General features: G+C 46.0%; 1 protein-coding gene and 2 pseudogenes across 3 annotated transcripts; 1 reads left to right on the plus strand and 2 right to left on the minus strand.

Annotated features, from left to right (window-relative positions):
* Positions 1–11,848: 11,848 nt before the first annotated feature.
* Positions 11,849–33,907, minus strand: NNMT (nicotinamide N-methyltransferase). The gene is made up of 3 exons (XM_080641805.1): positions 31,497–33,907; positions 30,570–30,777; positions 11,849–15,643 (listed from the first exon to the last, which is right to left on the minus strand). The coding sequence occupies exons 1-3, from the start codon at positions 31,648–31,650 to the stop codon at positions 15,211–15,213; spliced, it is 795 nt and encodes a 264-aa protein (XP_080497931.1). The 5' UTR covers positions 31,651–33,907; the 3' UTR covers positions 11,849–15,210.
* LOC308257737 (UPF0729 protein C18orf32 homolog) lies at positions 27,316–28,872 on the plus strand (annotated as a pseudogene). Its single transcript has 2 exons — positions 27,316–27,597; positions 28,852–28,872. The product of its transcript is annotated as a UPF0729 protein C18orf32 homolog (transcript).
* A 21,009-nt stretch (positions 33,908–54,916) lies between the features above and the next one.
* On the minus strand, positions 54,917–60,511 carry LOC308233561 (solute carrier family 45 member 3-like; annotated as a pseudogene). The gene is made up of 3 exons: positions 60,379–60,511; positions 57,935–58,120; positions 54,917–57,161 (listed from the first exon to the last, which is right to left on the minus strand). The product of its transcript is annotated as a solute carrier family 45 member 3-like (transcript).
* Between the last annotated feature and the right edge of the window lie 437 nt (positions 60,512–60,948).

Raw genomic sequence — 60,948 nt, forward strand, 5'->3', positions numbered from 1 at the left:
ATTGACCATCACTCCAACACACAAGATGGCCGCCCCTATGTGGTCAAAGATGGCCACCCCCATGTGGACACAAGATGGCCGTCACAAGATGGCCAGCAGGGGAGGGCAGTTGGGAGGGTCCAGGCTTGCAGGGGAGGGCAGTTGGGGGGACCAGGCCTGCAGGGGAGGGCAGTTGAGGGGGACCAGGCCTGGATCCAGGTAGGATCAGGCCTAAACGGGCAGTCGGACATCCCTCAAGGGGTCCCAGATTGGAGAGGATGCAGGCTGGGCTGAGGGACACACCCCCTCTGTGCACGAATTTCTTGCACTGGGCCTCTAGTCCTATATAATAAAGAGTAATATGCAAATTGACCATCACTCCAACACACAAGATGGCCACCCCCATGTGGTCAAAGATGGCCGCCCCCATGTGGACACAAGATGGCCACCACAAGATGGCCGGCAGGGGCAGGCAGTTGTGGGTGATCAGACAAGTAGAGGAGGGCAGTTGGGGGGGACCCAGACCTGTAGGGGAGGGCAGTTGGGGTTGACCAGTTCTGCAGAGGAGGGCAGTTGAGGGGGACCAGGCCTGCAGGGGAAGGCAGTTGGGGGGACCAGGCCTGGAGGGGAGGGCAGTTAGGGGTGACCAGGCCAGCAGGGGAGGGCAGTTAGGGGTGACCAGGTTGGCAGGGGAGGGCAGTTAGGGGTGACCAGGCTGGCAGGGGAGTGGTTAGGGGGTGATCAGGCTGGCAGGCAGAAGCGATTAGGGGCAATCAGGCAGGCAGGCAGGTGAGCGGTTGGGAGCCAGCAGTCTTGATTGTGGCAGGGATGTCAGGCAGTCGGACATCCCTCGAGGTGTCCCAGATTGGAGAGGGTGCACCCCCCAACCCCCTGGTGCACAAATTTTGTTCACTGGGCCTCTAGTTACTTCATAAGCAAGTACTATTATAATCTCTAAGCCTTGGTTTCCCCATCTGTAAAGTGGGAATAATAGTACCTAATTCAGAGAATTCTTGTGAGAACTGAGTGAGAAAATACCTATGGAAAATCTTATAGTAATATCTCCATTAGTTGTTGCTGTTATTTCTTGCTGTATGATAACTCTTCACAAAGCTCACAGTATAGTAGTCACTAGACTCGTGTGGAAGAAAGAGACACATAAACTACTGTGATATTGTGGTTTATAAGAAATATGCATTTGGTCATTCTGCATGTTCGCGTAGGTAGTTAGATATTAATAAAGGAAGAGAGCAAAGGAACCCAGACATTAGTCCGTGTAATTGACTAGGAGCACAGGCTTGCTTCCCCAGCAAGTTACAGCTTCACACACTCCCCAGGGAACAAACAGCTGCACCGGTTTGTTTCACGAAAATCACTAGGGGAAGGGATAGAACAATAAAGGGGGAGGCACATGGGCGGTAGGAACCAAATGTCAACCCTACCAGCCTGTCAGTCTAGCCTGGGAGAGGGATTGGATTGGAGAGGGGACATGAAGCCCCAAAGATCTAAAGAACAGATTGGTTAGGGGGTGGACCCATCAGAAGCCCTCAAAAACCTTGGGAAGTTGATTGGTTAGTTTGAAGCATTACCTGGTCCTTCCCAAACCCGAGATAATATAACCTGAGCCTAACAAAGACAAAGCCTCTCTCTCTCTCTCTCTCCCCCTCCATCCTCCTCTCCCTCTCCCTTTCCCTCCCCTTGGTCTTGGCTGCATTTTACCTGGAATATGGGTCCCCTTCCCCCACCCTCCACCAGCAACATATGCTTGGCTTACTCTATTCATCCTTTAGGTCTCAGGTTCAAAGTCACTTTCTCCCGGTCGGACCATGTGGCCCAGTGGTTGAGCATCAACCTATGAACCAGGAGGTCATAGTTTGATTCCGGGTCAGAGTACATGCCTGGGTTGCAGGCTCGATCCCCAGTCGGGGGCGTGCAGGAGGCAGCTGATCAATGATTCTCTCTCATCATTCATGTTTCTAGCTCTCTCTTCCTCTCTGAAATCAATGTGTGTATATACAGTCACTTTCTCCTGGAAACCATACCTGTGCATGTTCCCTACTCACACTTTTCACACTGAATTGTTTGGCTTGGCTTTATCTTCCATCCTTGCCAAACAGGCCATAACCTCTGAGAGGGCAGGGACTGAGCATGTCTGATTTCCCGTCTGGATCCCTAGCACCTGGTGCCTGGGAGCCCAAAGGCAGAGAGAGAACAGGTTCCCCTCAGGGGACTTGGGCATCAGCTCACCTAGTCTGTGAATGGTGGGGCTTCGCATCACACTGGAGGTGCAATGTCCCATTCTCCGCGGTGCATCCCGCGGCCCGGATCCAGATTTCCTTAAGCCTCACACACAGTGGAGGATGATCAAGCTGCCGAGGTGCTGCCTTTGCGGCTAGCAGGACCCTCTGTGAACTGAAACAATGGACTCTGGTACTAAGGACTCAGTGTACTAAGTGCACTTAACTATTATAATTACAGTTGCATTTTCTAAAGGACAACAATCATCCTTAATTCATGGATTATACTTCTTGCCTGGGAGCAAGAAACAAAACAAAACAAAAAAACAACCACGTTGCATTGGCAGAAGAGGTATTTTCCTGCTTTGCTTTGCAGTGGATTTTGAAATTCTTTCTACTCGTCTCCCACTCTGACCCACTGTGGTAAGTCATGCACCCTGATCTTTAGGGGGTAACGGCAGGAAGGAAAATGTGAGACTATTTTAGATTATGTCAGAGAGTGTCTAGTCTTGTAGGTTCAGAAACTTCTTTTTTCTTTTTTTTTAATGTTTTTTATTGATTTTTTTGTAGAGAGAAAGGAAGGGAGAGGGAGATAGAGAAGCATCGATGTGAGAGAGAAACATGGATCAGCTGCCTCCTGCATGTCCCCTACTGGGGATCAAGCCTGCAATCTGGGCATATGCCCTGATTGGGAATTGAACCGGCCACCTCTTGGTGCATGGGATAATGCTCAACCAACTGAGCCACACTGGCCAGGGTCAGACACTTAATTTGGTCACTGATTCACATTAATCAGACTCATAAGAGACTGAGTCATAACCAGAACACAGACTCTTTACTTGGTGGGAGGAGTGTGTATTGCCAGAACTCAGAATATCATTGGTTATCATCCTGGGATATGAGTCCTCAAACCCCAGGAGGTCAAAGGACATTTGATATTTTTTTGAGGTATGTACCCTGATAAAGATCATGCTTTACTGGGCCTTGGTGTCCTTACTTGCAAATTTAGTACAGGGCTGTTTTAACTGGGATCCTAGTCCTCAGAAATCTGAATGGAAATATTACATAAGAATTTTTATTGAGAACGGGAGTAACTTAAGTAGGTAAAGCTACTGATGAATGGGGCTCCAATTTGAACCAAGTGCATAGAGAGAATTCAGTCTCGACAGTTTTCCCTTCGTCATTGTCTTAGGTTCCTTAGAAGAAAGTCAGGGGCTTGGGAACATGTAACTTACTGAGGGAGTGCTCTTCAGGGAAAACCGCTTATGAAGGGAGGAGGGAGCCGAGCGAGATGTGGTCTCGGGTGAAACTAGCCTTGGTCTGATCCACGAGGGAGAAGGAGCTTGGAGCATAAATTGCACTGACAAGTGTACCCCCCCCCCCCCCCCATCCCCACTTCCAGCAAGAACACCAGCCTTTTGAAACCCAGTATCAGCCAGTGTGTGGGCTGCCCTGGGGATGGGGCGAGAGGGGGTAATGGCTTGTACCTTTCCAGATAAGGGGCAGCTGTGAGCCCTTAGCAGCCAGCACTCCGGGCAGGTAGGGGCTCCAGGAAGCCTTTGCCAACCCTTCCAGACTAGACTACTTTCTCCTCTGCTTTCCCATCTGTATGACACTAGCATGTTAAGGCTGACCTGCTTGCCTGTGCCCACCTTAGCTGTGAGCTCCCGGAGGTCAGGTCAGGGGCCATGTTTGTCGTGTGCTCCTCTCTGTCCAGCACCTACAACTGTTCCTACGTTCAGTAAATGCTTTTTGTGCATAGGAATCAATAGTGCTTTTCTTGAGGTTTCAAACTCGAAAAAAGTCTTGAAAAGCTACAATTACTTGCTGAGCTAAGCCAGGCATACCACAGTGCAGGCAGTAGGTGGGAGTGATACCGCACAATGCCCCCAGGACCACGAATGGTGGGAGAGTGTGCAGGGCCAGGAAAAGCCCAGCTTATGCGAACAACAGCTGGTTTGTTTGGAATTTGAAAGTATAGGGAACCTTGTAACTAATATTTCCTTTTTTTGCTTTGGGTGCTAGGAAGCTCAGAGCCCAAATCAAAAGGGGGGATGAACTTTCTAATTAAATTCAGGCACCAAAGTTTCTATGAAGGAAAGCACCCTGAAAGCTTGAGGGAGGTGAAGCCCCAGGGGTGTGGTCTGGACCTGGAGAAGCAAGTGACACGGGTACAGGCATTTGGGAGGGGAGCCAGCGAGGACAGGGCTGGAGACAGCAGAGCAACATAGTAAGGGCAAGTGAAGAAAGCAAGTCACCCCAGAAGGTGAAGACAAGGGTGCTGGGTATTTTAAGTTGCTGCGTTCCTACTGTGCGAACTCCTCGCATTGTCTTGAAACTTCCGTAATGTCTGATACTCATATGTTGGGGCCAGTGGAATTGCAGAGAATGAAGATGAGTCAAGGGTCATGTGACACAGAAAAGGATCAGCATGTGCTTGAAGTGAGATGATTCACAAACTAGAACCCAGTGACTGGGGGAGCTCAGATCTAGGGGTCACCAGGAGAAATAGAAGTCACTGCCCCCTCCCCCCAACCCCCATTTGAGCCAATTTCTATTGAATCTTTTAAAATGGGATTAGCTAGTTGGCACATGTTGGCATTCCATTTTAACAGCTTTGTTCTCTGATTCATAAATCGTAAAATGTTGGACTTTATAGGTAGCTAATTCAACCTCTCATTTCACAGGAGAGATTGAGACATAGAAAGGTGAAGGCTCTTTGGCCCAGGTCAGTTTCAAAGCCTTCACCTATAAAATAGGAGATTTTGACTTTTAATTTTGTAAATTTTAACTCACAAGTTAGATATACATTCTATAGGACAAGGATCACATCAAGTAACTGGGATTTCCACAGCATTTACCAAATGTTAGAGGGTGATGAGGAGGGGCAGAAACGGGCTCTCGAGGAGAAAGGGGGCAGCAAATGGTTTACCCGCCTTCCAGAAACATCTTCCTCCCCCTGGTTGCCCAGGGAGAGTGATGGCCAGAGGAGAAGACCAGTCACTGGGTGGTAGGCTTTCAAGTGAGTGGTTCTGTTGCTACTGATCTTTGTGAGAGCAACAGAACTATGTTCCCAGTTTTGTTTTTTTGTCCTCTTCTGTTTAAAGGTGCCCAGACTTTTCTCTGATGGGAGAGAGACAGTAGACTGCCAGGGAAGAAATCCTGTCCTGCTCTCCAACACTGGGCAGAACAGAAGCGATATTCACAAGGATTTTTTGAGGGTTTGAAATGCAACCCCAGCTCTACCCCTGAATCCATCAGACGCTATGAAAGTAAAATTTAAAGTTTTAAACATCATGGTTTGGCCTCAAACCATAGAAAGACTATTTTTTAAATAATAAAAAACTGAGTTTTGAAAAAGCACAAAAACTTTTAGTTTCTTCTTTGAATAAACAGGAAATAGGAGATGATGGTGAGTTAACTGCATAATCTAATATTTAACATTTCTTATGCTTATCTGGCCCAGAGCCTCTGAATGGTTTATTAAAATTTGCATTTTGGGTATAGATGTCAAAAGGGAAATGTTTAAATGTATGCATCTGTAAAAATAATTATACGTATTTTTTGTTAAGGAAAAATAGACTGATTCCCTTCCCCTTTCCCTAGCAGCCCCGAGCAGAGAGCACAAAGGATATACTGTGCCGGGCTTCTGGCTGTGAAAGGCTTCCCTCAATTTAAATTCCTCGCCGCATAAAAGGGCAAATTCAGGAAGGAAAGGCTCCAGCGGTAGCCTCGCTCGCCCTCTTCTGGTTGTCGAGGGCCAAGCAAAGCATTTTGTCCAAAACGTGCCAGCAAGGGGGCATGGAGAGCGGTGGGCATGGAGGAGGTAGTCCCTGCTCCTCTGGGAATACGCGATCGTCTTTGTCTTTGTGATCGTCTTTCTTTAAATATTTTCTTTCTCTTTTTTTAAAAAAAATATTTTTATTGATTTCAGAGAGGAAGGGAGAAGGAGAGAGAGATAGAAACATCAATGATGAGAGAGAATAATTGATTGGCTGCCTCCTGGGGATCGAGCCCATAACCCGGGCAAGTGCCCTTGACCAGAATCAAACCCGGGCCCTTCAGTCACAGGCCGAAGCTCTACCCACTGAGCCACACCAGCCAGGGCTGTGATCATCTTTCTTAAACAGGTGATCCATAGTGGGGGTTTGGTTTGTTTTTGTTTTCTCATTTTGATGGGCTCTGTCAGAAAGGGCAACCTGACTTGAGAAACAAAAAAAAAAACTAGTACTTTATTTATTTTATTTTCTCCTTTTTAGTACTTACTTTAATGTTCCGTAAGAGCACATTATCTTCTGGTCTCCTTCACAGCTACATAATCCCATGAGGCTACATCACCTTCAGTCTTGCATCCTCCACCCTCAAGCCCAATGCCTGGCACGCAGCAGGCACAGCAAATACCTCCTGACAGAATGAATAGCTATAAAGGTGGTTGGTGCTGACTTAGATATGAAGCATATGCAAGGCGGGTTTCCCTAGCAGGATGGAGACTCTCCATGACGCGACCCAGCTTTACAAGAGCTTTTGAAGGTCACCCCCACTCAGGTCATGAAAGGAATCTTACTGAGTGTAGCAACACCAGGCACAGCGGCTGCCTAGACAGGGTTAATAATACCAAAGCGATCTCGTAGCTATACTTAACTTAACAGGCCACAAGATGGCCTCAGGCATCTCATTTGACTTCAGTCCTCCTGAGAAGTGGCTGTTGGAGACAGGTGGAATGATGCTTTCATAGCAAGGAAGCCATAAGGCGAAGATTCACACGCAGTTTCTGTCCTGCAATCTTGTTGTTGTTTTTTTTTTGTTTGTTTGTTTTCTTTTAAATAAATCTTTATTCAGATTATTACAATTATTTCTCCTTTTTCCCCCCATAGCTCCCCTCCACCCATTTCCCACCCCACCTTCTGCCCTTACCTCCCCCCCACTGTCCTCATCCATAGGTGTATGATTTTTGTCCAGTCTCTTCATGAACCCCCCATACCCCTTTCCCCCTGAGAATTATCAGTCCACTCCCTTTCTATGCCCCTGATTCTATTATATTCACCAGATTATTCTGTCCCTCAGGTTTTTAATTCACTTGATTTTTAGGTTCACTTGTTGATAGATATGTATTTGTTGTTCATAATTTTTATCTTTACTTTTTTCTTCTTCCTCTTCTTTAAGAATACCTTTCAGCATTTCATATAATACTGGTTTGGTGGTGATGAACTCCTTTAGCTTTTTCTTGTCTGTGAAACTCTTTATCTGCCCTTCAATTCTGAATGATAGCTTTGCTGGGTAGAGTAATCTTGGTTGTAGGTTCTTGCTATTCATCACATTGAAAATTTCTTGCCACTCCTGTCTGGCCTGCATAGTTTCTGTTGAAAAGTCAGCTGACAGTCGTATGGGTGCTCCCTTATAGGTAACTAACTGTTTTTCTCTTGCTGCTTTTAATATTCTCTCTTTGTCTTTTGCTCTTGGCATTTTAATTATGATGTGTCTTGGTGTGGTCCTCTTTGGATTCCTTTTGTTTGGGGTTCTGTGGGCTTCCTGGACTTGTAAGTCTATTTCTTTCACCAGTTGGGGAAGTTTTCGGTCATTATTTCTTCAAATAGGTTTTCAGTATCTTGCTCTCTCTCTTCTTCTGGCACCCCCATAATTCTGATGTTGGTACTCTTGAAGTTGTCCCAGAGTCTTCTTACATTATCTTCAACTTTTTGGATTTTTTTTTTTGCTTTTTGCTTTTTCGGTTGAGTGTTTTTTGCTTCTTTGTAATTCAATTCTTTGACTTGATTTTTGTGTTCCTCTTGTCTGTTTTTGGGTCTCTGTATAATATTTTTTATTTCAGTCAGTGTATGTTTAATTTCTAGTTGGTCCTTTTTCATATCTTCGAGGGTCTCGTTATATTTATCGGCCTTTTCTAGGATATTCTTAAAAAGCCTTATAACCGTGGTTTTGAATTCTATATCCAGTCGTTTGTTTTCCTCCATTTCTTTCGTTTGTGATCTGATTCTTTGACGCCGCATTTTCACTGCTTCCCTGAGTTGGTAAGGTAGATTTGTGTGCTAGGTTTCCAATATGGCCCAGTGGGTCTGCCTCCCCAGTTAACCTGAGGTGGACACTCTTGGTGCACCCCTTTGTGGACTGTGTGTACAGCCTTGTTGTAATGAAGTCTTGATTGTTGTTGGTATCACTGGGAAGAATTGACCTCCAGGCCAGTTGGCTGTAAGGATCAGCTGTGTCTATGCTGGGAGAAGTTTGGTGCTGGAGACAGCCTTATAGGATTAGACTTGCCAAATTGCAATAGCCTCTGTGCTCAGCTTGGATGGGGTGGAGTCTCAGTCTTGGCTTCCCATCAGCCTTGCCCTTGCACGCACATGCGCGCCTTCAGACCTCTGCCTTCCCAGCTCCCGAGTCTCCGCCCGAGAGTCCAGACTCCCCCCACAAGAGCGTGGGTCCCCAGGGGCTCGCCTGGAACTGGGGTTCACTGCAGTCAGAACTGGGGCTCAGTGCATTCAGGAGCCTCTGACTCCCTTCCACTAGGGAAAGCCTGTGGCAACCTCCGCTGCCTTTGTGCGCACTGGCGCGTGCGCGCGCTTTCAGTCCTCTGCCTTCCCCGGCTCCCAAGTCTCTGCCCGAGAGTCCAGACTCCCCCCGTAAGAGCGTGGGTCCCCAGGGGCTCGCCCGGAACTGGGGTTCAGTGCAGTCAGAACTGGGGTTCAGTGCGGTTGGGGGCTTCCTTCCCCCTTCCACCAGAGAAAGTCAGCCAGGCTTTCAGCCGCCCTTCCTCTCTGCGCTCACAAAGACCCTTTGCCATACCTCCAATTCTCTGTGAGCTTTTCTCTTTCCTTCTAGTTGTAGAATTTTCACTCAGCCAGCTTTCCTGTGGTTCTGGATGGTGTCCGTTCTGTCTTTTAGTTGTAGTTTTGAAATTGTTGTGCAAGGCAGCAGTTTAGGTTTCTCCTCTGTTTGTTTGTTTTTTAAATATGGAATACTTCATGAATTTGCATGTCACCCTTCTGCAGGGGCCACACTAATCTTCTCTGTATCATTCCAATTTTAGTATATGTGCTGCTGAAGCGAGCACCTGTCCACAATCTTTTTAAAGATATATTTTTATTGATTTCAGAGAGGAAGGGAGAGGGAGGGAGAGATAGAAGCATCAATGATGAGAGAATCATTGATCGGTTGGCTGCTTCGTGCACGCAGCCTACTGGGGAGCGAGCCCGCAACCCGGATACATGCCTGACCAGGAATCCAACCGTGACCTCCTCCTGGTTCATAGGTCGACCACTGAGCCACGCCGGCTGGGCCTGTCCTGCAATCCTGAACTTTTCCCACCTTTTCGTAGCCTCCATAAGACTTAGTGGTCATGTCGCATTCTCCAGTTGCTGAGGCTAAAATGAGAGTCTTCTAAAGATCTGCCTGGTAAGTCCTGTCATGGATGTGTCCTCATTCCTCTTGACAGCCAGATGAGGGGCGTGATGGAGGCTGGGCTGGTGGGGCTGCACAGCACCCAGCGGTGAACAGCCTTGTTAACAGCGTTGCCTTCCTGTCCTCGCCCAGGAGATTGCAGGACGTGCGTCTTCCTGCGTCATAGCAGTTTGCTCAGGGTGAGACTGTTGAACATCTTCCCGGAAAGTGGACCAAAAAAATGACTCTGCGCTGGGTCAGCGGTCAAAGATAATTATAAGTAAGTACCAGAGTGACCCCCAGCCAGTGTTTGCTAGTGCCTGGGTTGGCCTGTTTGACTTAAGGGAAAACAAACACAAGACCAGCAGCCAAATATCTGCTTAGGTCCCAGCTTCAGTTGGACGACAAACCTATGAGAAGGGTGATTGCCCCCTCCCATCTGCTAAACACACCCCTGGTCAGCTCACAAGACCCAGAGCAAACAGCACCTTTCTGGACAACCCCCTCCTGGCACTGTGTGCTTACTCATCCCAGAGCCCTTGCCGTGCCCATGCTAGCGGTGTGCCTGTCCATGTCCCCGTGGCTCGGGGTTATTTAAGAACAGGGCCACGCCTTTCATCTCTGTTTGGAAGGAAAATGTTGGCTACTGGGAATGAGTCCCAGAACCCGGAGTACAGTCCAGTGACTTTCAAACATTTTTTATCACAACCTGCAGTATTATATATATATATAGTATCATGATGTAGTAACAAATATATATATGTAAATATGCAAAACTTCACAAAATAAAACCATACGAAATGCTACATCTGGAATTTTGTCTTCTAGTTTACTCACTATTATTTTTCTCAAATGTTTGTGGTGGTGCACTGAATTGATTTTATGATATGCTATTGAAGGCCAACTTGCAGTTTGAAAACTATTAGTGTAGCTGGCTTCATCTGCCCGCCCCCCTCATTTTCTGTCTGTAACTATTGAATGCTTCACACTGGGGAGGAGGAAGGGGTTCTGATTGGGGGAGGCAGCAGGGGAGAGTGATGGAGCATGGCTACACCGTGAAGGAACAATGTTCTGCTAGTCCCCTTCCAGCTCCAGTCTGGACTGGGTTTGAGCTCCTATACAGAGGACTGATGTTTGAAACTAACCAGAATGTCCACGAGAAACCTTATAAAACCTTGGGCACAAGCAAGGCTGCTTCAGGGACAAGATCAGGCATCAGTAAACTACAACCCTTGTATCAAATGCCAAATCCATTCATCGACCTCTTTTTGGAAATAAAGTTTTATTGAAACACAGCCATGCCCATTCATTGGCATATTGTTAGGTCTGCTTTCATTGTAACTGCAGACTTGAGTAGTTTCCATCCAGACCATAAGACTTGCAAAGCCTAAAATATCTACTCTATGGCCCTTTGCAGAAAAAGCTCACTAACACTCTGAATAGATGCAGCATCCTCTCCCTCGCTGGGAGGAAACCAGGGTGCGGAGGCAGCCAAAAAGAACTGGCATGCGCAGTGCCTTTCTCCAGACAGGCAAAGCCGTCCCCTGCCCAGTAAGCAGAGCTGGGCGGGGGCTCTGGGTGGTACCAAGACTGGAGCCTGCAGCGGGCCTGTGGAAACAGGGGATCCTACCGTGACTGCAAGCCCAGGACCGTGAGCGGGCTGACACTGGGGTTTTATTTGCCTTCCCAGTTCCTTGGGTAGGAAAGGGAGGGTGCTAAATACATGTTTGCTAAATATTTCTTAAATGAGAAAGGAATTGGGGGCCTGTGGTGTAGAAGCTGAGTTTCAGCTGAGCCCCTCTGGAAGGCATTGCCAGTAAAGGGCCTGGACGCCTGCAGCCCAGAACTGAAATCTCCTCTCCTCCTTGGAGACAACACAGCTCTTCTCAGCCGCTTTGGCAACTACCACCACAGGTGGAGGTGATGAAATAATGATTATAACTTACAGTAGACAAGTATGTGCGTATCAAGTGCTAAGCACTGTTCTAGGTCCTTTACAGGTAGCCATTTATTTTTATTCTCTTGACAAGAAGTTCTAATTTCATTTCATTTTACAGAAGGGGAAACTGAGGTGCAGAGGAACTGTTTGCCCAAGGAAAAACAGCTAGTAAGTGGCCGAGCCAGAATTTGAAAATAGGATGACCTTTGTAGCTGTGGGGGAATGGATTGCTAGGATGACAGGGATGCTGGCTCATTCATTGAATCCCTGAGCTTTCTTTTTTCTTTTTATTGTTATCTAAGAATTTGTTCATTCTTTTAACAAATCTTAAGGAATGTGCCTGTGCCCTTCTGTTTTGTCTGTAACTGGTCTAGAGGCGGGCATGTTACTCAGTTCTGGGCAACAAGATGTGAGACGCCTGCGAGGGCGTCTGAAGGAGATTTCCAACCATGAATGGCCCACCCACAGACGGGAAAGATGTCACCTGGGCCCAGCGCTCCCTGACGCCGAGCCACCATCCCTCCCAGAGTGTGTGCCTCGGAACCTCTTATTAGTGAGATTGATGAACCCTCTTGTTGAAACCATTTTTAGTCAGATATTCATTCTGTCACACAGACATTCTCCTCTCCATCACCCAGTTGTATTTCCTCAGTGGATCTTATCACTATCAGAGTGTCTCTTATTTACCAGTTAGCTTCCTGGTCTGCATCCTCCGCCCCCATCCACCCCCCACTCCCTTTTCTGGAACATAAGGACCGGAGAACAGGGTTCCCACCTCCAGGATGCACTGCTCTGTCTCCAGCACCCATGTCTGGTCAAAGTGTCAGGGAATCTAAATGTAAACCAGAGGTTCACAGTTCATTGGGGAAACAGAAGAATAAAGTTATAACACAACATAGCAAATGCCATGCTGGAAGCAAAACTCCCCGGGGACGAGGTCTGCTGAGGAACTGTGCTGGGTGAGGCTGCTGTTGCCCGTCTGGCCTTAGACTCACTCTCCTCTTCCCCAGACTTTCACAGGAAAAAGGAGAAAACCTGTCATTTTGAAGCTTCTCTTAAAAAGAGATCACTTGGGAGATTTTCTTGTTTGTTTGTTTTCTTGTTTATGCTACGTTATTTAATTAGTCTTATGTTTCTTTCTTATAAATCTGTCTTCAATGTATCTGGTTTTCATGGACAGTCTGCTCCGAGTTCTCTGGCCCGAAATGTAGGCAGGGCTGTATTTCAATTTCCCTACATCCTTTATGTCAGAGCACAGCAAACTGTTGTTTGTTCTTAATTTCCAAGGGAGCTACATTTTTTTTTTTTTTCCAGAGAGGAAGGGAGAGGGAGAGATAGAATCATCAATGATTAGAGAGAATCTTTGACTGGCTGCCTCCTGCATGCCCCACACTGGGGAATCGAGCCCACAACTCGGGCAATGTGCCCTGACTGGGAATCTAACAGTGACTTCCTGGTTCATAGGTCACTCAACCACTGAGCCACACTGGCCAGGCAGGGGTGCTACATTTAATTTAAAATGTTTTGAAGGCAGTATTCAATCCAAGGAGCTGTATTTTCAATAATGGAAATAATGGTGAAGAGTGCTTATTTTTAAGAAAATAAACCAGAAAATCCTTCTTTAAATGAAAACGTGTGTTTCTGTTTACAGTTATATGCAAAAATAAATAAGCAAGAGCTATTGTTTTGGGAGGTAACTAAATACAGATGTTTTGGGTGAAGCTGTGGCCTTCCCTCTGGGTGGGGAGATATGGCACATGTTGGAGAGAACCCCGTTTCTAAAGACATGGGCACTTCTCAGCAGCCTGGTGCTTTGTGCTGGCTCCTGTGGGTTAAGTGCGCTCTTCTGGGGGCTGTTGCTTGCAGAAGGGACGTGCAGGCCCAGGCATTAGCACCTGCTAACGGAACAGAGCTGGACTTGGCTTTCCCGATCCAGGACTAGCCCATTCGTGTCCTTCAGGACGGAATCTCTAGAATTGCAATCAGATTAGAATATTGTGTTTTGGTGTGAATGCCCTATCAGCTTGAGTGATTGAACTATCCTGGAAATGGACCATATTGTGTTATGACACCATTGTCCTCAACAACCATGTAAACAAAAATGTACTGATGTTGGACTCCTGTGCTCTGATGTGATTGTCCGTGAATGTGGGGAGAGTGGGAGGTCCACTGTCAGTAATCCTAGGAAAAGGGAAATCTTGGGATGGAGAGAGTGGGCAGGGACACTCCTCTCTCCTTTATGGTAGAGCTCAGCAAACTTTTTCTGTAATGATCCAGATAATAGCTAGTTTGGGCTTTGCTAAATGTCAACTGAGCTCAATAGAGTCTGGAGCTGTGGCTAGAAATAAGTGACAAAGATTTATTCAATGATCTTAGGATTTGCAAACCAGAAACACAACTAGGCAATATCTAGAGTGTTCTGAAAGGAAAAGAATAGCTGAGGGTTCTTACAATAAAAAGTATATTCTTGAGGAAAATCAGTTCTACATTCTTAGCCCCCGAATTGCTTCAAGATGATCATCGTCATATGTGTGGTGGTAATCAGCAGATGTCCAGTGGCCTAGACATTGGAACATTTTCTTGTTGACGTCATTCAGCTGGTTACCTGGAGGTTTGCTGCATGTCCAGTCATTAACACACAATGTACTGATGTGCTTCCAGGTATTGACACAGAATGGAAAGTTCAAAAGTTTAAGTCCCCAGAGTCATTTAAAACAAAAATAATCATTTCCCTATGCCTCAGCCCACTTGAAGTTAATCATTTAGCAGCTTGACTCCACCTTACTTCTTTACTCTGTTCCTCACAGGTCATGCATACAGTTGCTGTCACACTATTCAACTCTGGCATTATAGCACGAAAACAGCCACACACAATATGTAAATGCATGGTCATGTCTCAGTAAGATTTTACAACACAGGCAGCAGGCTGGCTCTGGCTCACGGGCCATAGTTTGTCAACCTCTGTTTTAGAGCATCGTGGGTGATGGTGCCTAGGAAGAGAGCATAGGCATGCCATCAGGATATAAGCTAACTCTAAGGAGATACTTGGCCTAGAGCTATGCCAACAGAACCCTCTCAGGAGGCGGGCTCTGAAGACTGTTTCTAACAGCAGCTGTAATTAGCTCCTGCTATCGCGCTTGCTAACTCTTAAGCTTCTCTTCAGGTAGGTGTGGTGAGGGAAGTAAGAGAAGGGCCTGACTCACCCTTGGGATCCAGGAGCAAAGCAACACTGTTTTCTGACCCCAGAGGCAGTGGTGGTACCAGGGAACCCCAGCTGAAGATGGGGTCTCTAGGGAAGGCAAGAGTTGAAGAGGAGGAGAAGTCTGTTTGTGGGAGAGAAGGAGGAAGCAGGCCCCAAGGAAATGAATGCTGAATAACTTCAGACATTGCTCTTTAGGGAGGTGTGGGCTTGAGCCTTCATAAGAAAGATGCTTAAGAAACATTATATTTTCTTTTATAATCACAGGTAGTGAAGACTAGACACAGAGTAGGTGGTCAACCAATTGCCTCTAGGTTTACTAACGGCTACAACCTTGTCCTAGACAAACCCTCAGCGCCCCAGACATTAGCCTCTACTCAGCATAGTGACCACAATGATTAGAACCCAGGACTGAAGTCAACTGGGTAAGTCAAGGAAGTGCCTTCAATTGTGGTCACAAGGTGTCATGCAGATCTGCTCAGCTTCTGTGCCACCAGGAAGAAAAGGCCTTCATTGTTGGCCACGGTGGAAGAATAACTTTGCGAGATCACATCAAACTGCTTGATGGCATAGCCGGCCTCTCTCACAGCAGCCTCGACTGCCTCCCGGTCCAGGGAGAGGCTGGAGAACCTCTGCTCCCCAATCATGTAGTAACTGCTCTTCAGGGCATCCACGACCACCAGATAGCCCCCCGGCTTGAGCAGGCTGCTGAGGTTCCTGAGGGCTGTGCGGTAGGTGGGGAGGTCTGGGCAGGCGGCGTCCAGGCACAGCGTGCTGAGCAGGCAGTCTGCCAGGGGCAGGGAGGCGGCACCCAGCGGCCGGCTCTGGGTCACATCACACTTCAGGACCTGCTTGACTGCCCGCCTCAGTTTCTCCTCCTTCTCTTGCCCCTTCACTCTGAAACACAAAAACCAACATTGTGCTACCTCACTCATGGGGACCACAGATCTCTTTGCTCAGGCTGAAAATCTCAGCGCTGTCCTAAGTGTTGTATCTTTAAGGAAGGAGAAATGAGAAACTTTTTTATATTTCATTTTATTTTGTTTACAGGGGAGAGCGCGAATGCAGTCCCCCGCGAACACAAATATGCAGTCGAGTTTCCCACATGTGGGGAAGTCGCAGGGGTCAGCACATCGGAGTGCAATGGATAAGACTCGCCCTGGGAAAACACCTTTGTGATCATGGTACCCCCTCCCGTTCCCTGACCCCTGACCTCCCGCCAGGTAAGTATGATGAGAAACCATTTTTGTATCTGAATTGTGGACACATTCCCCTGTGCTGGGCTGAATCTCTTTATGTGGAAATGGTAATGAAAATACCTAGCTGCCCACTTCTGCACTGGCCTGCCCCCATGAAATTACTCTTCCTCCACTGCTTAAACCAGCACCTGGCTCATTGATTATTATTTATTAACTAGAGGCCCAGTGCATGAAAATTCATGCACTGGAGGGGGGGGGTCCCTCAGCCTGACCTGCCCCCTCTCACAGTCTGGGAGCCTTGAGGGGCGGGAGGCAACCTGGTGATCAGGAAAAGGTGACACCCCATCACACCTCTGCTGCTACCACTGCCGGCAGCACAAGCCTCGGCCGGTCCTGGTTACCTGAGCCTCAGGCAGCCCTGGGGGGCTGCAGGGTTGAGGGGACTGGGGGACTCTGGAGGCAGGTGCCCCGGCGGGGCTGAGGGGACTAGGCGCCGCCATCTGTGAGGGTGTAGCTGTCAATTAGCATATTCCTTCCTTATTGGCTGTGGGCACCACCATCTTTGAGGGTGTGGCAGTCAATTAGCATATTCCCTCCTTATTGGCTGTGGGCACTGCCATCTTTGTGACAGTGTGAGGGTCAATTAGCATATTCCTTCTTTATTAGATAGGATTATTATTTATTTATTATTTATTATTACTCTTGTCCCCTCTACCAAATTGCAAGGTATGGCCATTTGACCCACACATATCAGGCAATAATGGGTTTAAAATGCTGAAATGGTATTTTGTAGTAGTGGCTGATTAATGAGGGGAGTCGGGTCATCCACAGACATTTTTAGAAACTCTTAATCACTATCACACCACTGTGGCCAGGGCCTCTCTAGAGAGGAGAAAACTACTAATTGCCCTTCTCAGGCTCCAAAACAGATTGCAGTAGAGAGTGTGTTTCTAAAGCAGATCTTTTTCTCAGGGGCCTTGCTAGGAGTCCTATCCTCCTCTGCCAAGTCAGTGGGGTTTCTTGAGAGAAAATCAGTCAATGATGGGAGCAGAGGAGGCAAGGGCAGGTGATGGAATAGAGTGCCTGGGTTCTCTCATAAATTGTTAAGGAAGGAAGGAAGGAACAAACTGGTAAATTAAAAAAAAAAAAACATATAGAATGCATGAGAGAAACCGGAGAAACAGACAAAGGAGAAAGAAGAAGCATCAAATCAGAGAGGTAAGGGAAGGGAAGGAGTGAGGGTGCAAAGTGCCCAGAAGGCCTCGGAACCCAAATAATAGGAGCGATGATTGGGTATCCAGCCTCTGAGGAAGCTAATCGGTGAAGCACCAGGTTGCAAATCCAGGCTTCCGTGCAGAGAACACAGTCTCTTGGCTCCAGGAGAGAGCAGTCACTTGGCCAACAGGCTTGGTGGAGACAGCAAAGGATGGCCCGACATCAGAGCAGGTGAGAGAGAGCGAGGAAAAGTCAATGGTTTAAATGAAACGTGGAGGTTTACTCCAGGTGGAATGATCTGAGACAACAGCCATTAGTTGTGGACATCCTATATAAATATTTAGTTTAAATCTTAAGCCTGCCGCATATAATCAGTTTTTGCAACATCCTTTATATTTATTATAATTTTCCGTTTAAGAAACTTAGCAATAAACATATGAAAAGATGCTTAACATCCTTGGCCATCAAGGAAATGCAAATCAAACTCTGAGCTACCACTTCACACCCACTAGGATGTCTATAATAAAAGAGACAGGTAATAGCAAGTGTTGACAAGGTAGTGGGGAAGCTAGAACCTACACACACTGCTGGTGAGACTGTAAAATGGTTCAGCTACTCTGGAAAACAGTCTGGAAGTTCCTCAAAGATTAAACCTAGAGTTACCACATGACCAGGAATTCCACTCATGGGTTTTTACTAAAGAGAAATGAAAAATATGGTCACACAAAAACTTGTACATAAGTATTTACAGCAGCATTATCCATAATCACCAAAGACAGAAACAACTCAAGTGTCCATCAACTTGTGAATAGGTAAATAAAATGTGGTCTATCTATACAATGGACTATTATTCAGTGATGAAAAAAGGAATAAACAATTGATATGTGCTACAATATGGAAGAACCTTAAACACATTATGCTAAGTGAAAGAAAACCAGGCACAAAAGACTACATGTTATATGATTCCAGTTACAGGGAATGTGCAGAAAAGGCAAAGCAGACCGGTAGCTGCCAGGCATTGAGCGGATGGGGAAACGGGCGTGACTGCTAATGCACAAGGTGTTTGTGGGAGTTAGGAAAATGTTCTAAGATTGTGCTGAAGTGTGAATATACTAATAACTACAGAATTGCATACTTTAAATGGGTGAATGGTATGTTATGTGAATTTTATCTCAGTAAAGTTGTTATAAGAAAGAGAGAGAGAGAGAGGGAGAGAGAGAGAGAGAGAGAGAGAGAGAGAGAGAGAGAGAGAGAGATTGACAGAGACTCAGAGAAAGAAAGCTTAGCAAATTATTGGTTTCGGGGAATTCCTACCAACCAATAAACTGGTACACACAGGGAAGAATTACCTTTGATTGGGTAAAAGTGGTAGGAGGGTGACCAATCTGTCCTGATTGGTCTGGACTTTCTGGTTTTCTCACTGAAAACCCATGTCCTGGGAACCCCTCTCAGCCTGGGTCAAAGCAGGACCGTTAGTCATTCTAAAAGTGGGGAAATCAGTGACAAAGCTGCCAGCCGCCCTGATAGAACGTGGAGGTGTTCTTTGACAGGACATTTTAAGAATTAAAAAAAAATAATTCAACATAATGGAAGTCTTGTGTGAAACACGGATTTGAATTGGTAAATTAATATAGAATAAAAAATTTCAAGTACCCTATGGATAACTTAAGTGTATACAGAAAGCTTAAGAAGTGACAACAGTGATGTTTTAACGTGTTAAAAGGTGATCTTTTATCCTGGGGACGTTTGGGGGATGTGTATCTAAGTGATTACGGCAGAGCAGGCTGGACCTCTGTGGCCTTTTAAAGACATAAGTCACCACAGAACCAGTACTTGCTGCTCAGGTGAGGATGGCAATTGTTCCCAAACTGTGAGGCACGCTGTGAAGTCTAGAAAGCTCACAGAGAATGTGGCAATTTGAGAGGGAAATTTGTTCAAAACAGCCACTCTTGTGGATGTTTGCTTGTCCTTGGACGGATAGCAAACATCGGTGAACTCCGTTGCCAAGGCAGCTGCATAAAGATTACACCTCAGGGCTCCTCAGGGCGGCAAGTTCGCCTGCAGGGAAATGGACTCGCAATTACCACTCAGCCTCACATTTAGCTCAAGGGGCGCGTAATAAACACACACAGAAAAGCCGTGTGCAGCTTTACAGAAAGCGAACAGCAGTGTGGCCGTTTCTCTAGTTTGAAGAAACACTTTCAAATGAATCAATATGCAAAAAGGACAGCGATTTCCCCTGTAAATATGCCACCTCTAAAAGCCGGAGGGAGCAGGGAGGGGGTGAACAGACAGAACAGCACTCCTGGGAAGAAGGCTTTGAAGCAGGTCTTCCCACACCGAGTATCCATCCAGAGATCTGGAGGAGGCCCCTCCTGCCCCATCACTGCAAGGCAGGTGGCCGATCTGAATCTGCCCCCCCACCAAGCTGTTTTCTATTACACTCACCTCCCCCAAGCCCCACCCCAGAGGTTCCACCTGGGCCTCTTGAGGGAGAGCCATCAGACGTGTAAAGGAAATAAAAAGCTAAATAAGCTTGGATGTCAATGTAAGGATCATAAGAACAAGAATAATCATTGGTAAACATTTGGCATGGCCAGCTGGGTCAGGTGAAGGCAGTTCGAGGAGAGCATCTGCACGAAGTCAGTATTTTACAGGGATCTTTTGAACCTCTCTTAGGTGCCAGGAAGAGCTCATGCAATGATCATCCACAAAAAATGAAAGATTAAAGCTGTGGCAAGTGCTAGGAAGGGGAGGGACCTGGCACCAATGGAGGAATGTCGGGAGCTCGACTTGGTCAGACTATCAGCAAAGCTCCTCCACAAAGGCGCAGGTCAGCCGAGACAGAGAGGCTGCAGAAGGGAGCGTGACTAGGCCAAGCGAGTACAGAGGGAGGAGAATATTCCTGTAAGAGGACTGAGCAAGTGCAAAGGCTCGCACTTGCAAAGCCTGCATGCCAAGGCCGAGGGACGCAGAGAGGACAATGCCAGTGGGGCTGGGTCTCCGAAGGCAAAGCAGAGCATGGAGTAAAGGCAGGCAAGCAGGGTCACAGGTCCAGAGGAGGCAGGGCTTTACGGACCATGCTAAGAATTGTGCTTTTTGTCCTGAAAGCCATGGGAAGTCATTAAGGGATGCTAAGGAAGGGAGTGATGCAAACAGACTCACATCTTGAGTTAATTATGTTAGGAGGAGAGTGGAGGTGGAAGGCCAGTTGGGAGGGAGAGGATAACAGTTTAGACCAGGGCAATGGAAAACATTGGAAGAAAGACACTGGTTCAAGAGTGACTCAGGCAGTAACACAGAACGTGGTGCTGGGCCCGGAACATGACTGCGAGGGAGATGGCAAGGTTGGCTTCCAGGCCGTTTGTCCACGTATATGATGGTGCCACTGGAGGAGACCAGAACACCAGCAATGGAGCAGATCTGTGGAGGATCCTAGCCCGACTGGAGCACATTGGGCTTGAAACACTCTGAGACACGAGAGAATGTGTACAAGTGGAAGGAAATGGCCAGCTGAAGGCTCCCACTCTGCCCTGCTAATTTCCCCAAGAGGTCGTGCCCGGAGCACCATGTGAGAGAAGGGCAGTCTTACACAAGGCAGGAACTTTCCCAGGTGCCCCTGAAACAACCGTCATGACCATCAGGCTCCTGATGTTGAGAAAGAACATCAGCCTTTACAAGGCATGAGAGCAGAGGTGCTTTGGAATCGAGGCATTTTACTCGTTTAGGGAACAGATTTGGCACAACTGTGTCCATCTGGGACGACAGACAAACATCTTTTCAAGCAGATTGGAAATCTGTGTAGAGAGAACATTTACTTCAGAGAAACACCACCTCCGCAGCTGTGAGCTTGCGCCTCTCAAGTACAGGGGTAAGTGGGGGAGCTGCTCTCAGGGAGGCGACGGGGCGAGGCTCGGCCTCCCCAGCCTCTGGCTGTCCTGAGGGCTGAGAAGGCAGCTGGCAGATCTCACCTACCAGCTGCCCTGGCGCACCTGCTGGGAAGCTCTGCTCCAGACACCGGGGCCTCCCAAATGGTAAGACCCGTACAGTTCCCTGCAGACCTTGCGAAAACGAAGATCCTGATTTTGTAGATAGGGAGTGGGGACCAAGAGTCTATGTTTCTAACCAGCTCCCAGGTAATGTGGAAGCTGATGGCTGGGGCCACAAGGCAATGTGTTCCAAGCTCCAGGAGCCAGCCGTTAATTAATGCTCTTTCTAGGAGTTCGTAAGGTAAAACCTCATTTTTCTCGGTTCATGCTTGAGTAATTAGTTCTGTGTTAGTATTTGACATTCTCACGTGATAAATGAATAGTGTGAAAAAAGAATTCGGTGCCAGTATCTTATAACTTTTAGGATAGTTATAAAAATGAGTGGTATTGAAATGTATGAGTCACACTCCAAAGGCAGGGGAACAGGAGACAGCTCAAATTGTCTTCGGAGGCAGTCAGGATAAGAAATAGCTTCAGATAAAAAGGAAATACTCTCAGGAGAAATAGGTTGTGGGTTGATAGAGGTACTTGAAGATTCAAGGAAGACATAAGTTGAATGGGATCACTATCATTCTCAAAATAGTTGAAGCTACAGGATCTAGCACAAGGATAAGGGTGAGAATGCAGAATTCCTGCCAAAATATAGTTCTTTAGTCTAACAGAGCAATTGGGAAGGGACAGTGTCTTAAGAGCCCGTTGTTATAAGCTGCTGATTCTGCATGAGATAAGTAATGTTTTTAGTACCCTGCCAGATTTTAAGGGTTCATTTCTGAATGAGAAGGAAAGGCTTGTGATGGCTAGAGAAATTAAGAAAGTTATAGAAGCCTTCTTGATAAATGATTTGGACCTCAGAAAGGTGTGTTGTCTGACAATGAGAACTTTTTTTACAAACTTTCTCTGAAATTCTATAAATTCTGGGAAATTCCTTGTTTATTTAGTAGTAATTTTAGATATTATCCAAATCCTTATAGCTACAGTTATTTTTCTAGTTAATACTAATTTAATTCTTGGGAAGACGTAGTTAATACAAAAGTTTTAAATTAATTTTATTTTGAAGAAAGTATCTTCAATTTAAAGGCTATAGCTAGCATAAAATTCTAAGGGGGTTTACAAGTTAAAAATGGCATATGAAAGTAGCCTCTTTTTTAGAGAGAGAGGGGAAGAGAGACGGAGAGAGAGAAAAAAAAATCCATGTAAGAGTGAAACATCCATCAGCTGCCTCCTGTACGGCCCCTGCCAGGGATCAAGCCTGAAACCCTGGCACGTGCCCTGACCAGGAATCGAACTGGCAACCTTTCAGTGTACAGGATGACGCTGAACCACACTGACTAAGACCTTTTCAACTTTCTACTAAATGCCAGGAAAAAATGGAGCAATATTTAAGCAGTATGAAACAACTTTACTTTGTTACTCATGTGAAGGGTAGTAAAAATCCATTCCTATATATGCATGAACTTAGAAAATATTTCACTATGTGTATTTCTTTTTTAAATTATTATTTTAAATATATTTTATTGATTTTTTACAGAGAGGAACAGAGAGTTAGAAACATTGATGAGAGAGAAACATCAATCAGCTGCTTCCTGCACACTCCCTACTGGGTATGTGCCCACAACCAAGGTACATGCCCTTGACTGGAATCGAACCTGGGACCCTTGAGTCCGCAGGCTGACGCTCTATCCACTGAGCCAAACCGGTTAGGGCATTATTATTATTTTTAATCCTCACCCAAGGATATTTTTTCTGTTGATTTTTTTTTAGAGAGAGTGGAGGAGAGGGACAATTGGGTGGTGGTGGGGGAGGGCGCGCACACACACATTGGTTGTCTCCTGTTTGTACCCCAACTGAGGATCTAGCCTGCAACCGAGGTACGTGCCCTAGACTGGGAATTGATCCCAAGACCCTTCAGTCCGAGGGCCAACCACTGAGCCAAACTGCAGGGCACTATGTATACTTTTGGAAAAAAATTATTTGAAGACTAGTTGACTAAGAGCTGAATCAGAATAAAGAATTCAAACAACTAGAAAAATCATATAAAGTGAGCATAAACTAGGTCTACATAACTGCAAATATAATTACAAAGAAAATGTCCAAATTGATCTTGAAAGGAAATATAAAAATAATACTTTGAATAACAATATTTGAATTTAAAACCCCCAATTTTAGCAATAAAATTGGGAAAAGATTTGCCAGAAGAACTTTGAGAGTCAAAATTTGTTAAATTCCTCATAGTATAGGAAGGAAAAAAAATTGGTTCTTACCTGATGTTAATAAATGGAGAGAATTTGTCTTCAGCAGAACTGCATTATAAGAAACACTAAAAGAAGTCCTTGGGGTGAAGGGGAACGATACCAGATAGAAGCCTAGATCTGCAGAAAGGAATGAAGAATACTACACAGGATAGATAGATATATATATACTGACCTATGTGGATATACTTAAAACGGCTGAACTATACACTTAAAGATAGTTAGGATGATAAATAAATTAATAAAAAACCAAATGCACTACTGTCTGCTTAAAGCAAAAATAACATTTATCTAACAGTTTCTCTGTGTTAGATAATCTGGGCACAGATTAGCTGAGTGCCTCTGGTGCAAGGTATTATAGTGTTACAGTATATATCCAATAAAATATATGACAACATGTGCATATGGGGTGGTAGAGTGGGTTAAAGGAATTATACTGTTTTAATATCTTACTTTGTTCATGAGGTAATAGATATGTTTAATATATAGCATGTAATTTCTAGAAAAATCACATGTACATGCACACAAAACACAAAGAAGTCAAAAGAGAAGCTAAAAGTCAATAGAAAAGACAAAAAGGAATACTAAAAACATGTATACTTATATTAAATAGAACACTAAAAATTATTCCATTCACCAAGGAGAAGCAGGAACAAAGGCATAAATGAACAACAAACAGATGGGACAAATAGAAAATATGTAACAGGATGGTAGACTTAGACTCAACCTACATTATCAGTAATTGTATTAAATGTAAATCAGCTAAACAATCCAATTAAAGGCAGAAATTTTCAGATTGGATTGAAAAGCAAGACTTACAACATTGTTATTTGCAAGAAAAACACTTTAAATACAAAGACAGACATGTTGAAAACAAAAGGGTGGGAAAAAACATACCATGTAAATTAGTTATCTGTTCTGTATAATAAACTACCACAAACTTAGCAATTTTAAACGACATTTATCTGACAGTTCCTCTGTGTTAGACACCTGGGCACAGATTAGCTGAGTGCCTCTAGTGCAAGGTCTCTCATGAGGCTGCAGAGTGTTGGCCATATCTTCAGACTCATCTAAAAGCCCAGCGGGGAGGAAATTTGCTTCCAAGCTCACTCCTCAGCACATGGGAGTGAGAGTAAGAGAGAGCACCCCATAAGGGAAGCTGTGGTCTTTTATGACCTAACCTCGAAATTGCTGACCCATTGTTCTGCTGCATTGTGTTTGTTAGAATCAATCGCTAAATCCAACAGACAGTCAAGTGGAGGGAGCTCAACAAGAGTTTGGAAACTTGAAGTGAGGATTATTGGGAGCCACACAGACACCAAGCATGAGATGGCTGTTGTGGCCACATTAATATCTAAGTAGATTTCAAGACAAAGTATATTACTGGATGAAAATGGAGATATTTCATAATGACAAAGTAGTCAATTCGTTAAGAAGATATAATAATCCTAAAAATGTATGCAGTTATTGCAAAGCTCCAAAGTACAGGAAAGAAATGTTGACTCATCTTGGGGAGCAAGAGATAAATTCACAATCATAGTTTGAAATTTTAACACCTCTCAGTAATTGATTAAAAAATCATGCATAAAATTTGAACAATACCATCATTCTACCTGACTTAATTGATATTTATAGAAACTAAACTGAGACCTGGACAGTATACATTCTTTTCAATGTAGAAAGCACATAGATTGTTCACCAACATAGACTATGTGCTGATCATAAAATAATCTCTGACTACAAAAATTTTTTTAAAAAATATATTTTTATTGATTACAGAGAGGAAGGGAGAGGGAGAGAGAGATAGAAACTTCATTGATGAGAGAGAATCACCATGCCCTCCACTGGGGACTGAGCCTGCAATTCCGGCATATGCCTGACCGGGAATCAAACCGTGATCTCCTGGTTCATAGGTCAATGCTCAACCACTGAGCTACCCTGACTAGGCTGACTACAACAAAATTTAATTAGAAACCAATAATAACAAGATATCTAGAAAAAACAGAAATTTTGGAAATTAAGCAACACAATCCTAAATAATTTATGGTCAAAGAAGAAATCACAAAGAAAGTTAGAAAATACGCTGAATTGAATAATAAAAACATGACCTATCAAAAATTATGGGATGCAACTAAAACAATGCTAAAGGAAAATTATAGCTTTACATACCTACATTAGAAAAAAAAAGTGTGAAATCAGTGATCTAAGATTCTATTTAAGAAGCTAGGGAAAAAGAGCACATTAAAACTAAAGTAAATGGAAGAAAGAAAATAAGAGCAGAAATCAATACAATATAAAATGGACAATCAAGAAAATCAACAAAGCCACGCCCAGCTGGAGTGGCTCAGTGGTTGAACATAGACCTATGAACCAGGAGGTCACAGTTTGATTCCCTGTCAGGGCACATGCCGGGTTGTGGGCTTGACCTTCAGTGTAGGACATGCAGGAGGCAGCCGACCAATAATTCTCTCATCTTTAATGTTTCTATCTCTCCCTTTCCCTTCCTCTCTGAAATCAATAAACATATATATTTTTTTAAAGAAAATCACAGAGCCAAAAGTTGTACCTTTGAAAAGATTAATAAAATTTACCAATCTACAGCAAGATTTACCCAGATTTAAAAAAAGGCAAATTGCCAATTTCAAGAATGAAAGAGGGAAGATTACTACAGAAGCTACAGATATTAAAATGTTAATAAAGGAATACATTAAAACAAACAACAAAAAAAACCTTGTGCCAAAAAAATTGACAAGCAGGATGAAAAGAACAAATTTCTTGAAAAATAGTACTTACAAAAACACAAAAGTAGAAATAGAAAATCAAAATAGCCATTAAAGAAATAGTATTCTTAATAAAAATCCTTCAGACAGATGAAAAAGAATCTCCAAGTTCAGATGGCTGCACCGGTGAATTCTACCAGTCACTTAAGAAATTCAAACTCTTAAATAATAAAGGCGGTAGAAACACTCTCAGCTTGATATATGACTCTAGCATCATGCTGATACCACATCTGTCAAGCATGTTTAAAATTAAAGCTCAGTATCTTTCATAAATACAGATACAAAAAAGAATAACACTTCACGACTAAGGGGTTTAGGTCAATTTGGTTTAAACATTCAAAATCATCCAATGTAATTCACATTTTCAGAATAAAGGAGAAAAATCATATGGGACTATCTCTCAACAAATAAAATTTGATAAAATTCAACATTTGGTTAAAAAGTCCCAAGAAACTAGAAATTATAAGGGAACTTTGTCTGATAAATAATATGCATGAAAAATCCCAGAGCTAACATCATCGTTTTTAATGATGAATCATTGAACATGTTTTCCTAACATATGGAAAAAGGCACAGATGTCTGCTCTCATAATTTCTACTCAACACTGTTCTGGAAGTCCTAATCAGTGTAATAGGCCAGAAAAATAAATAAAAGGTGGAAAGTTGGAAAGTTGGAATAAAAAGAAAACTTTTTATTTGCAGATGATAAAAGAATGTACATAGAGCCCTAGCCAGTTTGCTCAGTGGATAGAGCGTTGGCCTGCGAACTGAAGGGTCCCGGTTTCAATTCCGGTCCAGGGCACATGCCTGGGTTACGGACTTGATCCCTAGTGGAGGTGTGCAGGAGGCAGCCAATCAATGATTCTCTCTCATCATTGATGTTTCTATCTCTCCCTCTCCCTTCTTCTCTGAAATCAATAAAAAATATTATATGTATAAAAAAAAAAGGATGTACGCAGAAAATCCTATGGACCCAGTTGATCTCAGGCTTTCCGGCGAGGCGGGGGAGGTGCAGGGGTGTGGGCCTGGGCACTGTCAGCTGCTCTGCAGGCTCCAGCCTGACCATGCACAAGGAGCCCAGCCTGGTTACTGCTCTCCTGCCCCGGGCTCTCCCATTCAGGAGCTCCGGCCTGAGGCAATGGTGTGCATTCCTGTACATCCTCATTCCAGTTCTGCTCTGGGTCTACAAAAAGTTCCTGGCACCATGCACGTACCCTGTGGTCTCCCCATTTGTCAGTCATAGGTGGCGTAGGTGGCCTAGAAAAGCTACCCACCAATCCAATGATAAAAGCAAAGGCAAGGTAGACTCTAAAGATGCAGACACAAATGGGTACCATAAAAAGGACCAACAGAAGTCTCTGAGAAAAAGACTAAAGTGACTGTCCCAGAGGACCCCATGGTTTTCACAATGGACCTGAGAGTCTCTGACCTTTTCTCCTTAGGCCAGATATTGGATAGTTTAGATATTTACCGGATACTAATTAGGAAATACATGGTATTTGTATCTAAAATGTATTAGTTATATTTAATGATCGCATTCCCGAGTTCCTTTTTCATTAAATTGGCTTTCATTTCTATCATTGTAGTTTTAATAATTGAACAAATAGACATTTGTGCCAGTCAACACTTACTAAGTCAGCACCCAAACATCTTTGAGGCCTCTAGCTTTTGAGTAGGCGCTTCAAATTTGAGTAGAGCGTATTTTTACTGTGAAACAGTGCAGTGCGACGGTGTGGTGAAATGAGTTTTGGGAGATGATAATAACTTTAAACATAAAGTTATAATCACTGCCCAACACAATGGAGCAGCTCATCTACGAGAGTAATAATTACTGCTTACTGTTCTGGAGAAGATAGCAAAGACAGGAGCTAGAGGAAATTTCTTTGAAAAATGGAATACCTCTTACATAAATGTCAATGTATATTGTAAAATTCTAAGAAAAAAGCCCCTATGGAATCTACAAAATCACTCATATATTAATTAATGAAGTCAGCAACATCACAGGACACAAGGCCAATATACAAAAATCAATTGTATTTCTATATAGTAGCTAATGAAGTAAATATGAAATTAATAAAATAAAACTAAAGCATTTTAAAATAAATTTAACAATAGTATTAAAATGTGATACAAAGGAAAATTTTAGCACAATAAAATATGAGAACTACAGAATATTGCTGAGAGAAATGAAGTCCTAAATAAATGAAGAAATAGGCCATGCTCACACACCGAAGAGTCAATATATCCATTCTCCTAAATTGATCTGTGAAGTCAAAGACATCACAACCAAAGTTATAAAGAATTGTACCACCAGTGAGTCACCTTGCTTATTTCCACTTGATAATTCATGTTTGCTAACAATAAGACAGTGTAGAAACGATATGTAACGAAATGAAGATAAAGTGTAGAACGCCCTTAATAGTTCAGAGTTAGCAAACAGTGCAAAGCATATGGGCGGGTTAAAGAACAGACTTGAGAGTTAGCTTTAGAAGGAAATGAGCATGGCTGGTAACTAGATGGCAGCCAGAGGTAAGTACAAGGACAGGAAAATGACCATCACTCCAGAGGAAGAGGATGGAAGTGGCACATTCCTAGGGACATGTGAAGACTACATTACCTTATATTTTCCCCTGAGATTCAGGACTATTGCCTCAATCCTGCTTTTTGAGTTCAGGAATATGGAAGTCACCATTGACATGTGATACAAACGCTTATCCATCCTATTTCAAAAATGCACCTTAAAATCATCTACCTCTCTTCATCGCCTAGTCAAGAACACCATCATCTCTTACCTGGATTTAAATTGTCTCCTTTCTGCATTTCTCATTCTCCTCTAAGCCCCTCTCATCCATTCTCCACACAACAGCCAGAGAGATCTTTACAAATGCAAACTGGGTCACAGCACTGTCTTGGTTATACCTCTAATGCATTCCCGTTATATCTGAAGTCAACAATCTTTACTTGGTCTTGAGGACCCAAATGATATGGCACTTGTGTGCTTTCCTGATGTAAGCTCTATGAGACAGGGCCCTCCTCCATCTCATTTACCATTCTATCCCAGTAGCACTGCAGCGCATCATAGTTGATCAATACAGGTTTGTGGAAGGAAGAAAAGGAGGGAGGGAGGGAGGGAGGGAGGAAGGAAGGAAGGGGCCTTTAATCACGTGTAAAAGTATCAGTACTTGTTTCTTGAGGGGCCTTGTCTTGCCAGGAAATTAGAGCTCTTTCTAGACCAAATCTTGAGATATGTGAAATACATATATGCTTTCCCGTTGTGAAAGAAAAGAAAAGACAGAGGATGTGGTGCAACACACTAAGTGTGCATTATATGAGCAAAGCGGGGGGTGGGGGGAATACAGGGAAAAAATGGACTGGGGAAGGAAGAGATAGATTTCATGTAAAAATTTAATCCTTGGTAAGGGCAGTAGGGAAAGACAGAAAGAATGCACCAAAAACACACACACAAACAAAAAACAACCACAAGAGCAGGAAAAAACGGTCAGTAAATTAAGCAAGTAGCAGACAGGGCCAGCAGGAACCTAGGAAAAATACTAAGTTAGTATTTTTATGCAGTTTGCAAAGGAGTTGTTGGGATCTCAGCAGTATGCCTAGCAGCAGACATGATGCTCAGAGAACTGAAGATCGCTGGGCAGCAGAGTGGGGGCACATCAGGACAGGAGCACAAGACAGTGAAACACAGAACTGCCACCTCTGCCTAGTGGACTGTTGCCAATTTCTCATGTGGGGAGAAAGAGTCACTTAAACTAGATTTGTGGCATAAGTTTACTTGTCGATAAGGTGGTGTCAGATTTTGGTCATTAGTTGTGAGTATGTAAAGTTCTCATTTTATGGATTGTGAAGTAACAAGTTCCTTTCAAATAATCCCTTTATGCTGCAAATCTCAGTTTAAAAATATAGTCAGCTTTTTGGGGTGTCAGCGTTAGCCACCCTCACAGCAGAATCCTGTGTGCTTGAATGGCTAGCAACAGGATGGCACTAGGAGGACAGTTCTGACACCCAAGAGCTTCTGGTGAGGAGCTGGTTTTGCCTCTTGAAGTTGTCCTAAAACAAGGTCCTGAGGTACCTGGCCAGGACACTGAGCCTACCCACAGGCCTGGAAAGCTCTATTCCTCTTGGCTCAGTGTGCATCTCTTCAGCCTTCTACCCGTGTTCTGGTGCATGCACACACCTCCCCCCCACAGCCCCCCACACACATACATCTACCTGCCCCACACACATACATCTACCTCATTCTTGCTCTCTAATTCTCCATTTGGATTTCTCTCTCCTTTGCTTTTCAACCTGGACTCTAAAGATAATTCTTGGTTCTGAAAAACAAACTGTCACCCAAGTCCCCTCAGAAAGCCCAGAAGCAGAGCCCAGTTTCTCTACCTGTTCCCTTCGAGCTCACACACGTAGGTCACTACTGGGGACCAGTCGAAGGCCCCTGGCTCCTTCTTCAGCCACTTCTCTAGCTCCTGCAGGTTCTGATCAGTGTAGTCAGTAGCAATGATCGTCTTGAAGGATTCACAAGCAGAGAGGAGCTGATAGATGGTGGGGCCAGAGCCAATGTCAATCAGGAGGTCTCCCTTCACACCAGCTGGTTGAGAGGAAGGAATGAGGAAGGGGAATTAGGCTTTATATGGTGGTGGTAGAGCTGACTTGTATTGTCTTTGCCAGCATTAGGATGGAGAGCCCCAGGGAGAGCCCCAAAGACAGACCACCTCTCTCACCACTTAGATCATCATGACTCACTATTATTCTGTCAAAGTCTTTTTTTTTTCAAACAGATTTTCATTTTCTGTTCCCCCATCTAGGGTGGAGGCATGCTGCTTAAAACTATTAAGGAACACTTTTGGGGAAAGTATTTTTTTTTTTTAATTTGAGTTTGTATAATGTCTTTATCCAGTTCTTCATATGTTGGGAGGTCTTTATCTCATGCATATTCACAATAGTCCATTGAGTTAGGAACAGAATAAGTATTAGAACCTCCATTTCTTAAGTGGTCAATCACAAGGGTTAAATGGCTGACTCTAGTCACATAGCAAATCCATGTAGAATCAAGGACAGAACTCCCTTCTTCTGGTTTCCCTTTAGTGTGACCAAACAAGATAATGGATATAAAAGCACTTTGTAAACTGTAAAATATCCATACCAACATTAGCTTCTATCTTAGCTACATAAGAAGGTGATACCAAAAGGGCTGTTAAATAGCAATGACTAGACAAAAAATCCAGTCATGCCCTGAGACTTATCTATAGGACTCACGTTTTGGGGTGGGGAGGGGAGATAGGAGACACAGACAACAGACAAACTTACCCACACAGAATATACTGAAAAGCTTTTTCAGAAGAAGCCTAAGAACCTGGTTTTCTGCAGTGTGTGTGGCCCCAAAGCTGTAATATTTTTCTAGGTAATCTCGAGGGTTAAAATGGCTCAGATAGGTGTCCTTGGAGGTGAAGCCAGACTCCATTGTGTCTCACTCCTATGCCACCTGTCCACTGCCCCACCTCCCTCTCCTCCAGAAGCCAGGAAGTCCCTGCAGAAATTGTCCTCCTGAGTCTCAGGTTTTTAACATTTCTTCTGTCAGTTCAGCCCACCCCTTAGAGAGAGGTATTTGGTTAAACACTAACTGAGAGAAATATACCAAAAAAGTTTGGCTGTTCTAGGAAGTGATGAAATTCCTGGAGAAGGGATCCTCGCAAAGGGGGGCGTGGCAGGGGCAGAGCCATGAGCTGCATGCAATACTGGCAAAGGGGCAAAGTTCAGCTTGGAGGGATTATAGACAGGAGAGATCAACTGAGCTCATCGGGAAAATGATTTAACTCATAGAAGAACTACTAAGTCCAGAGAGGTGGGTTATCTCTTCACAGTGCATCATTCTTCTCTTCTTACAGTGATTATCCCAGAAAGAAAGTCACAAAGAATGGTTTAAATTTAAACATGTTAAAGAAAAGAGGAGAAGGACAAGGATATGAAATGTATTCAGGGCTAAGGAATGTGGGCTAAAGAAGGAGTCTCAGATGAGGTCCGGAAAAAGGAAAGGCGAAGGAGCAATTTTAAAATCCTGAATGAGGGGGGATGTGATATGGTGGTAGAATAGGTGGAAGCTACACTCACCTCCTCCCAGGACCAAACTGGAATTACAACTAAATTATAGAATAATCATCCTGAATAACCAACTGAAGACTAGCTGAAGAGAAGTCTTGTAACCAAGGATTACAGAAGAAGCTACATGGAGACTGCCACTCACCCTGGGCTCCAGCAGAGGGGAGGTGAAACAGATTAGAATCGCATGAGGAGAGACTGGGGTTTGAGGCTCTGGGGAGGGAGCTAAAGGGATAGCTGCCAGGATCCCTGTGCTGGGTCATTCTCCCACACCGCAAATGCCATCTTTCTCGAGTGGAGCATTCCCCTCTGTGTGGCATCACCCTGGGGGAAAGCAATAGCCCCACCTCTGGACTCCCTCTCAGCCATATTGTGGAGCTTATAGCTTGCTGAGGAGTACAGCCAGAGGTTCTTTCAGTGACTGCCCTAACAGGCAGTTAGCAGGTGGAGGTAGGCAGAGGCAGATCTTGGGGTGCCTTAGGACTTTTGCTGACCTGCCCCTGGACCTAGTGCTGCTAAAAGCCGGCCTTGGTGTGCAGCTTGGTCCTTTCTGTGCACACCCAGGCCCAGCAGAGGTAGCCACAAACTGTGGCTTGCTTGTGGCTCCAACAGGTTGCTGAGGGCCAGTCACAGGCAGCATCTTATATTGGCCTGCACCAGAGTCTCTCACAAGAGGCTCAGAATCAACACACCCAGTGGCCACCTTCAGACAACATCAGAGCAGCATATCCAAAGGAGTATCTCGGCAGGCAGCAGGCCCTACTGAGGCGAATTCTGCTTTATATGGTCAGCACCTGCACAGTAACACATATGCAATGGTCGGGGTTGAGTCTCCCAGTCAGCCAGCCATAGGGTCAATCCCACACATGAATGGCCCAATAGGAATCAAGACTAAATTACAACAGGAAGGTCCACATAGCCCACACAAAGGACATTTTCCTGGAGCACCCAGCTCAGGTGATCAAGGAGACAGCACCACTGGACCCCATGGGACACCTACTACATAAGGCCACCCCATGAAGATGGGGAGTCATAGCAAATCTACCTAATATATAGACACAAACACAGAGTCAGCTGAAATGGGGAGACAATGAAACAGGCCCCAAATGAAAGAATAGGAGAAATCTCCAGGAAAAGAGCTAAATAAAATGGAGGTGAGCAATTCATCAGATATAGAGTTCAAAGTAATGGCTATAAAGATGCCCAACAGCATAAAAAATGGCCGAGAAACCACCAAATAAAAGGACCAGCCAGAAATGAAGAATACAATACTGAAATGAAGAATGCACTGAAAGGAATAAACAGTAGGTTGGGTGAAGCAGAGCACTGAATCAGTGATTTGGAAGACATGGTAGAAAAAAACACCAATCAGCATAAAGAGAAAATTTTTTAAAAATGAGGATAGTTTAAGCATCCTTTGGGACAACATCAAGCAAAACAACATCTGCATCATAGGGGTCCTAGAAGGAGAAGAGAGAGAGAGCAAAGGATCAAGAACCTATTTTAAGAAATAATGACCAAAAACTTCTCTAGCATGGAGAAGGAAAATAACAAGTTCAGGAAGTGCAGAGAGTCCCAAACAAGAGGAATCCAAAGAGGCCCACATCATAATTAAAAGGGCAAAGGTTAAAGACAAAGAAAGAATCTTAAAAGCTTAAAGAGAAAGACCGTTAGTTACTTACAAGGGAGCTCCCATAAGAATGTCAGCTTATTTCTCAAAAAACATTTCAGGCCAGAAGAGACTGGCATGAAATATTCAAAGTGAGGAAAAGTAAGGACATACAACTAAGACTACTTTACCCAGCAAGGCTATCACTTAAAATTGAATGAAAAATAAAACGCTTCCCAGACAAGAAAAAGCTAAAGGAATTGTTACCACCAAATCAGTACTACAAAAGTAAAAACAGAGGAATATAGTTAAAGAATAAAATGGCAATAAATACGTACCTATCAATAATCACTTTAAATGTAAATGCTTAAATGCTTCAATCAAAAGACATATGATAGCTAAGTGGATAAGAAAACAAGACCCATCTATATGCTGTCTATAAGAGACTCACTCCAGAACAAAAAGATACACACAGACTAAAAGTAAAGGGATGGAAAAAGATATTTCATGCAAATAGAAATGAAAAAAAAAAAAAGCTGGGGTACCAATACTTATATCTGACAAAATATACTTTAAAACAAAGGCTATAGTAAGAGGCAAAGAAAGACACAACTGCCCAGCCAGTGTGCCTTGGTGACTGAGCATTGACCTACCAAGAGATCACCAGTTCAGTTCCCGGTAAGGGAACACACTCAGGTTGCAGGCTCTATCCCCAGTGAAAGGCATGCAAGAGGCAGCCAATGGATGTTCTCTCTCATCGATGTTTCTATTTCCCTTCCCCTTCCTCACTCTCTGAAAAAAGTCAATAAAAATATGTTTTTTTAAAAAGGACACTACATAATGATAAAGGTGGCAATTCAACAAGAGGATATAATTCTTGTAAACATTTTGCAGCCAACATAGGAGTACCTAAAAATGTAAAGTATATCTTGATGGAAATAAAGGTAGAGATCAAAAGTAATACAACAGTCATAGTAGAGGATTTTAACACCCCATTGGCATCAATAGATAGATCTTCCAGACAGAAAGTCAATAGGAAATGGCAGCCTCAAATGACACACTAGATCAGATGGCTTTAATTGATATCTTCAGAGTATTTCACCCCAGAGCAGCAGAATATACATTCTTTTCAAGTGCGCATGGAACATTTTTTTTAGGATAGATCACATAACACACAAGCCTCAATAAATTTAAGAAGATTGAAATCATATCAAGAATCTTCTCTGACCATATGAAACTATAAATCAATTACTGCGGAAAGAAAAACACCTGAAAAACCCACAAAAACAGGGAGGCTAAACAACACGTTACTAAACAATGAATGGGTTAACAATGAGATCAATGAAGAAATCAAAAGATACCTTGAGCCCTGGCTGATGTGGCTCAGCTGGTTGAGAGTCATCCCATGCAGTGAAGGGTCACTGGTTCCATTCCCAGTCAGATTGGCCCATACCCAGATTGCTGGGTTCTAGCCCCATTTGAGGCATGTACAGGAGGTAACTGATTGATGTTTCTCTCTCACATCGCTCTTCATCTCCCTCTCTTGCTAAAATCAATTTAAAAAATAAAACCTTAGCCTGGCAGGTGTGGCTCACTGGTTGAGTGTCAACCCATGAATCAGGAGATGGTAGTTCAACTCCCAGTCAGGGCATATGCCTGGGTTGTGGGCTCGATCCCCAGTAAGGGGTGTGCAGGAGGCAGCTGATCAATGATCTCTCTCATCATTGATGTTTCTATCTCCCCCTCCCTATCCTTTCTTCTCTCTGAAATCAATAAAAACATATTAAAAAAAACATAAAAATATAACACACCATATGATTATATCAATAGATGCAGAAAAGCATTTGAGAAAATCCAGCACCCATTTATGATAACTCTCAGCAAAGTGGGTATAGAGGGAACATGCCTTAACATAATAAAAGCCATACATGACAAACCCACAGCCAACATCATACTAAATGGGCAAAAACTACAAGCATTTCCCTTAAGATTGGGAACATAGTCACCAGTAATATACATCTGAGAAGGAGTTAATATCTAAAATTTAAAAGAAACTTATAAAACTCAACACCAAAAAAAAACCCCACAAAAAAACCCAATTAAAAAATGGGCACCTGAATAGACACCACTCTTATTCAACATAGTATTGGAAATCCTGGCCATAGCAATCAGGCAAGAAGAAGAAATAAAAGCCATCAAAATTGAAAAGAAGAAGTAAAACTGTCATTATTTGAAGACATGATTATGTAGTAGTGAACCTTAAAGATTCCACCAAAAAAAAACCAAAAACTACTAGGACTAATTAATGAATTTAGTCAAGTTGCAGAAAACAAAATAAATATCCAGAAATCAGTTGCATTTTTATGCACCAATAATGCACTATCAAAAAGGGAAACTAAGAAAACAATCCCATTCACAGTTGCTTTAAAAACAATAAAATATCTAGGAATAAATTTAACCAAAGATGTAAAAGACCTGTGCTCAGAAAATTATAAGACACTGTAAAAAAATTGAAGAAGATACAAGTAAGTGGAAGCATATACAGTGTTCATGGATAGGAAGAATTAACATCATAAAAATGTCCAAACTAGCCAAAGCAAATTATAGATTCAATGCAATTCCTATCAAGATAGTATTTCACAGAACGAGAACAAACAAACATTCCAAAAATTTATATGGAACCACAAAAGACCCAGAATAGCAACACTAATCTTGAGAAAGAAGAACAAAGTTGGAGGAATTATGCTGCCTGACATCACACTATACTATGAAGCCATAGTAATCAAAATAGCATGGTACTGGCATAAAAATAGACATATAGGTCAATGGAGCAGAATAGGGAACCCAGAAAGAAACCCACGCCTTTATAGTTTATTAATATTTGGCAAAGGAAGAAAAAACATACAATGGGGTAAAGCTAGTCTATTCAGTAAATGGTGTTGGGAATATTGGACAGATATATGCAAAAAAAATGAAACTAGACCACTTTTTTACACCATATACAAGAATAAACTCAAAAGAGATTAAAGATTTAAATGTTAGAATAAAAACCATAAAAATCCTAGATGAAAACATTGGCATTAAAATCTGCCATTTTTCATAGCAATATTTTTTTCTTTTCTTTCTTTTTTTTTAAATTGATTTCAGAGAGGAAGGGAGAGGGAGAGATAGAAGCATCAATGATGAGAAAGAATCATTGATCGGCTGTCTCCTGCATGCCCCCTACTGGGGATTGAGCCCACAACCCGGGCATGTGCCCTTGACCACAATAAAACCCGGGGACCCTTTAGTCCACAGGTCAACACTTTATCCACTGAGCCAAACCAGCTAGGGCAATACCAATTACCTTTAAAGAGTGGCAAGTACACTGAGAGCTGACTTTTTTTTTTTGGATGGGGGCTGGGGAGGGCAGGAGAATAATGTCAATAGGTTAAAACAAAATACCTGTTAACTTAGAATTATATAACCAGAAAAAGTCTTTCAAGATTTGGGACAAAATAAAGACATGTCAGACCAAAAAGACAGATGTTTGCAACTCTCCAATATACCGGTAACATATTTCAGACAAAAGGAATGTGACCCAAATAGAAGTACTGAGATGCAAGAAAGAATGAAGAACAAGTAAGCAGGCTAATAAAATAATGCCATATGTGGTTAAAAATAAGCAAGATAGAATTAAAATACACAATAACAACAGCCTAAGAATTTCAGGGGAGGGTGACTACTTGGAGTCAAAGTGTTCTAGACCTTTGTAGTGCCCAGGAAGGGTAAAGTGTTGATTGTCTTTAGACTTTGGTAAGTTAGCTATGCATGATGTCATTCTAAGCAGATGATGGTGCCTGCCCACATTCCGTTGGCACTTACCATGGCTACACATGTTTTCCTACAGCAAGTACCTGAGACTCTGCCTGAGGGATTTCTCTGGTTGCAGGAGTATATTAAGCCTCCATGTAGGGCAGGCCAGTAAAGCTAGGGAGTTAATGCAGCTAGTGAAAGATCAGTTCTGAATAAATATACCAGCTTCCTTGCTTCTGGGATGGGAATGCTGAAACATGTTCTCCATACTCTCCCAGAGGTCCCAGCTGCCCATAGCAGTAACTGGTTCACCAATGTAGCCTGCATTGGCTTTTTTTCTTTCTGTCTCACTTTCTCATTCACTCATTTAGTGCTTCATGGGATCCAAAGTAAAATACCTACACAGCAATTTAGGCACCACAAAAATAATATAATCAAATTGCTTTAACTTTCGAATTAGTAGAGGAGAGGAAACGGAGTGACCAAAAACATATCAATTCAGAAGAAGGCAAAAACTGAGAGAAAAAGAAACACAGACCTGTCAGAGCAAATACAAAGTATAAATTAAGAAGGTCATTTATGGACAGTTAAAAACAGACAAAAACATCAGTAAAAATATGTAACAGCAGGATTGTTTAAAATAAAGTGTAGTTAACACACAATATTATATTAGTTCAAGTGTACAACATTTATATTTCTTATGATGTGATCACCACAATAAGTCTAGTAACCACCTGTCACCATGCATAGTTATTATGATAAAACTAGAGGCCCGATGCACGAAATTTGTGCAAGGGTAGGCCTTCCTTCCCCTGGCTGCTGGCACCGGCTTCCCTCTGGCACCCAGGACCTGGGCTTCCCTCACAGCCCCAGCTTCATCCAGACATCCAGTCTAATTAGCATATTATGCTTTTATTGTTATAGATAGACTATTTTTCCTGTGCTTTGAACAGTAGCTTTAATCAACTTGACTTAATGGACATACATAAAATATTGCATCCAACACCTATACATTCATTTCAAGAATACTGAGGCCATTAATAATTACTATACTGCTCATAAAGCAGGCCTCAACATATTTCAAAGGAGTAAAGTTACATAAAGTATATTCTCTGACCAATGCATTTAAGTTAAAAGTAAAAATTAAAAGATAACTAGAACAACTTTATTTGTTTGGAACTTAAGGAATGTACTCATAAATAACCCATGGGTCAAAGAAGAAATCATATTGAAAATTATAAAACCTTTTGAACTGAGTGATAATAAAAAATACTACATATCAAAATGTGAAGTTAAGGCAGTATTTAAAGGGAACTCTATTTCTCAAATGTGTATACTACTAAAAAAGAAAGGCTGAAAGTTTATGAGCTTATGAAGTTACAAAAGAACAGCAAAAAGACATACATAGAAAGAAAAAATAATACAGAACAGAAATTAATGAAATCAAAAGCTAAGATACAATAGGGAGGATCAGCAAGGCCCAAAAGTTGGCTCCCCGAAAAGACTAATAAAATTCACAAGTTTTTGTTTAGAATGATCACGGAAGAAGAGAGCAGGCACATATACCCAATCTTAGGACTTGAAAAGGGAACCTCGTGGCAGATGCTGCAGGTAATTACAAGATAATAAGATACTGTGAATAACTTTATGCCAATGTATTGAAATTTTAGATTTACAAGGTCCTAAGTAAATATATAACACTTACAAAACCCGAAGAGACCATCAAAGAATTTAAACTGAAAATTATTCCAACATAAAACCTTCAGGGCAGATGGTATAACCATATATATATATATATATATATATATATATATATATATATATATATATATATATATACAGCCTAGCATAGAAAAGCTTTTATTTAGAATCCATAACTTTGTTTAGATTAACCTGTAAACCCCTTCAGGTCACCCTAACCACATCCTGCAATTTGCTCAGAGTTTAACAGAAGGGCTGAGACTTAAACTTTCCTCCCTGACAAATGCCCTCCCTGACATTGACGAATGCCAGAACTGTTTTTGGTTGTGTGTGTGTGTGTGTGTGTGTGTGTGTGTGTGTGTGTGTGTGTTTCAGGGAGAAGCCAGGAGGATTTGCAGAACCGGGGGTGAGGGTCGGCGGGGTTGGAGGGGGGGGGGGCGCCTAATCTGGCTCAAACCAGTCGTAGCTGCCCACAGCGACCTGCAGGAGTCTACACTGACCTCTGCATAAACTTTTCTCATCACACCCTCATTACAATACCCAAGTCTCCTCCCGGGCAGAGATTTCCCACCATTTCTGAACAGGTGATGTCTGCACAGGCGTGTTTCTAACTGTGCATGTGATGACGATGTTCTCTTGGATGCTTAGGCATAGTTTCCTTGGCTAGCAACTGCTGAGTAACTGGACTGGCTCAATTACTCAGCTTTCAATAAAATTTTACAATAGCTTCATAAATGAGTTCCGCCATATATTCAAGGAACCAGTAATTCTAATCTTACACAAAATCTTTCAGAGAATAGAAAAAGAGAAAACACCTTTCAACTAATTTTAAAAGTTTAGCAAAATCCTAATTTCAAGTTTATTTATGAGAAAGAAAAACTGTAAGTTGAAATCACTCATGAACACAAGTACTAACTTCCTAAATAAATTATTGTCTAGTCAATAAACTAGCAAACATTTCCATGGCGTCTACTTTGTCCTAGGCACTGGTTTAAGCATTTTGGACATATTCCTAAAGCTTATAGCAGTTCTGTGAGTTAAGTACTATTGCTACCCCTGTTTCAACATACCAGGAGGCTGAGGCACAGAGAGGTTAAGTAACTTGCCCAGGTCACACTGCTAGATGGTGGGACAGCCAGGTTTCATAGATCTGACTCAAGCAGTCCAACTCAAAAGCCTATTCTTTTAGTAGTTACACTATGACCACAGTGGGCTTATCCCAGGAATACAAGAAGACTTAACATTTAAAAATCATCAATTAATATAAATCATCACATTTACATATTAAAAAAGAAATACCTTCTAATCCAATCAATAGATATGTAGAGGAAAAAACTCAAGTTCAACATCCATTCATAATAAAAACAGCTCTTGGCAAACTGAGAATAGGATGGACCTTCCTTAATGTGATAAGGATTATCTACAAAAACTTTAACAAACATCATACCTTATAATGACTCATTGTAAAGCTTTCCCTTAGATTTGAGGACAGAGACAAGAATGCTAATGATTACCAGTTTTATTCAATATTCTGCTATAGTCTGGGACAACACAGTAGAAAGGGAAAATAAAAAATATAAGAATTGGAAAGAAAAAAGATAAAACTATTACGATAAACAGACAACAATGAGGGTATGTATGGGAAATAAAAAATAATCTATAAATTTACTAGAATTAATATTAGTTTAGCAAAGTTTGTGGATATAAAATCAGTATAAAAATTAAATTCTATTCTAACAGGCAACAGTTATAAAATGAAATTTAAAACAGACTTCATGCAGAATGGCATTAGAAAATATGAAATATCTACGAATAAATCCAACAAAATATGTACAAGACATTGATGGAGAAAATTGTAAAATTTTATTGAAAGACGTTAAAGAAGCTCTAAATAAATGGAGAAATATACCACTTCATGGATTAGAGTACTCAAGATTGTAAAGATGTCATATCTCTCCAAATTGATTTATAGACTCAGTAAAGTCCCAATTAAAATCCCAATAGGTTTTTGTTAGAACTTGACAAGCTGGCTCTAAAATTTATATGACAGTGCCAAGGGCCAAGAATAGCTACTCTTGAAGAAGAAAAATAAGGTAGGAGGACTCGCTCTATCAGAAATAACACTTATTATAAAGCTAAAGTAATTAAGACTGTGTGGTATTGGCCCAAGGACTGACAAATAGACTAATGGAACAGTAGAGAGCCCATAAACAGACCCACACCTTTATGAGCATTTGATATCAGAGGTGATATTACAGCTTGGCGGGGAAAAATACCTTTCAGTGAGTAGTGCTGCAATAATTGAGTATCCATAGGGAAGAAAATAGAATTAGAACTTCTCTTCACACTATACACAAAAATCAATTCAGGAAGATTTAAAAACTGTATATGAAGAGCAAAACTCTTAGGATTTAGAGGGTAATGTAGAAGACTATCTTTGTGACCTTGGGTATAGAAAAAGATTTCTTAAACCAGACACAAAACCCAATCATGTAAATAAATGCTTTGTAAATTTGAGTATATTACAGATAAGAATGTCCAACCAAGGACACATTCAGAGAGCCAAGAGATAAGCCAGCTTGGGAAAAGATACTAAAACACATAAAACTGACAACGGACAAGGATCCAGACTCTATAAAGAAATTCTGTGAATCAAAGTGAAAATAAAGAACAACACAGAAGACCCGAACAGACCCTTTATCTGAAAGGAAATCCAAATGGCAAACAAACCTACGGAAAGGTGTTTAATTTCATTAGTGAAATGCAAATTGTTTCACAGCCATGAAATGGACAAAAAATCACATCTGAGCAGCACCACGCCTGGATCACAGCTCTTCTCACTCATTTCTGGTGGGCGTGTGAATCCGTGCCCCATTCAGGAGAACTGCCTTGACTCGCGAGTGGAGTCTGTGCACACCCTGCGCCCAGGGCATACCTAGACACAATCGGTACCCACGCATGAATGTTCTTAGCATCACTGATTGAAACAGCCCCCACCTGGAAGCAATATAAACGTCCAGTAGAATAAATAAATAAATTGACGTATACAGCGATGGAAATGAGCCAATTATCACTATAGATATTAAAATACATGATTCTCCAAATGATGTGGAGTGAAAGAAGCAAGTCATAAAGAAAACCTACATTTTTATTCCGTCATATAAAGTTCAACACAGGCAAAAGTAAACAATATTATTTAGTGAAGCATAAGTGAAGGGTAAACTGTCACGCGAAACAATGAAAGGGTTGCTTAGACATCAGGACAATGGTTGCTTCCGGGTGTTAAAGGGGTGTGCTCCCCGGGAGAATGGTGCTGCTGGGATCTTCTGGGTCCTGAGTCTCAGCTTGGGGGTGGTCACCTGGTGTTCACTTTACATTACTCTTCACACACTTTGTAAATGTCTTATGCACACGCCTTCACACTCAGAACAAGCACCTGCCTGTGTCGATGGGTCCCTTTTGCAAAAAGCACAGATGTGACATCCAGGGTAGGCACCTGATCACAGAGGTCTTCCCAGGTCTCCTCTGTGAGCAGGCTCGGCACCGCTCTTTTTACTCAACTTTATCCAATGGGGTAGTAGGGGCTTAATCACAAGGAACAACAACAGCCTGTAATTATTGGAATCGAGAGTTAGAGGATAACCGAGCAGCTCAACAGAAAGGTGCAAGGATGGCGGGGAGCACTCAGAAACTGCCACTCAAGTTTCCCTGATCCGAGCTCCTCTTTCCAGTCTTGGGAGAGGCTTTCTGTGCACCAGGCAACCAGGCCTGCTTAGGTCAGGGGCCCGGCAGGCTCGTGGGACACTCCGACATGAAGCAGACTCCAGCAGGCAGCGGCTCCTCTGACTCTCCGCGGCTTCTGCTTACCTCCGATAAGGAAGTGTGCGCCCAGCCGTCACAGGGAGGAAGGGCGCCCACGTACACCCCAGCCATCACGGGGAGGAAGGGCGCCCACGTACACCCCAGCCATCAAGGGGAGAAAGGGCGCCCAGGTACACCTGGCGATGGAGCCGCTTGGTCCTCTCCCTGGGGCGTGGGGCGGGGCTCGCTCACGCAGCACAGCAGCTCCCCACCTGGCCTCTTCCCAGTTCTGGACTCAAACCAGGCCTGAGGCAGCTGTGAGCCCAGGTCAGAACCCAAGGCCAAGCCAAACTAAGCAGCCCTGCAGCCTGAGGAACCAGCAACTGGTTCCATGTGCTCAGTAATTAATAAAAAAAATAAACAAAAATTACAAGCCAAATGATCGCACGGGGGCCTGCTTTAGATTTTAATGAATGCCTATGGCGAGTCCGGGGGACTTAAGCTGAGCCTTGATTGCAGGGAGGCGGAGAGCCTTTTCTTGGAGTCCACACCCCTTGGCTTCCTCCTTTTGTTAGAGTCCTGCGGGCTGGGGAGAAGAAAGGAGGCTGGGCCACCAGGAGAGGGCGCTGTGCGCACACAGCTGTGCTCCACGTGGCTCCCTCCAGCAGGGCACAGCCTCACTGAACGCTGGGTAGAACCCTCGGCCACACAGGTTCTGCTTCAGCCAGAAACTCTAGTTACCTGGTTATCTACACTCACGCGTCTCCCGGTTTTAAACTGGCCCTGAATCCACTGCCCAGGCCTAGGGAGGGGAGGATGCTAAGGAGGGGAAGGAAAGGCAGGCCATAAGGTGGCGAACTGCTCGGCTAAAGAAGAGTGATGGGGAAAAAGAGATAGTGGGGGTGGGGGTGGCTAAGGGCTACTTGGGAAAAAAGGGCCAATTCCATACTCCCGCCAAGAGGTGAGCAGCCCAGCCCACCCCATCGCAGGTTTGCGAACTGCAGGGACATGGCCTCAGGGCCTCTGGTGAGCCAGGGACCGGGGCTTAGGGGTGGCAGGTGGCCAGCCTGCTGGAGATCAGCGTGTGCCCAGCAGATGTAACAGCAAAACCCGTGTGCCCAGCAGATGTAACAGTGGGAATGAATATCAGCTTGGAGCCTCGCACACCACAGGGCAAGGCTGAGAGCTGAAGCGGCCCCTGTGCTATTTGGATGCTTTGCTTTGGCTCCCTCCCTGCTTGGTGGGAGGTTCCTTTGTCTCATGCTTACTAACACTTAGGACCTGATCCAGGGTCCACTGATGTTTTCCTTGCCTCCTACTAGTTACTGTGGTGCTATCTTACAGATATTTGGGGTATTTGTGGCTCATAATGCTGTACAAATATAAGAATGATGTATTTCACTCTTTTCTTCATCTGCTTGTTATACATCTAAAAGTATATAGTGTTATGTTCTGAGTAAAAGCTGTCTGGACTAAGACTGGATCTTTTAATTCTGTTCCTCTTTTATTGTTTTGTGTAGCTGTTGAAAAAGCATGAGGTCAGGCAAGGAAAAGAGGCTGCGTGTGAAATTGGAAAAGTTGAGGATAGCTGTAGCAGCCTCCCAGGACTCAGCTTCCGGGAAGGAAACCAGCCTCAGGAGAGGCGGAAAGCATATGCACTGTCTGCCTGGTGGAGAAGCATTCATTCAATCCCGTTTTCTTTTCTCCCTCCGTTTCCACTCTCTTTCTCCCCACCTAAGTTACTTAGTGTAGATTCTTTCTTTTTTTAAAATATATTTTTATTGATTTCAGAGGGGGAGAGAGAGAGAGAGAGAGAGAAACATCAATGATGAGAGAGTAGATTCTTTATGTATAGATTTGTAAAATTCATAGTGTTGGTTTGCATGCATATGTTTTTATTTACATCATTTTCACTTTGCTTTTAAGGCCCATTCACGCTGCTATGAGTATGTGTGGTCCACTACTTGCCACTGCACATTCTCCATGACGGGTATGTGTCCCCCTCATTTACTTATCTACTCTCCCATGAAGGACACACAGATTGCCTCTAACTCCCCCAACACAATGTTTCTGTAGCTATCCACATCTCCTCTGTGTAGACCTGTGTGAGAAGTTCTACGGGGTGTATTCCCAGGAGTAGAATTGCCGAGTCATAAGCTATCCATGTGTTTAATTTTAGTTAGAACCCCACATTGTCCCCAGCAAGGCTGCATCAGTCTACATCCCACATGGATGTAGTTCCTATATCACCACACACACATACACATGTCCAACCCTTTCCACAATTCTTGCAACTTTTCGCCAGTCTAATGAAAATAAGTGAAGTTGTAGCCTTTTTAAGTTTTGCCTGTCTCAGGTCAGTTTGAGAACATGTAAACATGGGCATTAATGAGGCAGGCTAGGTGATGTACCAAACCCCAAATGTCAGGGGCTTTACAAAACAAATGCTTATTTTCCAGTTGCATGCCTGAGGCAAGGGGGCTGAGCATTGTAGGTTAGCTGTGTGCCAAAGAGAAGACATGGAATTGGTGAAGAGTGAGACCATCTCTGCGCAGAATGTTTGCTAACTTTGGAGTTTCCTCTTCTGTTGGTTTTATCTACTGCAAACATTTCTCCTGCTCTGTCTGACTCAAGCAGGCATCTCACTTTTACGTGATCTAGTTAATCAGTGTTTAGCCTACAGTTTTTGTTTTTAGAATGACATTTGTTATTTGTTTACCATCTTAACCTCGGGATTCCTCTGGAATGAAACCATCACTACCTCCATTGTCAGTTTCCCCATCAGTCTCCAATTGGAAGGGGCGTCACTTGCTAAGGCCCAGGGAAGAGGAAGATCCCCAAAGGGAAAGTCCCACCGGAAACTAATTTCTCAGCCTCCAAGTCTCCAGCATCCAGCTTCCCCTAATCCTGTGGAACCTAGTCTGGAAGAACTCGGTTCCCCAAATCTCCTATGCAAATGGATCAAACTGTCCAGGAAGCTCTTCGAACTGCCCGTCGTGGTCGGCGAGAGGCAGATCACGAAGCGTGTGCCTATTAAAAGTTGCAACATTAAAGGTGTTGTTAGAACTTTGTCAGATGCAGGAACTTTTGATCTCCCTCCCATGTTGCTTCTTTTTTAAAAAAAATATTTTTAATTGATTTCAGAGAGGAAGGAAGAAGGAGAGATAGAAACATCAATGATGAGAGAGAATCATTGATTGGCTGCTTCATGCACATCCCCCACTGGGGATCAAGCGTGCAACCCGGGCATGTGCCCTGACCACGAATCAAATCATGACTTTCTGGTTCACAGGTCCATGTTCAACTATCGAGCCACAGCAGCCAGGCTGCCATGTTGCTTCTTAACTTGGATCTCTTGCTCATACTGTTAGCCCTCTCTCTCTACCTGGCTAAACCCTTTTATCCTCAAGACTCAACCTTAGCATTACTTCCAAGAAGCCCTCTCTGACCTCCCTCTACCCCAACTGAAGTCTAGGTTAACACACCTCTGTGGTCCCCAGTGTCCTGCACATCTCTCATCCCTCCATTGCACTTGGCCCTCTTGCCCCAGCTTCCTGGGCTCTGGGGAGGTTTTCACTACAGCAGCCAGACCCAGAGAAATTCCCCTCTCACTCGGCCTGTCTGTCATCCAGGCTACTTAATGGCGGCGAGTCTCCAGTGTGGCCCTGGAGCAGGCAGATCTGGGCTAGCTTTCTTGGGCCTGAGCTTCCCTGTGGAGGGTAGGGGGCCGTGGCTGAATGGGGGCAGTGGAAACCAGGGTGCCCTGTACTGGCAGTGGCCTTCCTTTTCCTGACTCCCCTGTTCAGATTCCAGGTTGAACCGGAGGGAAGGCCTCAGGCAAAGGAGCAGGAGGTAGACAAGCCTGGTTGAGAGAAGAGGCCTTCCCACGCTGGCGCTGCAGATTGCCAAAACCAAGGCTCTGCTTCCCTCTTGTGTCCAGAGAGTGAAGGATTAGGGAAACATAATCCAAACTGGTCTCCACTAGTCTGGAGGGAGCTCCATGGACTGCATCCCTCCTCCTGAAGGGCAGGCATGCACACGTGCGTGCACACACACACACACACACATGCACACACCAAGATGCCTGCCTTGTCCTCTGGGATGTGCCACCCATCCCACTCATGCCCAGTGTTTTCCCAGGTCTGAGTGCCTGGAGTCTCTTTTGGAAAGCAGAGGGGATGGCGGGAACATTGCCGAGGGCTTCCCCATGGGAGGCCCACAGGCAGAATGCAAACAGGCAAGGAGCAGCCCCCTCTGCCTGCAGATTCTGCTCCAAGGGCCTCTCCAGGCCAGTGTTGGGGAGCACGGCTACAGGGAGGGCGGCTGCCGGGCTTGGCCCCTGCCCAGCCCCTGCTCGCACACTGTCCCTAGTGCAGGTCCCGGTCTCGCCTGCCCATCTCAGCACCTGCCAGAACCTCCGTCTATGTCCTCTGCCCTACTCTCCATAGTATCACCCTGTTTATTTCCTTCTTTTATTAAAAAAAATTTTTTTTAAATCCTCACCCAAGGATATGTTTTTATTTATTTATTTATTTATTTTTATTTTTTTTTTTTTTTAGAGAGAGAGAGGAAGGGAGAGAGGGAGGGAAACATGGATGAGAGAGAGAAACATCGATCAGTTGCCTCCCGTGTGTGCCCCAGCCAGGGATGGACCCCACAACCTAGGTATGTGCCCTGGCTGGAATCGACTGCAGCCTTTGGTGTAGGGGACGATGCTCTAACCAGCTGGGCCACCCGGCCTGCCCTTATTTCCTCCTTAAGACGCCTCAGGCTCCCACAGTGTCCCTAGCTTGTCTACTCTTGCCTGCTTCCCCTGCTCCTCTCAAGTGGAAGGAAGGCAGAGCCTTGGTGGATTCCTCAGCTTCACCCCCAGATTACAGAAGAGGCCTGACACCGTGTGGTCACTCGGTACATGTTTCATGATAAAGTTCCCCCAAAGTGCTTGGTGTCCTCCAGGGCCCCCATCTGGGCCGCGCCGGTCCTCCACCTGGTGTGCACTCACCAGCTCAGCCCACCTTCCCACCTCACTGTCTGCCTGGAGCCCCGCACTTACTGTTGGTTTAAGGGCACTTGAAACGTGGCCTCTTTGTGAGCCCTCCCCAGTCTCCCCACATTAGGCAATCCCTTCTGCCTGCCCTCACCTCCCAGAACACTGCTGTCACCACTGCCTATGGGCCCAGCAAGGGCAGGGATTGAGTCACATGATTCTCACTTTCCCAGTGCCTGGCAGGTGCTAAGTAAATATTTACTGATGAACTTGGATTACCCCGAGAGAGGCTCTCTGTGCCCAAAGCCCGGAGCTGCCTTCTATCTGCCTCCCACCCCCCTCTCAAAGGGAGCCCACCCTCCAGGCAAAGGAAGCATTTCTCCATTCACCCAGGTTTGCCCATGGTTGTTTTTTTTTGTTTTTTTGTTTTTTTTTTTGGCAATTCCCCCAGGGGCAGGCCTCTCCAGTCACCCCCTCCTTTTTAACACATCTTGGCTGCCACTTCCTCCTGGAACCTTCCCCTGTGATCCCCATCACCGTTCCTCTCCCAGCACATCCTGCCTGGTAGTGGCATCCCGGGCCTGCTCAGTGGGTGCTTAAAAAGTGTGTTGCTTATTACTTCAGCACGTTGTAAACCCTTTGTAGACGCTAGCCACGTCTTGCAAGCATTGGTGTCTCTCTCCCAAACACAATGCCTACCTGTAGTCGACCCACAAAGTTATGTGGTAACTTGAATATCATGTAGAGGAGCCAATAGCTCCCTGGTGTGAATGCCTGTGTGACTATAACAGGACCCCTGAAGAACCTACTCCAGGCTGCACACCCACACTGCACACGGTACAATGGAGCACTGGGCAGCCCAGCCCTGGGGGAGCACCTGCCCTGGGTACCCTCCCTCTTGGCCCACCCACCTGCTTCTTTGCCTTATATTTTTCCCAGCCTGTTCCAGCTTCCTGGCCACACCCTCCGGAGCCCTCCTTGGATGGGTGTTGACACACTGGATCTACCTACTGCAGGCAGTTCCTGGTAGCTAACCCCTGATCTGATCCCAGCCTCCAGAGTCAACCTCACCTGTCACTGAATTGGTGGGACTGCAGACAGGGCTTGCCCACCCACTACTACCATCACGCACACACACGTGTGCACATGCTCACATATATACACAAGAATATACACAGATGCACACATGGGGTAGAATGTGATCAAGGGCAACTGTGTTTAGCGTGAGGGCCAGAAAGGTTCTGACAGTCCAATGCCCACTTTGCTCAGGCACTTAATAAATATTTGTTGAATGAATAAATTACTTGCTTTCCCATGTCCCATCATCGTCACTGCTTGGGCACTCTCTGCCCACTTGGCACGCTGGCCCTTTTATCACGCCAAGTGACCAGGGTGTTAGCAGTGCCCTCAGGAACAGGGGCCCAGCTTTTGTACCCAAGTGTCCTCAGTTTTCTTTTCTTTTCTTTTCTTTGAATCCTCACTCAAGGACATGATTTTTTTTAATTTAGAGAGTAAGGGGGGTGAGGGGTGATGTGAAGAGAGAGAGAAACATCTATCAGTTGCCTCCCATACATGCCCTGACAGGGGATCAAACCAACAACCTAGGTATGTGCCCTGACTGGGAACTGAACCCACAACCTTTTGGCGTAAGGTATGATGCTCCAACCAACTGAAGCGCCCAGCCAGGGCTTCAGTTTTTCTTGAAGTTCAGCAAACACAGCCTGTTATTTCCCCTATGGATCTCGGCACATGCTACTGGCAATTCCTGCCCTTCACCCCACCTGCCCCATTCCTCCGCCAGACTTAGTCTTGGTCCCCCTTAGAGCTCAATAATCTGCTGCTCCTTCCACCAGAAAGTCTTTCCCAAGCTCTCCATCCATCCCAAACTGGGCTAGGAAGGCTGTATGGGACAAAAAAAAAAAAAAAAAAAGGAAAATGACTTCTCCACCTCTGTTTAGAATTGCTTGTCACATACATACAAGGTCAGCCCAGACTTATACACACAGCATTGCACATGTAGTTATTTACCAGTGCATTCACCAAACCCTGGGGAGAGGTGTTATTATTTCCATTTCAGAGTGGGGCCCTGAGGCTCTGAGATATTAATGGCCCCCCTAAAGTCACAGGAGCAGCTAGGCCAGAGAGCCGAGGATCAGCAGGGGTGAAGGCTGAGGGATGCTGGACAGCTCCAAACTGCCTAACATAGGGGATGATGGGGTTCCACTCCCTTCCCTCCATGCAGCCCTGAGGAGCCCGCAAAACTAGGGGTGGCACAGCTCTATATCTCTGGTCCAACTCTCTTCCCCAACCCTGAGCCATTCGTGGAATCCTATATAATAAAAGCCTAGTATGCTAAGTGTCTGGTCAGCCTTTCAACCAATCAAAGCTAATGATATACTATGATGTTCACTGACCACCAGGGGGCAGAAGATCTGACTGGTAGGTTAGCTTGCTGCTGTGGCCAACCAACTGGGACTAAGTGAGATAGGCTGGGCTGCCCTGGAGCCCTCCCACAGTCCCTCCCCAGCTGGCCAACCTCCTGTGTCCTTCCCCGGCCCTAATCGTGCCCTGGTGGGTTCCCTCTGCCTGGCCTGCACCCTCTCGCAATCTGGGCTGAGGGACCACCCCCGCAAGTGCACGAATTTCATGCACCGGGCCTCTACTATATTATAAACCCCTCTGTTTGACGTAAACTTCCCTATTAACCTGGCAGTCTTCTACACTAATAAAAGAGAAAGATGCAAATTGACCTTACCTTTGTGACACCCACCAGCCAATCATGAGTGAGTATGCAAATTAACCCAACAAAGTTGGTAGGTTAATTTGCATACACAGGCACTGCCCCAGCCACTCCAGGCCTCTGGGAAGCGTGGGAAGGCGGAAAGGCAGCTCTGGGCCAGAGCAAAGGCAGTACCGGCAGCCAGGGGAAGGAAGGCCCATTCTTGCACAAATCTTCATGCATCGGGCCTCTAGTGTATAATAAGACTCTAAAAGCCTTTGCTGGTAAGGGTTCTAAATAAAACCAACTAAATACAGAGGAAATCAAATGAGGCGGCACAATGACAGTGGGAGTCATGCCCTGCGCCCTCTGCTCCTTCTGAGTCTGACGTCTCAGTCCCTCCTCTGGGCTGCGAGGAAAAATGTTTGTCCAACCACCTCCCACAGGAAATTTCTCCCCCAGGGGCAGTGCTGAGACCCCACTGTCCCCAGTCCTGTAGAAGCTGGCCTCAAAGCCCAGGTGGCCCCTGGGTCCGAGCAAGGTTCTGAGTAGCCCCAGGGCAAGGCAGCAGCCTAGAGGCACAGGGAGGAATTGAGGCCTCCCCCAGGGCCACTCTTTCCAGTGTCACACTTGAGCCCCTGCAGACAGCCCCCTAACCATGTCTCCTGCTCAGCCCCTTGTCTCTGGAAGAGGGAAGAGTGGCTTGGTCATGCTCATCATGTGAGATGTGTACATCACTCCTGGCCATTCTTTGCCTTTCACACAGGCTTCCAGAATAGCAGGCCACTGGTTTTATGGATGAAGAAACTGAGTCTCAGAGAGAGACACACCATGAAGCCAGTTGTTGACAAAGTGAAGCCTAGGACCTGCCTACCCTGTGGTCAGTACGCATTCCAGCTGCAGGCCCCTCTGACAAGGTGCTCCTGGTGTTAGCCCCTCTCTTTCTGCTAGGCCCACCCTGAGCACAACCCAGGTAAGTGCAGGGAGACAGAGGGAGTCTGCCTGGAATCAGCCAAACCAAACTACAGAGCAGCTTGGTAACCTTTGCTGGCACCTCCAGTTTCTCCATTTCTTCTTACCCCCACCCTGGCCATTCCACTCCACCTCCTCGCTGCCTCACATTCTCTTCTCACCTATACCTGATCTCAGCATGTGGGGCTCCTTCCTACTGAACTATGAAGAAGGACTAGCACTTAAGGCTTCCTCCTTTGACTTCTGTAGTTTAAAAAGTCCTAGTCTTAAGCAAAGGGAATAGAATGTAATGTACAACTGCAGCCATCTTATCTAACTAGGAAGAGGGCTGTTTGGGGAGTGCAAGTGTCGGTGTGGACCTTCCTGGTGCCCTGACATCACACAAGGTAAGTAAATTCTGTTCCGCCTGCGGGCAAGGGTAGTCTCAAGTCTATCCCCCACCTGGTGTGATCCCAGAAAGATTCCACAAGTGTGGAGCCACCTGGAGGTTGTAATCAGAACAACAGGGGCACTAGCCAATCAGAATGGACGCCTGCCATGACCCACCAGTTGGCTGCCGGCCTGGTTTACATCACATGGGCTCACACTGAGGCATTCTGGGTAGACTTTTGTGACAGTTTCCTTCTGGCTCCCAGGCTATCTCTGGCCATCTATTTCTGGTGCCTCTTTTGGTCCTCATAGATCTCATATCTCACTTTTCCTACTTCTTCTTCTTGGGGCCACACTGACTTTTGTCCTTCTTAGTCTCCATCTACTTTGCCATTTCCACATGAACCTCACAGAAAATTCTTGATGCAGAGAGGTCAATGATCTTCTGGAATCCATGGAGATCCAACTCAAACAACACGCCCAACCTCCTCCCCCAAGCACTGGAGACAGGCTAATACCCTAGGCATGTTCTTCAGCCGTTTCCCAGCTCTGAGCAGTTCTTGTCCATAGTCGGTGGCAATGATCCCCTCGAAAGACTTGCAGGCCGAGAGTGGCTGATAAATGGTGGGTCCGGAGCCAATGCCAATCGGGGCTTTTCTTCCCGGCCCCCTGCTTTAGAACAGGGACATTCTAAATCATCAGAACCAAAGCTGGGCTCTGGGTTCATACTTTCCAAGGCTCTACTCTCTCCACCCACTTGGAGAGGCTGCAAGGAGCAGACCCAGGGGGCATGTCACTCCAGGATTAGGAAGCTTGCCTGCAGGAGCAGCCGCAAGCACTGCTTTGTACAGTCCCCAGCACTGTGGGCAGGAAGAGTTAGCAGGAGAGCCTGTTGGGGAGGGTGGCATTTAGAGAGCCAGCTTTGTCCTTTCAACTGTCAGAGAAGGAAGCTGGCCACATTCCTGCGGACACGGGTTTCCCTATTCCAAGCACTTTCCCCTGAAGTGCGCTGTGGCCTGCTGAGGCTACCTGTAATGCTCCAAAGATCAATCAGCAAATATTTCTTGAGAAATATTTCAGGAAACTTGCTTGGCAGTGTGGGGGCTGCAGTGGAAATGTAGGGCCTGCTCAGTGTGTGTGGTCTCCCCTCCTGTCTTGCCTTCTCTCCAGCCAGGGAGAAACCGGGTTGACACAAAATACCCGTAGGGTTTGGACCTTGGCAAGGGGCTTCCAAGATAAACAGCAAGACAGCGAGGGGAGGAAATGAGGCCCAGGGGTCCTGCCCAGCTGCCAACTCTGCCCGCTCCTTTGGTTCTGGGGTCTGCTGCTACACGTGATCCGTGTTTGTTGTGTATCTGTAGGGTCTGGATAAAAAGTCGTAGTCTTAAGCAAAAGGAATAGGCAGATAAATTGAGGTTGACATCAATAGTTTAAGAAAATGTGATAGCACAACACTTTAATGGGACATTCTAGCTATTGGGTTGTATTCTCCTGTGAAAATCGTGGAAACACACCCATTATTTGAGTTTTAAGGTCCAGCCTGCCTAGCACTAGTTTCCCTGGAGGCAAATCTGAGAGCCACCCCACCCGCAGTGAGCCACGGGGATGGGGTGGGGGAGCGGGGGTGTCAGACCAAAGAACAGAGGCCACCCTGACTTTGGACCAAGGCTTCCTACACGTCCTGATGCCCTTGCAGCTTCCTTTGCTGGGGATAGGGGAGACTGGCCCGCCCAGGACCTTCAGAGACCACAGCTCTTAACTCTCTGGCAGGAGATAATCTTGAACTTGGAGACCTCAGGCACTTTCACTTTGAGGGTCCCCTCCCCCCCGCCCGCCCCGTGCACCTGCCATCAGGTGGCTCAACACACTCCCAAGGTCCAAAGTGCCTGTCAGTCTTCTGGCCACCCCCACCCCCACCCCAAACCCACCTCAGGGTCGAAGGAGACCAGCATCTGATTTAAGAGTGACATTGTCGTACTTTAGCAGGAATTCATCCCAAGGGATTCTGCCCAACTCGAAGTAGCCCAGGTAGGCTGTGGGGCAGAGTCCACCTGACGGAGGGTGGGCCCATGGATTCCCGAAAAGCCTGGAGAGCAGGAAGCTCTGCCCGAAGGAGCAAGCGGTCTGGTTCCCGGGCCCTTCCCGATGGTCTGCAGGCTCAGCCATGCCCTGCCTCAGACACTCAAGGAAAGCTGCTTCCTGAGCTGCCTCCCCTCGGCCATTCACCTCGGCCACACTGCCTCCTCCCACCCCCTCCCCAGCTCCTCCCAGCAGCAGTCACCAGCCTCTGTCCCCACCCCCGCCCCGGCTTCTCAGGGGCATTGGCTTGTATAGAAGGGTTTCTAGTTTCTTCTGCTCCACTGTACTGCACCCCCCTCAACAGTGGTTTCGCAAATATTTAGAAAGCATGCCTAATTTTTATTTATTTTTATTTTTAAAAAACATGTAAGAAGACTTTAATTATACTCTGATTGCTCACATACAGTATAAAATATTTACTCCGCTAAAAAAATATGACATAACATTATTGCAAATGGAACTAACCACCCCCCCCCCCCCCCCGCAAGAGATATGCCCTCCTTAGCCTAGGGCTCCTGAGAGTCTGTGCCAGATCCCCCAGCAAGATACGCCCTGGGGGCTGAGGCAGTTAGAGGTTCCAGGAGCCACACTGGCTGCTTCTGGTCCCGAAATAGCCCCAAAGAGAGTCTGTGAAGCCAGTGGGAAAAGGTGGGGGGTCAGCAGCTCCTTCATCAGCCCAGCCCTAGAGCGAGCAGAGGGGAATGGGGCAGGGCAGGTGGGGCAGGAGGAGGGGAGCCTGGGGAGGCTGCTGAGACTGAAGCCCAGCCTCCGCCTTCACCCAGCTTTGGGTAAGAGGAGTTGGGGTGAGCAGAGTTTCTGGGTTATTTAGGCAGTTTGGGGGCCAGACCAATCACCCCAGGAAAGGAGATTCTGGCCACCTCAGGGGACCCAGTCGGTGGGGATGTCACCTCCTAGACATGTTTAAAGGCATGTGTCCCTATGATGGAGACACAGGGGCAACAAGCCATGTCTGGGTAAAACAGGGCTGGGGGAATCCGCGGAAAGGCAGTGCTGTGGGCCAGGCAGTGTCCCCTCTCCCCTCAGAAATCTTCCCCCATACTTTCAAATCCTGTGGAGGAGTTTCACACTAAAGCAACACTGGGGGAACCTACAGGATATGGGGGCTTGGAGAGGGGAGCCCTGGTGGCTGAATTACCCAGCTCCCCAAGTACCTTCTCACGATATGTCTTGATCAGCACACTAGCTCTTATCCCTGAGCCTGGGTGATCCCGCCTGAGTCCTGAATTCCAGGGCTCGGTGCTAGTCAAGCGCCCCACCCTTCTCTCCCTGTAAGTCCAGACTTAGCCCCTATTTGGACTCAGCCACAGCCCTGAAGACAGGAGAGGTGGGAGGGAAGCCCTCTCTGTGCAGCTATGCACATTACCGCCATGGGGTGGCAGCAGAGAGCCACACCACTTGGGCAGCAATAGAAACTGGGAAGCCAGCCCCACAGCCCTATGGAGCCTGGAACAGGGGGAGTTGGGACCCCGTGAGGCAGGCCCTCCCTCAGTGGGTGGGAAGTACTCTACACTGAGTATCTGGCCAAGCCACTCTTGTCAAATACTACACGTGTAGCAAAGTAAATGGCAATCGGACCCAAGCCTGAAGCTGACCCCATACAGTCAGTGACAGACTGGCTGAACTGGATGATGGAGCCCAGGCACGGGGCCACCTGGGGCAGCAGGAAGGCACTGTCAGGATGGCGAGGTGCAGAGGGGAGCAGGCCGCTGCCTCCAGCACCCACATGTCCACTGGGAGGAGGAGACCCGGCCTTGGGGCCCAGCGGGAAGCTGGTCATCGGCTGCCATCACTGGCACCCCCTCCAGCATCTCCTCAGCATGTGGGCAGGAACACCCGCTTCTCCTGGTGGCAGAGGGAGGCTGGCACGTGGGACAGGATCTGTGGGTGAAGAGGTGAGCTCAGTGATGCCAAGGCGGTCACAAGTCACACTACAGGCACAAGGCGCCAGCCACCACACTGCCAGATAGACTGCCCGGGTGCAGACTGGCTGCCCCGGCTGGTCCATGGCCAGAGGGAAGAGCAGGGAGGTGGCCCACTGCACGGGCTGCCCACCTGAACTCCCGCATCGCAGTGTCTCCCGGCCTCGGCGCCTGGCTCAGCCCTTGGCACCCCCGGTACAGCCCCTCACCCACACAGTTAGTGTAAAACGCGTGAAGGTCATGAATGCCACCCAGCTGCACAGTTCGGCCACAAAGAGTGGGCGCAGGGCATGCGGCACGTGGCAGCCGAGCTGGTGCAGCTGGAGAAACGGGTGCCAGGTTCTGGAAAGCCAGGCGGGTGCCACATGTGCAGCAGTGGGTGGCTTGGAGGGACCGACAGCCCTTCCGCTGGCTCGGCTGGGCCCAGAGCTGCCTCCTCGGCCACAGACGGCTAGCTGCCACGCCAGTGAGGAAGATGAGAGTGAGCAGGCCACAGAGACACTCTTCCTGGGGCCCAGGTAGGGGCCAGGGCGCTGGCATCCCAGTCAGTGGCAGGCAGGAAGGAGCCCAGGCAGCCCCCAAGGCTGATTGTGAAAGCACAGGCGAGAAGGCCTGGCGACAGTGGTCAGGGTCCTGGAAGAGGTCAGAGAGCAGGGCCTCCGGAGGAGGGACGCACACCTGGCTGCAGGCATCCAGCAGCCCCATGGCCAGGATCAGCAGTGCCAACCCCCAGGGGCTGGGTGTCCGGGCACAGCAGCCCCGCTAGCCCGCCGGCCCTCGGGATGAGGAAGAAGCTCAGCAGGATGCCCAGGGACAGGGCCCAGATGAAGGGCCTCCGGCGACCATAGTGCCCACGCAGTGGTCCCTGGCTGAGCCTAGGAGTGGGACTGAGACCAGGCCCAGCCTGGACTGATGCCTGTAAGAAGGGCAAGTAGTGTGAGCCAGAGGCTGGGGCCCTTAACGGGGCAGGGGCAGGGGAACCTTGGGAAGGATGGAAATGACCGTGATACTCTCACAGGGAGGACCGCTCCTGTCCTGGCCACTGTGCTGAGTACTCAGGGACTCTAATTGACTCCTCACAGCTGGGATCACTAACGTCCCTTTTTCAGACGGGGAAACTGAGGCATGGAGCGACTGATGAGTGACACTTGTGTCCAGGCCTAGGGCTAGGAGGGCAGCAGGCAGGGCTGTGACAGGCAGTCTGACCCAGAGCCTGTCATCCTGGCAGAGCCCCTCCTCCTGGGAGTCACCCGAGGCTGCCACTTGCTCTGTGGCTTTCGCAGAATTCATCTGCAGCCAGGAGCCCGGCCCTGACCCACAGGTAAGCAGGAGCCCTGGCTGGAGAGCCTGACCCTGCCGCCCAGTAGCTAGTGTGCAGCTGCCTAGTTCAGCCGACTTACAGACCTCCATTATCTTCTCTGTGGAGTAGGTGCCGCCAAGGCTGGCTGCAAGCTTTAGAGGTGATAGATAGAAATTAGACAGGGCCAGCCAAAGGGGAAGGGCCATTCCTACACTGTCTCATAGGAGCCAGTCGGGATGCAGGGCCAGGGGTATAGTGGGGATCAGAGCATGTCCCTATACCCTTTTCTTCCTCTTAGGACCCGCTCAGCCCAGGGTCACCCCTGTCCCCAGCAGACAGCCACCTCTCCCTCCAAGCGGCTCTCTGGGCAGAGGCACTGCTGCCCTATGCTCAGGCGGCATGGATCTGGAACCAGAGGAGGTGGTGGCCCACCCAGCACCATGGTCATGACCTTCTCTTCTACCCCTTCTTCCAGCAGCAGGGGTGGCATGTAGGTGATCCTGCGGCCAGACACACCTCCAGGCCAAAGGTCAGCAGGTTGACCAGCAGGAGACTTCCCGATGCTGCAGAATGTGGCTCCCCCACACTCTCTGGACTGTGGTGGACGAGGCGGGTAGGATTCCGACCTGGTCACTCCAGAACTGCCTCATCCCAGCCCCACTGCAGACGCCAGGCCTCTCTGGCTGCCACAGACTGCCGAGGACTCAGCCAGGAGCCCATTCCTGCCAGCCCGCCGGGCAGGCCAGCTTCTCAGCCCAGGCTAAAGGCATGCCCCCGGGGAGTGGCTGGGTGGGGACGTATCACTCAGATCCTGCCTGCGGCAAGTGGCTGTCACCGGGGCCAGCACGGTCGACTTGGCTTCCTCCTGCCCTTGTGCGCATCAGCCAGCAGATTTTAAATCCCCAAGTTAAAAAAAAATTCAATATATGTTTTTATTGATTTCAAAGAGAGGAAGGGAGAGGGAGAGAGAGATAGAAACATCAATGATGAGAGAGAATCATCGATTAGCTGCCTCCCGCATGCCCCCTATTGGGGATTGAGCCTGCAACCTGGGCATGTGCCCTGACTGGAATCGAACCACGACCTCCTGGTTCATAGGTGGACGCTCAACCACTGAGCCACACTGGCCAGGCACTTAGTTGGCTTTTAATCTTCAGCGTTTCTGAACTACACCCTGCCCCCACCCAACACAAGATCCTAGAATCTGCCCTAAACAACTGGATGTTGACAATATGTACTAAAGTAGGGAAGACAAGAAGAATGGGTTTTAGTTGTGGGGTGAGGAAGATGAGAAGATGAAAAACAGTGGTTTTGTTTTGAGCATGTTGGGAGGGAGGCTGAGAGATCTGACTCAGACACAAGTCTAGAACTCACAGGAGCTCTGAGCTGGAGCTACAGATGCTGTGGGCCGAGTGTGCAGGAAACACTCGTTCTCTAACCGAACTGAATTTCTGCTTTAAGTCCCATTCAAATGGGTGGGGACATCAAATCTCAACCACTTAGTCTTCCTTCACTAGGATGGTGGGGCAGAGCAGGCTGGAGGGTGGCCCACTTGGTGCCAGGCAGGGGGGCTGGCATTTGCCCCGGCTGCTGGCACCTACTGAGATTACATTGTATAATCTGGTTAATTGTAAAATCACTGGTTAACAAGTGTTGGGACATCCCCTTTACTCAATCTCCATGCCTGTATCTCTCTCTCAGCCCTTTTTCCACGCTTCACTGGGGAGCAAAGGAACCCCTCTCCCACCGCTCAGGGTGCCCGGGCTGGAGAGAACCACACTCGCGGCTCCGCTCTGGTGCTGCGCTGACAGTAAGGACAGGCTGCATCTCACACTTCCTAGCCCATTCTCAGGGAGCTGCACAGGCTTCTTCTGTTTCATAGCAACAACTGAAGTTATTGGCGGTCCCAGTGCCTACACTGTATGCAGCAACACCCATACAAGGCTGTTTGCAACCAATCATGCAAGAAGGGATTCCCCACGCAGGTGCCAGAGGAGAAGGAAGAAAAAATGAACAGGCTTGTTTCTGGGCTAGAGGAAAGAAATAAAAACAAAACTTAATTCGTGAGTGTCCCATGGGTGAGAGGGAAGGAGCAGCAACAATCGTGGAAAACATATGAATCAAATCGCTTTCTCCATTCATTTTCCTCAGTAGGTTAGTTTTTAAAATATTCAAAACATTTATTATGGTTTTTATGTTTTGAAAATGTACATTTCTAAGAGTGGGGAGAATGTTAACTACTTCATGTCAGGCAGACCTTGTTATCCAAAACCCTTGTTATCCAGAACGCCTCCAACCCACACATTCACGGTACAGAGCACACCTAAGTATCCACATGCACACACCACACCCACACCACACACCTACATGCACACACCCACACGCATGCACCACACCCACACACCTACATGCACATACCCACACATGCATGCACCCACACACATGCACCACACCCACACACCTACATCCACACACAGCGACATGCACATACACACATGCACCACACCCACACACCTACATCCACACACCGACATGCACATACACACACGCACCCACATCCACACACCTACATGCACACACACACACACACCTACATGCACACACACACACACATCCACACACCTACATGCACACACCCACATGCACACACCCACACGCACCCACACACACTGCCTTGGGGGCCGAGGAAGACAAGTTACTGGCCACACGCAGCTGGCCTCTGTTGAACCCGTCCAAATTGCTCCCCTGGAGACACTGGCCCAGTCCCTTTCCTCTGGTCTCTGCCTTTACAGAGACCAAGGACCCTAAAGCATAGACTCACATCCGACTTTTACCAGCAGGAGGCACTGTCTGAGCATGAGGGTAAGCAAAGTGGGAGCCGGGGAAGCTAAGAACACCAGACACTTGTAGCTGGAGTTGTCTGTCACAGCAAGGGCCAAGGGCCCTGGCGGCATCCGTGGTAGAAGGGGAGATGGCGCTGCACATGGCTTAGAGTTCCCCATAACAGGGTGGTTCAGGAACAGGAAGTGATGATTTGGGGGGGCAAGGAAAGGGCAATGAGAAAAAATATACATTTGGAATTTTTACTTTTTTTTTGCCTCTCTACACGGTGTCACTAAATATCTGTGCACATTGGCATACCTCAGCCAGGGAAGCTCCAGGGCCCAGAATGCATACTTCCTTACCCGGGTGCACAGCCCCCACATCGGCACTGGTACACTAGCATCTGCAAACATTTCCAGTCACACTCTTTGTTTTTAAACTTGAGTCAATATAAATCTTGTCCAAAATGTTATGGAAAAAAATACATATATACCTATAATAATAAAAGCATAATATGCTAATTAGACCAGACGTCCTTCTGGACAACCTTCCAGACGAAACCAGGGCT

This window comes from Plecotus auritus (genome assembly GCF_963455305.1).
Source record: "Plecotus auritus genome assembly, chromosome: 9".
In the NCBI taxonomy this organism is placed as follows: Eukaryota; Metazoa; Chordata; class Mammalia; order Chiroptera; family Vespertilionidae; genus Plecotus; species Plecotus auritus.

What these genes read in the sequence shown, in the direction of transcription:
- NNMT (XM_080641805.1), bottom strand. Translation starts at nt 31,650, where the DNA reads ATGGAGTCTGGCTTCACCTCCAAGGACACCTATCTGAGCCATTTTAAC. An exon ending in TTTCAGTATATTCTGTGTGG is followed by an intron (nt 30,778 to 31,496) that starts GTAAGTTTGTCT and finishes CCTCTCAACCAG; the next exon opens with CTGGTGTGAAGGGAGACCTC. An exon ending in TGTGAGCTCGAAGGGAACAG is followed by an intron (nt 15,644 to 30,569) that starts GTAGAGAAACTG and finishes TTTGTGTTTCAG; the next exon opens with AGTGAAGGGGCAAGAGAAGG.